Raw genomic sequence first — 72089 nt, 5'->3', positions numbered from 1 at the left:
TGTGACCTCCTTATTCTAAGCATACAGCTTCTACTAGTAATATATCTTCTATCTTATTCGTGTGACCAGAGGAAAGCAATCAATTACATTTGTCTCAGCAGTGGGTCTTCCAGACTGCATTTAGGCCTTTCCCAGCCCATTCAGGAGTTGACAGGTGACATGTCATTACATGTTCCTTAACTGATCACAGGGAGCTCAATCTCTTTGACATGAAGCATCTTTTTCCTCTTCCTGATAGCTGCCTTTTGTAAGAAAACTTATGGGGAAGAGACACTGCAAGACCTAACCATGTGGAACATTTATCATTAATAATTTTAGGGAGACAATAAAGCAGCACATTGCAAAAGATCTATCTATTGTCAAAATCAAACCCAAACTGTAATGTACCAGAATTACTGCCATAATACAAAATAGCAGTGAACAAAGCTTTATTTTATTATAGAAGTGACAATTCATTTGATGGTCATGATAAAACAGAATGATTTGGCCATTTTTCTGGGGGGGAAATAAGAGAGGCAGCATTTCAGTTGCATCCCTATATAAAACATGAAAGATGCTGTTTTACTATTTCTGCTGGCAAGGGCAATAGGTTTCTATTAGGAGGCTAACAGTATGGCTCGAAAAAGACTCTGAGATCTTTACTTCCAAAGCATTTTTAAAAAAGATTTCAGGTTTTCACGGCTGGTAACATCATTAGGGATTGTAGAATCTTTTGGGCTCAAGTGCCGTGTTCTACTGGAGAAAGTTTTTCTTCCAGACGTTTTTTCTCGGCTGTGGAGAACATCCTCAGTGGCGTTGCAGCCGGAGCAGGCGCTCTGACCTTCTTGGCTGCTGTGCATTGAGTGAGGCCAGGGCTGCTGGAGAGCTGCTATTTCTAGGCTGGAGGGGGTGTGGTGAAAGGGCAATAGGTTTGTGGATGTGCCCATTGTTTGGTGGGGCTTCCTGGAAGGGTAGTGGTAAGGAAACTGGCTGTTGAATGTGACCATTGTTCTGTGTTAATTGCTGGGAGGGTTGAAAGGGGTGTGAAGATAAGGAAGATGGTTGTTGACTGTGCTGATTGTTCTGTGGAATGTGCTGGTTGTTCTGTGAATTTCTGCAATTTATAGTCTGTAGGGTGTTTTGCAGAGCTGGATACCAAGATTGGTGGACGGAAATGCCTTCTTCCTTTCTGTTAAAGTTGTGCTGGTGCTTGTAAATCTCAATAGCTTCTCTGTTCAGGCGGGTATGATAATGTGAGGCTGTAGAAAGGACTTCAGTTCTTTCAAAGTGGATGACGTGGTCTCCTTCTTGAAGTGCATGTTCAGCTACAGCTGATTTTTCTGGCTGAAACAAGCGACAGTGTCTCTTGTGTTCGGTGAGGCGGGTGTTGATACTGCGTTGGGTAGTGCCAATGTAGACTGCACCACAGGAGCAGGGTATTTTGTAGACTCCAGGGGTTGAAAGTGGATCTCTCATATCCTTGGCCAAGCGCAGCATGTGGTGGATCTGTTGTGTGGGTTTGAAGACTGTGTCAACATTGTGGCGTTTGAGAATTTTGCCAATGCGGTCGGTGACAGATTTTATGTAGGGCAGGAAGGCTGAACCTACATTTGTGTGTGGCTCGGTATTTGGTGTGGATGGTCTCTTGGGATGGAGGGCTCTTCTAATTTCTTGTAGGGAATATCCATTGGCCTGCAGTGACTGGTTGAGGTGGTGTAGTTCCTGCTGGAGTTGGCTTGGTTCACAGATGCGTGATGCTCAGTAGATGAGGGGTTTTACAACTGTACGTTTTTGGCGAGGATGATGATTGGGATTCTTATTTAGATAGCGGTCGGTGTGTGTGGGTTTCCTGAATACAGTGTGGCCAAGTTTTCCGTCATCTTTCTTGGTAATGAGGACGTCAAGAAAGGCAAGTTGACCATTGTTTTCTTTCTCCACGGTAAACTGGATCCGAGGATGGACTGAATTCAGATGAAGGAGAAAGTTATTCAAAGCAGCCTCTCCATGACTCCAGATGGCAAAAACATCATCCACATATCGGAGCCAGCAACGTGGTTTTAGGAGGGCAGATCTTAATGCTGTATCTTCGAAGGTTTCCATATAAAAGTTAGCGATGACAAGGCTAAGGGGGCTTCCCATGGCAACTCTATCAATCTGTTCATAAAAGTTATTGTTCCATTGGAAGTAGGTAGTGGTGAGCACGTGGTGGAATAGGGCAGTGATGTCATCAGGAAAGATGTGTTGTAGTTGGACAAGGGTTTCTTTGACGGGAACCATAGTGAACAACGAGACGACATCGAAGCTTACTAAAAGATCGCTGGGTTGGAGTTTTAGGGGTTTGATTTTTTTTCCAAAAAATGTGATGAGTCCCTGATGTAAGAGGTCGTGTTGCCCACAAGGGGTTGAAGAAGGCCAGTCAAGTGTTTGGCTATGGCGTAGGTAGGTGAGCCGATGGCGTTGACTATCGGTCGAAGAGGGTTTGTGGATCTTAGGGAGGCCATACAGTCTGGGGGGCAGAGCTTCAGACTCTCTGAGCAGGCGTTGATCCTCAATCGGTATTGAAGAGCCTTTGATTAACAGATTTGTTTTCTGAAGTATTCTTGTGGTGGGGTAGCAGCGAAGTCTCCTGTATGTATCTGGCTTGAGAAGGTCCTGGATTTTGTTATGGTAGTCTTCTGTATTGAGAATAACTGTTCCCCTTATCCGCTGAAAGAACCAGTATGTCCTTGTCAGTGTTGACAACTGTCCAATTGACAAACCTGTCCAATCGACAACTGACAACAGCTGAAATCTCTGTGCTCTCCAAAGGAGGGAACTTTGCCATCACCCCTTCCAGAATTCCTACAGAAGACATTGTCGCCAACATTGAAGCCAGTATCTGCAACCTCCCACAACACATTGCAGAAGAAATAAGAAGAGAATCATCAAGAATCTTACAACACACTAAACCTCCAAAAAGCAACCTCACCCTTGCGGAAAGATCAGCTCTGAAAACCCTCAACACTGAGAAGGACATACTAGTTCTTGCAGCGGATAAGGGGAACGCCACAGTTATTCTCAATACAGAAGACTACCATAACAAAATTCAGGACCTTCTCAAGTCAGATACATACAGGAGACTTGGCTGCAGGTAGGATTTACAGACTCAAAATTTGTGTAAGTTCTCCCTGTCTCTCTCTCTCTCTCTCTCTCTCTCTCTCTCAGTCAATCCACAAGGATTGGAATTGGTTTAAGCAAGTTCTGCATGCCCACCCTCCCTCTGCATTTTCACAATTGTAAAGTCAGTTTATTTACTTCCACAAATGCCTTGCAAAATCAAGATTTTCAAGGGAAGGTGCTGCCATCATTGGTAGTGTCATAGCTGGCATCCCAGCACACCCTCCTTCTTTATTTTTTGTGAATGCTTATATTGATATATCAATATCATGGCTGAATTTTTTTTAAAGAAGCATCAATAAAATACTGGTATATCAATATTTAGGTTGATATACAAGTTTTCAGAACTCCCAGGTTTCCTTTTGAAAAAGTAAGTTTCTAGTCCCTCCCTTGAAGAGTTATAAGAAAAAGGTACATCTTTGGAAGAGAAGGAGCTAGTGACTTTTTGTATGTATTTATGAACTGGGATTGTGATGGTAACACATCAGCAGTGATTGGTCAGCAAAGAACTAGGGCTGCCAATCCCAAGTTGGGGGCAGGGGATCCCCCAGTTTGGAGGCCCTCGCCCCACTTCATGGTCATCAGAAAGTAGGGGGGAGTGTCTGCTGGACACTCCATTATCCCCTATGGAGACCGATTTCCATAGGGTATGATAAAGAATTGATCTGTGTGTATCTGGGGCTCTGGAGAAGGGAGCTTTTTTAGTTAGAGGCACCAAATTTGCCGCATAGCATCCAATTCCTCTCCTCAAAACACCCTCCAAGTTTCAAAAATATTGGACCAGGGATGGATCTAATACAGATGACCTGGGCAAGGGAATGCATATAGATGTTAAACAGCATTGGGGAGAGAACTACCCCTTAGAGCACACCACACGTTAGAGGGTGCCTTCGGGACGACGCCACCCTTTGTCCCTGACCTAGGAGAAAGGAGGTAAGCCATTAGGGGCAGACTCCTGAATCCCCACATTGGTGATGCGGCAGATCAGTAGCTGGTGGTCAACTGTATCAAATGCAGCCGACAGATCTAATAACAACAGCACTGCTGAGCTGCCTCAATCCAAGTACCTCCGGAGATCATCCATGAGGGCTACCAGTACCGTCTCCATCCCATGACCCAGACAGAAGCCGGACTGAAATGTATCTAATACGGAAGCATCCTCCAGAAACCCCTGTAGCTGTATTGCCACTGCCCTCTCAATAACCTTGCCCAAAAATGGTAGGTTCGACACCAGTGAGATACAGGTCACAGTATTTGTTTAGGCGGTTGCAGTAACACATCTGTGTCTTCTAAAGTTTCCTAAGTAAAGGTACCATGAGAAATACATTACATTTTCCTAGTATAAGAAGTGAACAGCTAAGAGTTTCCATTTGCTACACAGGGTGAATCTAGCAGCCATGTTTTAGCTTGCATCACTTACATACAGGTTGTTGGCCCCACCAATCCCTGTGTAAAAACACCTTACTTTCCTGTGCTTTTCGTATATCTCTATTGAATTCTTATAGATATGTCCCACTCAAAGCTGAAGTACAGGCATCAAGATACTGAGGCCAACAGTATTGGAGCTTAAATATTGTTCCAGCAAAGGCTGAAGGTAAACAGAGGTCTTAAATTTCCTATAATGAGATGAGATGCAAGCCTCGCCCCTTCAGTAACAGGTGATGGGTAGTTAAAACTGTTATACCTGATTGTGGTGCTGAGTACTCCAACAGGATTGGGTAGTCAATTCAGGGCTTTATGAGACTTGAAGGGACAGTTGAGGAGAGACCTCAGGTGCTTCAGGGTCTAGGTTCAAAGACAGGGTTGTATTCCAGGTTGAGAGTGTTAGCAGCCTCCTGAGGCTTCTTATGCACATCAGAGAGGGCTCCTTGAGGTGTTTCAACTGCTTCTTTCTGTGTCAGGCAGTCACTCCCTTCTTATCTCAGTCTTAGGTCTCTCTGTTTGTTGAGGAAGAACTTGTACTCAAATTCATGACAGGACTTCCATCAGAGGCTTAGTACAGAGGAAGAAAACCTAATCCTCTTTCTAGATACTGGATGCACCAGAAGCAGTAACCAGACATACTTTGTAATACACACATGAACCCAAGCAGATACACATGAGACCTGTGTTATATTCAGATCCTGAGCTAGGAATGGCAGCCTCCAGGTGGGACCTGGGGATCCCCTGGAATTACAGCTCATATCCAGGCTCCAGAGATAAGTTCCCCTGGAGTAAATGGATGCTTTGGAGGCTGGACTCAATGGCATTGGACCCCTCTGAAGTCCCTGTCTTCCCCAGGCTCCACCCCCAGATCTCCAGGAGTTTCCCAAAATCCCAACCTAGATCTGGCAACCCTATTCCATACACATGTCAGCCATCTTTTTTGTGAGCTATATAAAACCAGTTTTTAGTTTCTGCCTCTTTGTCACACTCTACCACACACAAGAAATGGGACTCAAAGTGGGGCTATGCTGATAACAGAGTTATAAAGAGAGTGCAGGCTCACTTGTCAATGGTTCACATTAAGTTCTAAGCGGTCAAGGAACCAGGCTGCATATTGCAGCTGTAACATGGAGCAAAAATGGAGGCCAAAACATCCCCACAATTATTGCTATGATCTTTCCCATATAACTTATATCCTGACTATCATAATGATGCACATCTGGCAAATTGGTATGTGTTTTGTTTGTTTGATTGTTTGTTTTTGGAGGCATTTACTATGCCTGACTGCTTTCATAGTAATTAGTTGTCCTTGTAGTTTTGATTGGGTTCAGTTATTTCATAAGAAATAGTAAACGTAATAGTAATTAGGCAATTCATACAAGACACCTTTTATAAAACAAAAAAAATACTACAAAATGAAAATATTTGCATTCTAGGAAAGGAAAGTATTGTCTTGAGGTGTCACACTAAAGATGACAAGATTATATGACATCACAAGGTTAAAAAGGCAAGCAACTAAAATATCAACCAGGTACCACACAACAGGAGCGTCCTCTTTTGCATGTTGTAGTGCTATCCTCCCAGGGAGTCATAACTATCAAAAAAGATCAGTATGCTAAAATCATCTGCATGAAAATTCCATTGTTGTAAATCTTTGATATTACCGCAAAATTCTTCAGTCCTCCATTGAATTTAATGCAACTACTTATCCTTAAGGCACAGTGACACAAATGCCATGATGGGATTAAAAATTATTAGAATTTTGTATCAGGTGGAACAGATTATTGCGGTATCCAGCATGCAATCATTCTGATTTGTATAGCCCCAAACTGGCTGTCTTTTAACCGTCTTGCTGACACATAGACATTATTATGGCAGATGTGTCTAGCCACAAATCCTGTGATATGCAGTCATGAGATGATTAATATTACACCCCTTGCGCTACTGTAGTGAACTCACAGCACAAAGTCACAAGGACACAACTGCGGCTCATATTCTCTTGTGAACATGTCCAAAATCTCTTTCAAGATGGCATAATGTTTTCTTACAGAGACTTTTAAAAACCCGATTGTGTGTTTGAAGTTGCCCTGTGTGACCGGCAAGAAGAGGATAACAGTTTCCAACAGTGAAATCTCTAGATAATTTGGAGGTAGTAAAAAAGTTTTAGCGTGTGTCTTCAATGGAAACCGAGTTGAAATGCAAAGCCAGAGGACACCCTGAACCACATTCCACAGATCCTTGCAGTGCATATACATTGAATAGGAAACAATTTCCAAGGACAGACAACTTACTAGAACTTCATTCTTAAGTACCAAAAAGAAAGAAAAGGAAAGGAAAAGGAAATCAAACTTGGGCATATAGGATATGCCATGAAGGGCTATGAATTTCCATATAATTCAGAAGTTTTAACTTGTGTTTTGAATGGAAACCAAGTTGAAATGCAAAACCTGGAGGGGGGGGAGGAATCGCTGGGCTAAGCCGGCCCAGGTGGGGCAGTGTATGTACAGCTAATATACTAATCACAGTTTTTGAATAGGGTGGATTTGGTGGTTGCAAAACATATCAATAAGATGGTGCATGAAAGGATAGCACACAAGTGCTAATTCAAGTTTCAAATCCTTACTATGTACATAATATGTAAGTTCAATATATAACTATTCTCTCATTATCATTGTGTATGTTTATTAAATATATAGCAAGCCAGTAGAGAATATTCTAGAAGAGTACCTAGCTTCTTTCAGTAAAAAAATCTGGTGGTAGCTTGTTTATTAAGAGGTTTACTGTGGCATGAAATTTCATAGCCAAGAGCCATAGAACAGTATTTTAAGTATTTCAAAGAAAAGGCAGGTGGTCAAATGGATCCCTGGGAATTCAATAGAGAAGTTAACCTGGGAATGTGTCTGGTTTCTAGAGAGTGGGGCTACTATTTCCTGTCTCACCTCAAGCTAAACAAAGATGGGGGCATGGCAGCCCTGCTAGGCAGAGTAACAAATCAGAGAAGGGGAAAAAACGACTTCAGGATTTGTGGGGTGAAACATCTCACAGAATATAAGAGGACATTATATAAAGAATAAAAGGATAAGGGTCATAGCCAGAAGGAGAAAGAGTGTAGGCGATGTCCTAATGAATGGTGGCAGGCAGAAATTGTCCATTGCTGATAACCTTGAAAAGGGGTAGGTAAAAATGTGCTGTGTGAGAGCCGTTAATTTCCCACAGCCCGGCTCTGCAATAGAATTATAATGGGGAGTGGAGTTTCTTTATCTGAAATTGACTTTATTTAGGTATAAACACTGACTCCTCTTATTCTTTTCATCTTTCAAAATAATACTTTCTCTTTCATTTCTCTTTGCGGTTTCCTGTCATACCTCTATGTACCCATTTGTAACTTCAGTCCTCACAGGTTTTTCCTCCCCCCCCCCCCCACACACAATGTTAAACATACCACAGGGTGCTGTAGCAGAATGGAGGAAGGGTTGGGAAGATATTACTGGACTCAGAGCAGAATAGAATGATGACATTTTGTGGAACTTTCTTCCTGCTCCTCCTGCCTTTAAATTTCTCTTTTGATCAAAGAAGAATTGATTTGAAATATACTCCAAATTCCTAAAAAAAAAGGAAAAGAAATTAAATGCTGGATTTCAGGGAGAAATTCAATAAAGTGGAATCAAGAATTTCTGTTTACAATGCTACTTTGAAGCTGAAATAAAAACCACATTGGAAATGAAGGTGTTGCCCCCCAATCGGAATAAAGAGGGTGACACAGTATGTTGGATAAACCGGGCCACTTTATTAAAGATAGCTTAATCAACTAGAACGGCAAGGGGTATAGGCCTAACAGGACAAGCCGTGGGGTCAACCACAGGACCCCGCCTTGTCCTTAGAGGGCGAGCCACCCTGCCCCCAGCACGAGCCCAATATTCTGGCTGGTTATGAGTGGCCAGGCCCAAACTCCACCTCCACCTAGGCCAGCATCAATCCCTCTGGAAAGATCTGCCCCGGTGAGGCTTTGCCATGATCTGCACTCCCCGCATTGAGCCGTACAGCCCATCTGCAGTTCATACAGACCACTTGCACCTGCTGGTGAAGGGCCATAGGTGCTCCCCTGAACAAACACTGTAGGCCATACCTCATCCTGCTCAGCAACCAAACTAATAACTCTTCCCCAAATTCACGCGGACCAATTCTGTGAAAATGAAAAAATTCCTACCTGGCCCCTAATAAGGCAACCGGTGATAACCTGTACTGCCACAGGGTGGGCCGAGAGCCGAAAAAAAAGTGTGTGGAGTTGGGCAGGGCCGGGGCCTTTATAGCCCTGACGCCATGCCCAACAAGTCATCCCTGGATGCCAGAGATGATGGGGGCCAGCCTTCCCTCCTTCCAGGAGGGCAACAGCGGCCCCCCAGCCTCTAGCCAGCAAAGCCGGCCCGGCTGGGAAGGGGCCGATTTTCTCCCACAGTAAACCAGGGGACCCCTTTATATAGACCAGAACAAACAGAAGAGCTGCAGCTTATAATGTCCATCAGGGGTCATTTTGTAGAGGGAAAAGGTGCAGGAGCTCAGTAGCATATCTCATTTGCATATGCCCCAGGATCTGTGTGCGGTGGTGAGAGAATTCCCCATTGCATGCAGACCCTGGCTGGAGGTTCAGGAGCTGTGCTCCTGTGAGCTCCACTGAATTCAAGTCCCGATGTCCATGTTTGCTCGGATAAGAATTTTACATGGTTGTCCTAGATTCTGAGTAAAAAAAGAGCCTGTGTGATGTAGTGGTTTGAGTAGCAGACTAGGAACTGAAAGATTAGGTTCAAATCTCCACTCAGTTGTAAAGCTTATTGGATAACTTGGGGCCAGTCACTTCCTTTCAGTCTAATTACCTCACACAGTCGCTGTGGGGGTAAACTGGAAGAGGGGAGAACCATATAAAAATGCCACCTGTTTCATGGATGATAACAATTAGACAGACGGAAAGACAGGTTGGTGGAGGGAGGGATGGATGGACAGATGGATAAAAAAAGTAAGAACTGCTCTTTCCAGTAAGTATGCCTGCTACATGATATTGATGCCCTTTCTGCCCATATCCACCATTCTAAATACCTAAAAATTAAAAATGGCACCAATCCTAGTAATGGAGGGAAGGGAGCATGAGAAGGAGGAGGAAAAGGAGAGTGGGGTTTTATACCCTGCCCTTAACTACCCAAAGGAGTCTCAGACTGACTTACAATCATCTTCCCTTCCTTTTTCCGTAACAGACATCCTGTGAGGTAGATGCGGCTGAGAGAGTTCTGAAAGAATTGTTACTGGCTCAGGTCACCTAGCAAGCTTTATGTGCAGGAGTGGGGAATCAAACCTTGTTCTCCAGATTAGAGTCTGCCACTCTTAACTACTATGCCAAACTGGCTGAGAGACAGCAAATAAAATAGATACCCACCAAGAAAGTTCACTATACAGTAAACTATATTTGCTTATGTGCACAACCTGTACTCAATAAGGTCAACAGAAGATGGAAGGGGGATCTCCTCTGTCATACTGATGTTGAATTGCCAGTGCTTCATGCATGAAAATGTATATATAAGAATATCGTTTTTATCCAATTGTGTACCTTTGGGAATATACTAACAAAGAAATGAGTGGTGTTATACTGATGGAAAAATGCCATTTCTTTCTCCGGGAGGATTAAAGAATAGCATAAACAGAGATTTTAAAATGCCAATTAGGAATATATTTCCCATTTACTAGAAAGAGTGGTTTGGTAAATCAAATGCTGGTCATGAGTCTTACATCTAAATTGCATAATGTTGCTCTGGCAATTACATTAACATTTCTTATTATATTAACAGAATTGAATAGAAACTCTCAAGGGTCTAGTCAGGCAGTGGTTTCAGAGTTTCTGTGGGGAAATGGGTCTTCTACTATGGAGGAGATTTCCCCCCTCCTCTCTTGGCTAGGCTTTGCTAGCTAAGAATCAATGTCATTTAGGCACATTTAAAATCAGCCTGGGAACTAGAAGAGGAATAAATGGATTGTGTATCTTTGTATACACACACACACAGGCACAGACACACACATTGCAATTTATTTTGTTGAGCTATATCCCCCAAATGTTTTTAATTCATTCTTTTCCTCTTCCATAAAAAGTGTAGGTTAAAGATGACTCAAGTCTTCAAGAAATAAATGTCCGATAGTCAGATAAAAAATATCTGTGCAACATTGATTTACAGGAGGCTGAACTCTGAGATCTCCTGGTCAAGTTGCTTGTCCTATATATGTTGAAACAATGTAAATGGGAGACCTGCTGAGGAATGGAGGAGGAAATGAAGCCTAAGTGCTTTAACTCCTGCTACCATAGTGTGCTCACTTTCTGGATTGTGTTAAGTGAACTTGTTTTTACAAAATAAATATGTGTTTCTTATCCCTGCTTCTCTGTATGGGTTGACACTATGCATCTCAATGAGGCATCATGTGCTGATGGGTGAGGGTGTGCAGGTGTCTAAGCACCTGTAGTGGCTTCATGTATCTAAAGTGGCCATGCTTTACCTCTTCTAGCTCTCTTCTCAGCTGACACATTGTTCATTAAATGAACCCCTGCAACTGAATTAGTGCATGGTAACAGGAGTTTTCACAGCCCCTAATCATGGGTCACCATTCATGGATTCAGTTGGTCTGGTGGGTCTCAAATTGAGTGACCATGGACTAGTTTTCACAGTTGTGGAATGTCATTAAGCTATAACTACTATGCAGAGTGTGTTGATAACCACACATTTTGGCCACAGACAGATTTAGAAGGCCACATTCTCCTGACTTCTCTCTGCTTTATAATCATTAAACTATTGATCTGCTTGATTTAGCACTGTTGACTATGATTGTCAAGAATGCTTTTTGCCATGAGCACATCCATGTTGGGGCCAGACAAATGCTGTAGTGGGAACCACAATTGAATGGAATTGCTGTGTTTAATTTGCTTGCTAGTTTATCAACAGTATTATGTCTGTAACATTATACAAGTAGCTTTCTCACCCTAAGTGTGTGGTACAACTTTGGAGACTTCCACTTTTGAAGCAACTTGCTTGAGCTGGGGAGGGGAATGCTTAATTGGTAGGGGGGGGGGAGGTACCTAGTGCTTCAAACATGCAACAGTCTGGACCCAAGGGTATAATTGTAATCCTGAGCCTGAGTGCCCCAGCCTCACTAAGACAAACATCTTCATTTAATGAATAAGCCTACTCTGATTTCACCACAGAGGTCCTCATAGATGGAGATTGTGCAGCAATGATTGGCAGAATTAAGATATGAATTTATGAATCTCCTTTAAACCAATTATTTCCTTAGTTAAGTATTACTTATTCTAAGGTTCTTTCTACCATATGTGGTGAACTTGTGAAAGAGCGAAAAAGTATTGGCAGATGATTCAACAAGAGATTTCTAAGATCTTGGGATACAAATTTAACAAAGTTGAAGAGACTTTTCTGTTGGGATTACAAATGGAAAAATTTCCAAAAGAAGATAGAACTTTAATCTGGTACTTGCTCTCAGCTGCTAGGACATTGTATGCGCAGTTGTGGAAGCAAGAAAAAATACCAGAGAAATGGGATTGGATTGTAAAAGTTATGACATGGAGTGAAATGGACACGTTAATAAGAACCTTAAGAGACTATGATTTAGAAGTATTTAAGATGGAGTGGAAAAAGTTCAGAAGATACATAGAAAAAGAGTGGAAAATAAAAGGACATTGGACAATTTTTGATAATGACTAAGTATAAGAGGGAGGAGGATATTAATTTTGGTTCTTATTAATTAAGGGTACCTTTAATATTAAGATTTTAAGTCTATAACACCGGCAGGGGTCAAGTAACGGGGGGAGGGGTGGGTAAAAAGTAATATATGGGATAGATAAAAAAGTAATTATTAATGATGTAAGAAATTTAAATTTATTACCATATGTTACTAATAAAATTGTTTGAAACCAAAAGTATTACCTATTCTGACTGATAGTGACTTTCTGGGACTCAGGCAGGCAACAGTACCTGAAGACCATTTTAACTGGAGAGAGTAGGGATTGAACCATGGGCCTACTGCCTACTGCCTATATGGCTTGGGACCTGTCTACCTGAAGGACCGTCTCTCCCCGCATGTTCCCCAGAGAGTACTGAGGTCGGGATCACAAAACTTCCTTACTGTCCCTGGGCCGAAAGAAGCCCGCTTGAAAGCTACAAGAGAAAGGGCCTTCTCTGTTATGGCCCCTACATGGTGGAATCAGCTACCGGAAGAGGTGAGGGCCCTGCGGGACCTTGTTCAGTTCCGCAGGGCCTGTAAAACAACCCTCTTCCGGTTAGCCTACACCTAGCTTGAGAATTTTAATGCAACCTGCCAGATCTCTGTATATATTGGAATATTTATTAATTTTATGGTTTTATCTGTTTTATCTGTTTTAAAGTTATTCCCTTCATGTTTAAATACTGTTTAATTTATGTTGGATCTAATGTTGGAAGCCGCCCTGAGCCACTTGTGGGAAGGGTGGGATATAAATTATAAATAAATAAATAAATAAATAAATAAATAAATAAATAAATAAAGCATGTGTTCTGCACGGAGCCACAGATCCTAACTACCCACCTAGGTGTAGGGCTGGCTCAAAGTATTTTATTGTTCTAAGCAGTACCATCAGCACTAACTCTGGATCTGATCAACAGTCATGTGTTTTGAGAGGCAAAGATGGGTATAGGCCATGGCCTTTACCTTCTCCTGCACTGCTTCCAGAAGGGAGCAAAAAGAGCCCCAGCAGCATATCAGTGCCTTCCTAACAGTGCTATACAAAGCAGATTTGGGGTCATTCAACAGATTAGACTGCAGTTCCAGCTTCAGGAATTTAGACTTCTCCTCTTCTTCCCTTTTAATACATGGTTATTTCTCCCTCTCTCATTTTAACCGGTCTCAACTCCCTTTCTTTTCACATCTGCAAAGACACATCATTAGTATCATCCCCTAATCCCATATTAACCTTGTACTGCTCTACTATTGACCCTACAACTGAATGTACGACTTAAGTCCTACAACTTCCTGGTAATTATCAACTGTCCCTCAAAAGATAACTCTAAATCTTTGCCTCTTCCTAGGCTTTTAGCATGCATTAATCAAGGATATGTCAAGAGTCCTCTTTAACACGCCATATTTAGTGCATCCAGTGGTGATGATATTCATGATCTCTTTAGACTTTATTTCAGATATGTTTTCTAGTTGTGATAATGTTTCTCTAGCGGAAGATATTCTTTGAGCTTTCAATTTTGGGTGACCTTTAATTTTTGTGAACAGAAGCACCTGAGTAATGACTGTTCCAATAACCCCTTCTCTCCTGGAGATCCTGATATATTTCCAGAGCTATCTCCTGGTGCTCATGTATACACATTAAATTCGTACCTTTAAAAAAAGCAGCCAGATGCCTAGTACTGAGGCTCGAGAAAAAGAAAGAAAGAAAGAAAGAAAGAAAGAAAGAAAGAAAGAAAGAAAGAAAGAAAGAAAGAAAGAAAGAAAGAAAGAACATTGACAACGCCTAATCAGAGGACATATATCTTTTCAAGACAGATCTGTATTTTATACTAGAGACTAAATAAAATAGCCCTGAGTTATATGTTAAAGATTATTAAAAGTAGTTGCATGCATAATGAAGCTTTTGAGATTGCTATACTGTTAAACATCAATCAACTATTTTCTAATAACTTTTATTATCACAGCTAGACCTACATAGAGCTAGAATCCTTTTGAGGAATTCTGATCAAGTTTTGAAATCCCTTGAAATGCAGATGTTTGGAAACATTAAAAAATGCTCACTTTTTATCACATACTCAAACCTATTTTTTATTACAAATGTTTCACAGAGGGACATTTGCACACTGCTTTCTGTGATATTCTGGTCTCCTCCACATCTTCCATCAATCTTACTCATCCTTCCCCATCCACTTGACCCTCCTGAAAAGAAAAGAAAAATACAAAACAGATTTTTTTTCTTGGTTTATTTATTTATTCTCTTTTATAGTTCACTTTACTCACTGGGTTGATTACCAGTATGATAGAACTATTCAGTTAGGGGTCCCATTCTCCTTGTTGGGTAGATGGGAGATCCCCTGCCCCCTTCTCCCTTTACCAGTGGCAGCTGGAGAGAAACAAGAAAAAAACCTCCACAATGTTGTTGTTGGTAAAACACTGGAAGTATCTTGGGGTAGCTCTGGGAAGTGCTATACAACCATAGAGTTTCCAGTGGTTTCTACAGCTATACTATAGATTCCTAGAGCTACTGTATTCACATTTCATGAGAATAGGCCAGTGCACAGATTTTCTGCGAACATACAACTATGGTCCATGAAAACAAGAACCTGAGATTATTCTTCACTCTACACAAATGGAAAATCTATGTATTGCCCTGTTCACATGAAACAATGACTATGCATACGCAGAGTCCTATGATTTAACTATAGGATTTTTAGTGATTCCTAGCACTATCTGTGTTACTTCCAGGTTTTTACCAGAAGTGATGTGACAATACAGCTGGCATACCCACAACCCTCTCAACAGATGCCTGCTACCACCTGACAACCATATATTAAGGCAGATTTAGTAGTCTCAGTCTTGCTAGTTGGACATTGCATTGCTTGTCTTTTTGGTATCCCAATTTTTCCAACTTTGCACAATCTTGTACTGCTAACTGCTGTTTGAGACAGTAAATTCTGAATGTGATCCAGCATGATAAATGTCACTGACTGATGAATACTGCTGATTGAATGGGTACAAAATTAGCTCAAACATTAAAAAATATATAGCTGATCTTACAAATCATATAGCCTTCCCATGGTGATTCTAGAGCATACTCCCAATCTGGTCTCCCCTCCAGTGACCTCTGGTCCCAGTATGCACTGTTGAGGCACGGGTTAGTTTTAATGTGATGTTCTGATTTTAACTGAAATTTAATTACTGAATGAATTTTATTGTGTGGTTTTATGATGGAACCTGCCCTGAGCCTGCTTGTGGAGAGGGTGGTATATAAATCAATAAATGAATAAATCCCAGCAACCCAGGAAATGCTGAACAGGTGCCTATAGCTCAGCCATGCAGAATGAGTTTAACTGCAGAGGTGTATAATTGCTCAAATTACAGTTAATTTTGAACTGTGGACAAATAACCAGCCAGGAATATGGGTACTTGACTTGAAAGAAAATGGGCATTATGAGCCAGGTCAAGTTCCACTTTTTTTAAAAAATGTATAAATTAAAGTTTTCATATACACTGAAGCTTTCACACATGCTGAATAATGCACTTTCAAACCACTTTCAGTGCACTTAAGTGATTGTTTGCAAGTGGATTTTTCCAGTACACCGGGGTGGCCAACGGTAGCTCTCCAGATGTTTCTTGCCTACAACTCCCGTCAGCCCCAGCCAGCATGGCCAATAGCTAAGGCAGATGGGAGTTGTAGGCAAAAAAACATCTGGAGAGCTACCATTGGCCACCCGTGCAGTACATCATGGGCTTTTCTGCATTCTTGTTTTCCTTACTTGGAAGTTCCTGTTTCTTTCGAGGGGGGGGGGTTTCCCCTGTTCTGCAAATGGTTTGCTCCCTCTGCTGGTTGATTCAGCATTACACCAGTTTATGTCCAGCATAAAAACCTGCAGTTTAAATCAGCAGCAGAGAGATACACTGACTTAAAGTAGTGTAATGTCAAATTGACCACTAGGTGGAACAAAACATGTGCAGAACAGTAAACAAACCCCAAAGAAACTGGACTACAAGACAGGAAAATGAGAATGAGGAGAAGCCCACTGTAAAACCCAGTTGCAAGTGCATTGAAAGTGGATTGAAAGTGCATTATTCTGTGAGTGTGAAAATGGCTAGTATGTCAATTGAGACAAAAGGTCAATCCATCTGTGTGCAAAAAAGAAAAATCTGGAAGAAGGGGAAATTCTAATACATCTTAAATTGACAGGAAGTAGAGAACAAAGTTTATTGCCCTCCAAGTCGGAAGAAAGAGACAGACAAAAGCATTGGATAAATAAAGGCCACGTTATTAACAAAGTATTTAAACGGCAAGGACAATAACTAGCGGCACAGGCAAGGCCAGAGGTCAAAGTCACCCTTCTCTTTTCTAGCCCCCCTAGCCCCAGGCTAGAGCCAATAATGATAGCTCAGACCTGGCAGGCATGCAACTAGGATCACGCAAGAGTTCCTTCCCCTCACCATACAACTTAAGGAAGGCTCAACCCAATCAATCCCTAAAGGCAGCCAGTTTTCCCCACCCAGGGCCATACAACCACAGGCTGTACTCACTGACTCTTAAATCCCAAGGGGGGGTGTGTGTTTGCTGGGGCTTCACCAAAACCGCATCCTCCTGCCCATTAACTTCTGCAAAATAAAGTGACATCCTATTTACCAGCACCACCAAGCCAATTACCCAACCACTGCCACAGCCCAAGGTAAGCAAAAAACACCCCTTAAAGTGCCAATTTGAAAGAGGTGAAAATTCCTACCTGGCCCCTCCCCAAGGAAGCGACCAGCAAAAGCCTGTGCTGCATACTGAAGGGAGGAGGTGGGGCTGAATGTAAATACATCAGCCCCCGCCTCCTTCCCAACACCTCGATGCAGCATTAGCTGTGAAGACCCGCCTCTCCCTCCATCCGGGAGGGCAAAGGCGGCTCCCTGACCCAGCCTCTATGCTTACCCATTTTTCTATTTTTAAGGAATACAAAGAAAAAGCCAACGATATCAGAAACCTTCCATTAACATGAGAACTGTGAGGGCATCAAAGTGGCTGCAAGAGAGTCAGTGTTGCAATTTATTTCTCTCCCTTGTTTTCTCAAAGAAAAAAAAAGTCTATTTTCAGTATATTGGCTAGTCCTAACGTACTCTGCAAAATACCTTTGATGTAAAGGACACTCCTTCCAATTTCTTTTGCTTTTGCTGCTATTATATGTTTTTCTATTTGAAAAGCAAGGCGATAGATATCTCAGAAATCCCTTAGAGAAAGAGAATGACTAATGAAGCATTCTTATTTATTGTCTCTGACAGTTCTGATTCTGAACTAAGGGTGAAAACCAAAAAGCATCTAAAAGCATCTGAGGAGGTGTGGTGAGAGGTTTTGATGTATGCATAAAGTTAATAAGGCCACAAACTTTAATTAATTAAAACTTGCATTGATTAATTGGTAAGGGCCAATTTTAATCTATCGGTCTATGACTGAAGGGCACATATATTAGTTTCTTGAATCTGTTTGGTTCATGTTTGTTACTGCAGTAAGGAACAACAAAAAATTAAAGGCGCACTTCCCATCTGACCGGAAGTAATACTTTTGTATCAATTGTAAGCAATCTGATCAAGGCTGATCCAAGGGGTTTTGGTGGGTTTAGGTGAATCAAAATTTTGCCCCTTTTCTTTTGTAGTATTATATGTTAAACAGCATCATAATAGCACTACTGTGGGAAGCAAAGTCTGAATTTGGAATACAAGTTCAAAATGCCTTAGCCTGACATGAGACAAGCCCAGTTGGGCCCTTCTAAGTTTAGGCCTTGATTTAAGTTTGTCCCTTCTACCAATACTTTCTCTGCATCCTAGTTCTGCCTTCTTTCTATCCCCCTTTTGTTCCCCTTCCTTCTCTCAAATCTACCTGGTTGGAGGCAGTGGTAGCATCTCTCTTTTTTCTTGCTCCCTTCATTGAGTCAATTCAAACACTGCAGCAATAGACCCAGGATCACGGAGGGATAATGTTTCCTGGGCTTCTTTTCCATGGGAAGCTGCTTGTTGCAGTGTTCCAGATGTCCCTGGTAAAGAAAAAGAGGTAAAAGATAAAAAACAAAGAACAGGATCCTATTCTCTTGATACTGCTGATTTTGTCCTTTTTCAGGTATTACCTTGGGAGCCCACACATGGGAGCATACCCTAGCTGTAATGCTGTTGATATGCATGATTTCCATGTGAATAGGCACATGTTTTCTGCCCACATACAGCTATACTCCAAGTAAACAAGAACCCAGTTGGAGCAATGCTGCACACTCCAGAGAGAGAAAATCCATGTATTGCTCCCCTATGCACACGAAACTGTATGAATAGCACATGCTCTTGTTGATGGACTCCTGATATGCATGGACATAATGTCTGAAACAGACTGTTTTTTAAAGGTCATGTGGTTGTATTCTACTCTGAAGTACTGAATGGCTTAGATATTGCAGGGTATGCTATAGAGGCCCCTTTAAGAATCAGAGCTGCTTTACCGGGCTAACATAATGTTCACTCCTCTGTGCCACTGCTGGAATTATTATGCATTTGCTTTCACATATTTCACTCTTTGCTCCTTGTTCAGAGAAACCCAGAGAGGGCAATTATGGTTGCTCATTAAGAACTCTAAAGCTCTAGTCCCTCTTAATTTGAAGCAGGCAAATGTTGGTCTGACATGGCTGAGACAGACTATCATGCTTCCACTGAAGTACAAGAGCAGACTAGGCTTTCTTAAGGTCAGATAGCAACCTTGAAGAGTATGCAGGCCACACACAAAATTTAAAACATTTTAACTTTTAAACTGGCTTGTTTAACTATTTGGCTACTACTACTACCACCACTACTATTACCATTGCTACTACAACTACTATCTGAAATCTTGAACAGGAGACTATTTCATCGTCTTCTTTATCTCTTTCTGACAGTTTCTTTATTATAAAGCTGGTCCCATGTCTGCCCACACAGGTGCCTTATATCTTTGGATATAAATAGAAGATTGGCATGTCTGATTTTTTTCCAAAGCTGCTGAGTATTTATATCTCTAATTGAGGTCAGTGAGAATTGAAGGCTCCAGCACCTTTGAATACCAGGTTTGCAGTGGTTAAAACCACCTATTTAGCTTCTTTTCAATTGTACCTCATTCACTTGGGAAATGAGTCTGCCATGGGGTGAAGCACAGGACTCTGCCTCTTTGGCAGCGTGTATACTTTAGAGCTGTGTGACTGAACCCTGTGCAGTATTCCATTGCTGGTGGCTACTGTGGCTCTTTGTAAAAGCGACCTTCATTGCTTACACTTCTGGTGTTTTGAGCACATTGGCGTTGTTACTGTAATCATTAATTTCATCCTCTGGAGTGCACTTCACATGAAGGATTTCTAAGTGAATGTAGGCAGGCTGTGTTTCCATAATGACTTTGAAGATGCATCACAAAAATAGACACACAAGAAGCTTCTCTCTGCGGGTCACATCACACCACTGAAAGCTGCTTTGTGTTGTTGGTCCTCGGTGCTTTGGAATGCTGCAGACCAACAACCCAAAATACAAAGTAGTGGTGGGACCTCAGATGGATGTCTGTGGAGGAAAAATAAATCTTTCAGTAGTTGGGATAATATCAAGTATGAGAAGAGATTAATGGCAAGTAAATTGATGGCTGCTTTGAAGCATATGGGCACAGTCATTTGAATAAAGTGACAGGGATAGCTTCAAGAATGAATCTTGGGGAATTATATGTCTGAGCTCACCAACTTGGGGAATTTCCAAGGACAGCCACTCCATGAGCATAGTACACATGACATAATTGTACATAGGCAATGTGCAGAGAGAGTGGGGTAGAATTATGCCATTAGAACCATTCCAACTACATGCATCTCAACCAGAAGTCAACATGGAGCCTGTGCATGTACAAACTGTACAGGAAGGCTAATTCCACACAATTGGAAACCCTAAAAGCAGGGTTTTGATCCATTACTTTATGAAAACTGATGGTTGGATCCAACAGTCCCTCTAAGCTGTTGAGTCTTGTGAACAGAAATTCGACTTTGTAAGTTGTGAGCAAGCAATTTGGCTTAATTTGCTTTGGGGGCATCCTTCCTGAGCTAAGACAAAAATGTGTGAGCTGGAGGCTAAAAAACTGTGAGCTAGCTCATACTAACTCAGCTTAGAGGGAACACTGGTTGGATCCTATATTTTGTTCCATGCTTGCTAGTAGCAGTTCCACTGGTGTGACACTTGCACTGAAGGCCCTCCAACTGTATGGCTGCCCCATACTGTTACGCTTCCCTAATCCCCAGAAGCAGGATTTCAGCAATCACAGCATCCTACTACAGGAAGGGGAACATATGAAAATCATAAAGTTGGAAGGGACCTTATAGGCCATCTAGTCCAACCCTCTGTTCAATTTAGGCAAAATCCAAAGCTGCATATTGGTCAATCATTCTTGCCACAATAAAAGATCCCTATCAGCCAACAGGGATGTCATCATCCAGCAGAGGGGGGATATTTTAAAAAAGCTAATAACAAGAAGCTTCCCCATACTTGGAGGCACCTCAGATGAAACAGAGAGGTAGCAAAGTTTACAGGTGATAAATTACTTAGAGGATACAAAATCTGAAGCTGAATGCAGAGCACAGTCCTTTAGCAATTCTCCACTGTGAAATGTAGCCAGGAGTTTCTAATTTGCTGCCATGGATCATTTTTAGTCCCTCACTTAGCAAATAAGAGAGCATTTGCCAGTAAGGGTGCTTTTAAGGGGGTAAAATAGGATTTTGCAAATATTGTTATTTTCCAGATTTGAGTATATTGGACCTGGAAAATATTGGTATTATCAATATTCCTGAATCCAAAATAATAATATGGTATTCAGATTTTGGTTTGGGGTTTTGCCGCCCCTCCCAGTTGAAAGAAAGAGACAGACACAGAGTTGGGATTACTAAAGGGCCACTTTATCAACTATTTACATACTTCCCGCAGCAAGGGTAAACATACAATGCAGAATAGGTCAAGGCCCAGGAGTCTTCCCAGACCCCTCCTTGCCCCATGGGTGAGCCACCTACCCCTGAGTCAAGTCATCCTTATTCAGCTCACTCTTGCCTGGCATAGCAAGTGGGTTACCCCCCTGGAGCTCCCTAAACTACACAGTTTAAGACGAGGAGCTATCCAGAGCAGTCCCAAAGGCAGTTCATATTCCCAGCCCTGGACCACTCAACTCAAAGGCTGCCAGACCCCTTATACCGCCAAAAGGTGGAGGTGCCATATGGTACTCCCTGTAACCACTTATTCATCCCCCATTATATCCTGCTGAGTGACCGGTCCTATTTAAAGTGCACCACCCAATTCAATTGTCCCTTTCCACTGCCAACCATGCAGGGAAAGCAAAAACATCCTCCCCACCCCCGCAACCTACAGCCAATTAATGAGGAATGAAAAATTCTTACCCAGAGCCAAAAGGCAACCATCAAAAGTCTGCACTGCATACAGGGTGGGAGCATGGCCTGAGTACACAGTCAAAGATGGAGGGGCAGAGCAGCCACCCACACCCACCTCCCTGAAGGCTTACAAGGCTTGCTCAGAGAGGGCAAAGGCAGTCCCCAGCCACAATTGCCACAAGGGCTCCATGGCTGTACTGGGCTGGATTTTCCAAATTTTGAGGTCCATTATACCCTATGAAGAAAAAAAATTCTGGGTGACTGGAGGGGGAGTTGTTATTAAGGGTTCAGGCACCAAAATTGTGGCAGACCTGCTGGTGCCTATCCTTTAAATCACCCTCCAAATTTTAAATAGATTGGACAAAGCATCCAATTCTATGGACCCTTGAATAGGGTGCCCCCCGCCATCCTCCATTATTTCCTATGAGTGGGGGAGACTCCAAGTTGCTTCCAGGACAAAAGCCATGCCTGCAAACAGAAATCACTAGTCAAATGCCTCTCATGGAAGAAGCCCAACAGAACCATTACAGAATTTAGTAATCCTAGTAGAACCACAAACCAATGTGCCAAACCAGACTGAACCAAGGCTTGAATTCAGCAGGAGCTCACAGGAGCACAACTCCTGAACCTCCAGTCAGGGTCTGCATGCAGAGGGGTGTTCTCTCCCCACTGTACATAGATCCTAGGGCATATGCAAATGATATGCTACTGAGCTCCTGCACCTTTTCTCCTACAAAATGACCCCTGGACAGAACCAAAATCAAACCAGAGAGTCTCTGTAGTGGAAAATCAAGGTAAGAACACCTTTGCAAGCTCAACAGAATCAATTGCAATGTGCAGAATCCCAGTAGAACCCAGTGTCACTGTGTCAGTGCAAGCTCAAGAGGACAGATGTCAAACCAGAGCATCTCTGTAGTAGAAACTCAAGGTGTGTGTGGGGGGGGGGCACTTTTGCAAGCCCAGCAGAACCAATTTAAATGTGCAGGATCCCAGCAGAACCTAGTGCCACTGTGGCAGTACAAGCTCAAGAGAACTAATGTCAAACTGAAGAATCACAGCAGAACAAATCCAAGTAAAGCAACTCTTAAGAAAGAAAGAAAGAAAGAAAGAAAGAAAGAAAGAAAGAAAGAAAGAAAGAAAGAAAGAAAGAAAGAAAGAAAGAAAGAAAGAAAGAAAGAAAGAAAGAGAAAGAAAGAGAGAGAGACAGACAGAGGGGGGGGACTCTTGAAACTGACAAACAGACGTGAAATCAACAGAAGCATCATGGCAAGCCATAGAACCCCCTGGGAGACACAGAAACAAAGGAAAAGGAAAGAAAGAAAAAAACTCAAGGTGTGTGTGTGTCGGGGGGGGGGGGCACTGAAAAATTCTGGCTCCCAAGCTTTCTCGTTAGTCCTGAATGTTTCAGGGCATTTTTAGATCATTTTTCTGGTACCTAGGAATATCCCCAAATATATTTGGGATGCTGAATATACCAGAAAAATACAGTATTTAGGGTATATTCTGAATCCCAAATATATTTCCAGCTCAATTTTATGCAAATACACATCCCTAGAACAAGAGCTACTTAATCTCCAAACCAATATTTTTTTTTACCTGTAAATATTTGCCTTTTAGTTCAATTTGCCTGATAGCCCATAATTTCATCCACTTAAAAGTATTTACTAAACCATCAAAGTTTTAGCTGAACAAATGTGAGAAGATTTACATCTGTAATGGCCCTTGGCCAAGTAAACATTTAAAATACTTAAAAGTACACACTGGAATCATAAACTTTTTGAGTTGAACAAGCAAATATAAGAAATTTTATATCCCTAATAGGTCAAAATTTAATAGGGGTGCATGTAATCATCTGGTAAACTGATCAGCTCTAGTCTCTTGCCAAAGGAATGCTCTGAAGGTGCATGACATAACAACCTTTCTGAAGCTAAGTGGATCTCAGTCTCGTCAGTTGCCAGATGGAAGACCTCCTGGAAACTATGGATTAGATCCCACTAGCACAGAAGTGGCCAAACTTGCTTCACATAGGAGCCACATAGAATAAGCATCAGATGTTTGAGAACCTCAAGACATGAACATCAGATGTTTGAGAGCCACAAGACAAGGAAGGAAGGAAGGAAGGAAGGAAGGAAGGAAGGAAGGAAGGAAGGAAGGAAGGAAGGAAGGAAGGAAGGAAGGAAGGAAGGAAGGAAGGAAGGAAGGAAGGAAGGAAAATAAATGGAGGGAGTTGGAGGTGGAAAGAAAGCAACTTTAATTTTAAATGCATCTCTAATGGAGCAATGGGAGCTTCGAGAGCCACATAATAGTTTGGCCACCCCTGCACTAGCATTTCTACTTCATTGTGCTCAATTCCCATCTTTATCACCATTTCACATTGCTTATTTCTATGCAGGTCTCATGATTGCAAGCATAGTCATTGTGGTTGTCAAAGGAGGATCCTTGCTGTTATTTTAACCAGCAAATAAACAGGTTGGATCCAACCCCATATGAACCCCATTCTGAATTCAATGACAAAAGAAAGCATTAAATAAATTTACACTTAACTGCTTCTTCAGGTTGCTGAACTGTTGCAGAAAAATGCTAAATTTGTCACTTGAAAGGATAATACAGAAGATGGGCTTCACAAGTACAAATTACCATGAGTAAGTCTATAGAAATACCTACTTGCCCTGGACAGCAGACACTATCACCTTAATAGAGTTTCCTTCAGGTATCCTTTAGATTTTCTTTCGTGTGTATGAGATGCATCAGCAACTTCAGCATGACTGTGAGAATATATCCCAGGATGGGAGGGTTGTAGCAGGAACTCCTTTGCATATTAGGCCACAACCCCCTGATGTAGCCAATCCTCCAAGAGCTTACAGGGCTCTTAATACAGTGCCTACTGTAAGCTCCAGGAGGATTGGCTACATCAGGGGTCTGTGGCCTAATACGCAAAGGAGTTTCTGCTACAAAAAAAAAAAAGTCTTGACTATATCAATGACTTAACCATGTGAGGAAGGCCTGATCTCAGATTTTGTTTTCTCAGATAGAATCTTAACATACCTTCGAGCACATTTCCAAATCAATCGACAGATGTGGTTGAGCAATTTGAACATTATCCTCCCAACCATGTTGGTGCTGCTTATGGGGAAGTGGTCCCTACATGGCCTAGAGAATGTCTAAAGGACACTCCATTTAGTACTTATTCTATTCTTCTCTTAACTTAGTAATAATTTCAATATTAAAACTTTCAAAATAAATTGAGAACATTTTAATGCAAATGGTAAAATGCCATTACTTAAGAAACATTAATGCACATGCCCGGCTCACTTACCTTTATGAGCCTTCCTGCTGCACTTGGTGAATGAGGCTGCTGTTAACATTTCAACAATATCCTGTTTTTTTAAAAACTCATCTCTTTATTTCAATGGGATTTATTTAAAGGAAATATTACTATACTCCTTAGGTTTTTAATTACAGAACTCACCCATATTAGAAAGCAATTTTAAAGGAAGCTCACAAAGAGTGTTTTATTTAATTTTCTGGTGGTCCGGCTTCAAATGAAAATTGTCCACATGGGTGACAAAATACAGTGCTATTGCTCAAAAATATCCATCATAGCCATTATATGGGTATGGCTGAGAGGGGGGGGGGCGGAAAGGGCCATGATTTGAATAAACAAGGCAAATTACGATTGGTGTAGATATCATTTCAAATGCAGAACTCTGAGCATGACAAGGATTTGATCTTGAAACAGGTGGAGGCATTGGATTGACTTTTGACAAGGATATCCTCTCAACATTAAAGTATTGACTGCTACTCCTTCCCCAATACATGATTTCTAACATTTGACATTCTGTTGTTTCCCTTGGAATTCCTGATAGCTTTAGATAGACCAGCATATCCAAAATGGCATTGTATTCTAGCATCAGCTTTAACCTTAGCAACAGGCTATGCAGTAATCCAGGTCCAAAAGTCCAAGGGCCTTCCTACTTTGTTTATACTTCTCAAAATAGCAGAATTCACAAATGACTAATGTCAGTGTCATAATAGATAGAGGTATAGGCACATGGCTGTCCCAAGAGTTTGTTGGGCCCTAAGCTAGGGCATCACTCCCCCATAGGGAAGTGAGAGGATAGTGCTGCTGTCCTCACTGCCTGCCCCTGGTTGCACTGTGGGGAGGTGGGAAGATGGTACCTACCCTTCTAACCCCGGGTCATGGTTGCATCTGGTCTCTTTACCCAATGTGTTACACCAGGAAGCCACTGTCCATCTCTTCATTCCATCCCATGGTTGGGCAAGGTGACAGAGGAACAGGACTGGCAGGAGGAACTTCCAACCCCCACTCTTTGCTGCAGGAAAGGGTGTCAAGGAGGGAGCAAGCTCTCCACTGGCCACCCACTGGAACTGGGTTCACCTCCCAATGCAGATCTTGATACCATGGGCAAATGGACAGGTGGAGAGCAGCCATGCTGGTTGGTCCCTCTCTTTTTCTGGTGTCCTAGGTGATTTCCTATGGCTGCCTAGGGGATGAGCTGACCCTGCATTAGCATGGAAATTGTGGATTCTCTTTTGAGGTTTGTGCATCTAATCACGAGCATCAGAAAACCTACGGCTGAAGAAAGAGAATAAATGCATAAATCAATTTCTTGTGGCTTCAGCACTAGCTGCTGTCACCAGATATGTCTTTGATACTTCTGTAATGAAGATCTTCTGCAACATGAGCTCTGAGGGCCTCATTCTCCTTCTCTGCATCTAGCAAGTAGTTGCTATTCCCAGCAAAGTCAAAGATGTTATGATGAGGAATCTCAACGTAGCAGTTCCTTTTTTTCTACAGAAAAGAAAAACATCAAAATGATTATTACTGATGTTGTGCTTTTCTTGGCAATATGGAGGTCAACAAATAACCCTATCATCATAATTCCATTTCTGCTTTGCACAAAATATCCACCAAATGAGACCTTTTTCCATCTGCACATCATCCAGCTTCCACATCAAGGAAAAAATCATTAAGGGTGCCTTGCCCCAAATTACCTGAGGTAATTGTTCCACATCACAACTTATTGGCCTCCAGAGAACTCTAGCATGGATGTGGCTTGGTTCTACATTATCCTTCTTGGTTCAGCAATCCCTTATGTACACATAAAGGAGTTATTTAGATGCTGGCCTATGACAATAAAACCAACAGGAAGGCGACAGCTAAGAGAATATCACAAGCAGTCCCAGAACAGCCTGGTTTCTAAAAATAAAGCCTTCATTTCCTGTTTGCTGGATTTATGCTGTAGAGGAATAACGAAACTATAAATGTCAAGTGTGATCAGTTTCCAACCCTTTCCCCCAGAGGTACATTGACATGCTTTATTTTTCCAGATTATCATACAATTATTAGCTGTTTGAACTATTTCTGTTTTGAGTGCTGTTACCTCTTGGCCTCTGCTAGCTAACAATCTGTCTTCTTGCTTTCCAGGAGATTTTCCTCCAGCATCTGAAGTACTTAGTATTTATCAGCAGCTTTCTCTGCAAATCTGTAATATGAAATATGACAGAAGGACACCATGAGGTATACAAACCATTTGCCCAACTCTTTTAGCTAACACAGGGTTATGATAAAAAGTTAATCATAATGTTGTATCATAAAAACCAGCTTATACCTGGGGCGGGTATATCTCTGTGTTGAATGGTTTGTAACCTTCAATGAAGTTATGCTTGAAGAAAACTAGTCTCGGGCTGTGGTTAGAGAACTGTACTAGGACTGAGGACACCAGGGTCCTGATTAGGGATGAGCATGAATTTATTTATTTTATTGATTCGATTTATATCCCGCCCTCCCCACCAAGGCGGGCTCAGGGCGGCTTACAACATAAAATCCAGAACAATTAAGATTAATAAATATTAAAATATATATTCAATAATTTACAATAGTTAAAACAGTAGAACAAGAAGAAACAGTCTATTTATTTATGAACCAAACTACGAGCCAAAATTCATCATGAATTTTGCCCCATTTGTGGTTTGTGAACATAAGTTTATAACAAGTCTACTGGAGAGCCAGTTTGGTGTAGTGTTTAAGACAGTGGACTATGATCTAGAGAACTGGGTTTCATTCCTCTTTCACTTCTCCACATGAACCCAGCTGGGTGATCTTGGGTCAGTTACAGTTCTCTCAGAGCTCACCCAGTTCCTCCTACCACACAGGGTGTCTTGTTGTTGGGAGAGGAAAGGAAGGCAATTATAAGCCTCTCCAAGACTCCTTTGGGTACTGAAGAGTGGGGCATAAAAACAAACTGTTCTTCATCCATGAACTTTTAAAGCAGTTTATGGTGGTTCGTAGAGATTCATGGATGGAGCAGAGAGTGGTTCATAGACATTAATGGATGTTCCTCCTGGAAACCACAAAAATGTCCACTACTTAACTGTTTTAGGTTGTTTTGTGCAGTCCCTTTAAACCTTAAATGGTCTGCACAAAACAACTCAATAAGCAGAGATCTGGATTTACCATTTGTGGGGCCATGGGGGAGGGGTAAGAGGCAAGGCAGCCTTTTGCTGATGGAGGGGGGCAAGGCCAGACCAAGCACAGGAAGCAGGGATCTGCCCTAACTTGATGTGGGCCCTATAGGATGTATTTGGGGTGGGTCAGAGGGCAAGGGGCAGCCACCAGCTACTTAGGACGCAGCACCTCCTCTTCCTGCCTTCTTTGACCACACGCATGCAAGCTGCTCCAGTCCCAGGCCACGCACATGGCTTTGTTTCTCAGGAGCACAGCTGGCACAGATGAGAGGTCAGGAGAAGGATGCAATGAGGGAAGGGACAGGGCAGACAAGTGGAGCAAGCTTACTGGAGAACCTTACAGAAGCTGTCTTTACTTCACCTCTGCAAGGATACTCCAGGAGGGTAACAAACAACCCCCCCCCCCACAGCCTCCTGGGCCCCCTAGCAGCTCTGTTTAGGCCACGGCCAGATCTGTAACCCCAGTTGAGCAAGCAAAAGGGTGGGGGAGGAGATCATTTCAGGAGTTAAATGCCTCAATGAGTCATTTTTTTTTTTTTTACAATGCTGCTGCTGAGTGGCTTGGGGCTCATATCCCCAGGGTTCCCAATCCCCAGGTGGACAGAGTAAACAATGGCAACACAGTATAAACAGAAGTCTAAAAAACAACTGTGTTAGAAATACATAACACATGACAAATTTACAAAAATCTATATTATATTGTGCAAAAGCATCCAAAGTTCATTCCAAAGATGTAAATCACATAGAGAGCATAAAGTCCCAAAGAAAAACACAGTTCCAAAGGATGACTCCGGAAAATTCCAAAAAGTCTATAAGGAGTACTACTACTCAGAAGTAAATTCCAAACGGAGTCCTTCCACTGATGTCGACTTCCGAAGGAGAAAGTCTTGCCTTCACGCAATCATCGGCTTAAATCACGTTCCGCTGCATTTGCAGCTTCTTCACAAGCCAACTGACAAGGTCCTCAGACCAGCTTCTCTCAAAGCCCCATATTATATATTATATATCCTTACAAAATTAACATCCAACATTTTCTGTGCATACAGATACAAGCAGCTCACAGTTACATTTTACTAGTCTGCATCTTACTAGTATTTCATGCATACTAGTAAGATGTAACTGTGAGCTGTTGCCTTAAAGCACAGGGTAAGTTTGACTGTTTGTATCTGTATGCACAGAAAATGTTGGATGCTAATTTTGTAAGGATATTCTTTGTATGTGTATTTGACTTATATTTTGCATGTCAAGTTCTGGAGTGTAAAAACTGCGGCCAAAGGAAGTGTAAATTTGAACCTAGGACCTAGGACTCGTGTCACCGCCACTACACCTGTTGAATCACTCTTCAAAGAGGAGCAGTTGGGTTCATCTGCATCTTTCAACAGAAGGAAGAGGAGACAGCAGATTCTATGTACCTGGCAAACTTTAAAATTTGAGTTTCTACTAAAGATTGATCTTTTGCTTTAAAGAACATTTAAGAATTATTTTGTTAAAATGTTTATTTATTATTATTTATTATGTTCAACTTATATCCTGCCCTTTCCGCAAGTGGACTCAGGGCGGCTCACAACATCATGTCAATACAATTAAACCAATAAAACATATAAAACCATAATTTACATATTTCAATTTTTAAAAAAATCATTCTGTGGTGCTGCAGATGTTTGAGTAAAAGAGTGTATTGCAACATTTGGTACACAGTGTTTCTTTTGTCTTAACAAATTCCACACCACCAGATTCCTAATTATCCCAATCTCCATTTGGGGGCAGGGGATCCCCCAGTTTGGAGGCCCTCCCCCCACTTCAGGGTCATCAGAAAGTGGAGGGGGGGAGGGAAATGTCTGCTGGGCACTCCATTATTCCCTATGAAGACTGATTCCCATAGGGTATAATGGAGAATTGATCCATGGGTATTTGGGGCTTGGGGGGGGGGCTGTTTTTTTTCAGGTGGAGGCACCAAGTTTGCAGCATAGCATCCAATGCCTCTCCTCAAAACACCTTCAAATATATTGGACCAGGGGGTCCAATTATGAGCCCCAAAAGAAGGTGCCCCTATCCATTATTTCCAGTGGAGGGAAGGCATTTAAAAGGTGTGCGGTCCCTTTAAATGTGATGGCCAGAACTCCCATTGGAGTTCAATTATGCTTGTCACAACCTTGCTCCTGGCTCCACCCCCAAAGTTCCCAGATATTTCTTGAATTGAACTTGGCAACCTTACAAGCTTCCCACTTTCCTCCTCTTTCTAGTGACCCTGGGATACCAGCTGGTCACCATTTGGGGGGCCAAGCAGTAATTTTTGGATCTCACTCACATTGACTGGGAGGGGGCCTTTTTTGCCTGCTCTTTAGGGTGTGAAAAGGTGAGATATAAGTAGGCTTGGTAATCTGGTTAGGCTCTAACTGGGAAGGTGGGATGAGCACAGGTTGAGGGGATTTAGAATTGGCAAGCTCTTCAAGATATCAGCAATAGGGGAGCGGTCCTCAAATTGGGGCTTATTGGCTCTAGGTGTTAAGTGAGGGACCTCTTCAGATTGCAGGGGTAGGTGGCATATGATGAGCCTTAAAGCTTTGGAGTTGTGGGCAGGACTGTGCCCCTCCATCTCCACTATGCACTAGCATGTGGACCATGAGAGGAAAAGTTTGAAAGGATTCTGGACCTGGCTCTAAGCTGGGGTGATTTTGCCCTACCAGGAAGCTTGTGTTGCAAGTGAATTACAACCTGTGCTTCAATTGGTAAATGAGTGGTGTAGATCAGCATACAGGTAAATAAAGTCCCAGTTTAACCCACACATTGTGTCATGTTTCATTCAAGGATTGGGTGGGCAATGCTTTATTACATTTAAGCAAAGTTGGAGCCATAAGTGACATGTTTACTTAATGAATAATATCAAATATCTTTAAAAGTGCTGTTGCCTGCCATACATGGACTTGGACAAGAAGCCTATTTTAAATCATGAAGGCTGATATCTACTTAGATTACAGATAGGTTCAACATTCTACTTATGCTTAGCTTTTGAATAACTAAGCATTATTTTTTTATTTAAATAAAGTGGCTTATGACATTTTTCTCTCCTCCTGTTTTATTGTTACTGCAACAGCCTTCTGAGTTATCCTTTGCAGTACGTAAGGCACAGTATGCATCCACTGTGATATGTAGAGGATAAGAGTAATGTTAATAATTTTCAGAAGATAAGAAGAATATCAAAAAGACGAGCTTCCAGGTATGACTCATTTTGATTCTCATTGAAGGATCTCCTTCAATATATATTACCAATACTTCCAACTTGCAAAAATGCTGAAAGTAAGGGTAACAGCTAATATATGGGGTGTTTTTACACTGACAGTTTGTGACTCTCTAGGACTGCAAGAAGATCAAATCAGTCAGTCCTAAGGAAAATCAACCCAGACTGTTCCCTGGAAGGTCAGATGCTGTAGCTGAATACTTTGGCTACCAAATGAGAAGGGAGCCCTCACTGGAGAAGATCCTGATGCTAGGAAAGACAGAAGGCAAAAGAAGAAGGGGATGGTAAAAGATGAGATGGCTGGACCGCGTTACTGATGTAACAAACATGAATTTAGCAGACTTCAGAGGATGATGGAAGACAGGAGGGCCTGGCATGACTTTGTCCATGGGGTCACAAAGAGTCGGACTCGACTGTGTGACTAAACAACAACAAAAAATCACCGCATTGGAAACTCACCTTTTACATTACCTAACATTCTCACAACTTTATTATGGTTTGTAGAATCTTTCGGGATCAAGTGCCGTGTTCTACTGGAGAAAGTTTTCCTTCCAGATGTTTCGTTCTCAGCTGCGGAGAACATCCTCAGTGGCGTTGCAGCCGGAGCAGGCGCTCAGACCTTCTTGGCTGCTATGCATTGAGTGGGGCCAGGGCTGCTGGAGAGCTGCTCTTTGTAGGCTGGAGGGGGTGTGATGAAAGGGCAATTGTTTTGTGGATGTGCCCATTGTTTGGTGGGGCTTCCTGGAAGGGTAGTGATAAGGAAACTGGCTGTTGAATGTGACCATTGTTCTGTGTTAATTGCTGGGAGGGTTGAAAGGGGTGTGAAGATAAGGAAGATGGTGTGAAGATAAGGAAGATGGTCACATTCAACAGCCAGTTTCCTTATCACTACCCTTCCAGGAAGCCCCACCAAACAATGGGCACATCCACAAAACAATTGCCCTTTCATCACACCCCCTCCAGCCTACAAATAGCAGCTCTCCAGCAGCCCTGGCCCCACTCAGTGCACAGCAGCCAAGAAGGTCTGAGCGCCTGCTCCAGCTGCAACGCCACTGAGGATGTTCTCCGCAGCTGAGAACGAAACGTCTGGAAGGAAAACTTTCTCCAGTAGAACACGGCACTTGATCCCGAAAGATTCTACAAACCATAATGATGTTACCGGCCGTGAAAACCTGAATTCTTTGATTCTCACAACTGTTTTGCATCATTGCTGGCCGAAGCATCTACATTTGTTTCGGTGAGATGGGTTCTGGCACTGCTGTTGCAATGTTTTTCTCGAAACTAGCTTTGATGCGGTCATTTCTCTACAGGTGTTTCAAACTTGTATTGTAAAAGTTTTCATGCATTTTAAAAGACTCCTCGCCAACAGTAATTTGGATGAGAACTGACAGCACTTTAAATTTTTACGTTTCATTGTTTGCCTCATCTTGTAATTTAAATTTGTATTGTTTTTGCAGTGTTGACACAATTTCCAAGCAATCATATGCATTTAACTAAGCACTGATATTCCAGCTGCCCTCTGATCAGAGACCCCTCCCCCCAAATTGAAATGATTTCAGCAGGCAATATAGAAGTTTGGCTACACAAAATGAGCAGAGCAAATCCACAAATGTAAAAGGAAAATAATTATAGTGGAATGGTGGCAGGTGATTTGAAGACACTAAAACTCTGGATCAAACTGAATGTAAAAACATCCATTGTCACACCAACAGTTGCACCTTGTAGCAAATCTGTGAATGTAAGGATTCATTTTTACCAGCAATTTTGACATATTTTAGCCATAAAAACCTAAATATCAATATTCTAATCACCTTACACAGTAGAATGTTTCAGGAGAGTATGCTGTGTTGGTCTGCAGAAGAAGAGCTGGATTCAAGTCCAAGAGCACCTTAGAGACCAACAAGATTTCCAGAGTACAACCTTTCAAGAATCAAAGCTGACAAGGTACATGATAAAGGGTGCTTTGACACACAAAAGCTTATACTCCAGAATCTTGTTGGTCTCTAAGTTCCTAGTAGACTTACATGGAACAGAATTTAAACAAATTGTTCTTGCTACACTCACAAACACACTGTGTGCAACTCCTTCATTAATGGCATCATATCTGGGTTCTTTAAGGTATTATAGTTAGTATAATTATAATAATAAACAATTAAAATATACTAAACCCATGAATACATAATACATATAACAAACCTGGGCAGGTAAGTCCCTCCCAAATAAACTTTCTTTCTGACGCTTTGGTTCTCATGAGAATACAAGCAACAGAGAACTGATTCTAAAGTTATGAATTGCAGATACTCACACCCAAAGAACACACTGATTCACAACCCCTTGGTGAGTCTTTTGGCACTTGAAAAGATGTGAGGTGGGGTGAAAGAGCTCCATGAGGTGGCCTCAATTAGGATTGGGTCCTTGTGGCAATATAAATAATTTCAAAATGGTGACAGTGAACTCATGACAGCCACAAGTTCTCCATCCCATTTAGTTTGGCTCAGAGAAGCAAGACCTTACAAAAAGGACACACCACACTGAGTGATCTGGTTTGTTAGTTGCATAGTGGTCAATACTCAGTTAAGTAAATTGTAGCACACTTCATAGATTTGCACTAGAAATATTGTCCTTTGTGCCCTCAGCTGTCTTCCCTGAGAAGAAACTCTCTAGTATAATGAGTCCATGATCAAGATGAGGGGTGGGGAATGGAGTCTCTCTATAGAACACAAGTTTGGAGAGTTAACGTTTCAATATTCTTTTGTACTGTTTTATGTTCCCATTGCAAGTCACTGTATTACAGACTAATTAATGATTTATGAAGGACTTGGAAGTACTTTAGAGGACTTTGCTTCAATAGAAGGATTTTTAAATATTACTAAAGATCCTAGTAGTTATGTCTGAAACAGTATAGAAGCCGCAGCATCAAACTGTTTTTACATCTCCTTGGAGGGGATAGTGAAAGAATATACTGCAGCAGAAGGGCTTTTAAAAGGAAATGTGTCTGAGGGGAATATGTAAATAAGCAAGATATTGCAATTTTTATGGTATGTGAATGTGTATTTGTATGTGTGTGTGTATATGCATTCATACCACAAAAGGCAAATCCATTTGAATCAATATGGAAGACCATTTCGTATCATCATTTTGGGCTAAATGACAGATATATGAGCTGAGTTTTTATTTTGCCACAGGAGTACAAGTCTATCTGCAAAGAGCAGAAAATAAAAGATAATCTAATATACAGGATGGAGAACCAACTCAAAATGGAGTAGGGCTTCCTACATAGCTGTGATTTGTAGTAGTCCTTGGAGAACATTAGTAACAACCTTTCAGAACTACTGATTACAAAGAGAGATGCTCTGCATATTAACAACTCAACTTCACCCAAGAGGATCTGCAACCAGTCTGACAGTAACAAAAAAGAAAAGGAAAGGCATGAATAAGGCATTGGCATGAGGAAGTAAATCAGCTGGATGGATTGAATGATAAAAATGCAATTGAAATAAAGTGAGTCAAGCAGGTGACACTGCAAAGAGAAATAAACAACAAGGAAGCCAATTAGAATACAGCCCACTGAAGTCATTGCTAATAAGCCTATAATTCCCAGATAGCAGGTTAGGACCTACCAATAGGATGCTGGAATTTGGGTGATGGTTATCTAGTCCAGACCACCAATAGCTGGTTATAGTTACTATGCACTGCAAGAGACTATGCAAGGTTTGCTTCTGGTTCAAGCATTAGCTAGAACAAACAAAACAATTGCCACAAGAAGGTTTCGAAGGAGTGTCTCTAAGAGACTGCTATTGTAGGCAGTACAGATTTTATAGAAATGAAGTTACCATTGCACTGACTCCCTCCCTTGCCTGCATACTAAATGATTCACATCCATACTAGTACAATGCATGTCTTGGTGGTGATGGAATGCAAATTCCCTGGAGCACAGAGTATTAAGAATATACTAAGAATATAATTGGGGACCTCTAAGCAAGGCCCGCTGTTCCATGGCTCTGCCTAACAAGGAGACAGATGAAAATGATTTGGGCTTGATGGCATTGTGTTGATGCATGATGTCACTTCTAGCAACCCTCCCCCCCAACCCACTCCACCCCCCCCCAAATAAAAACCAGAAATGCCATCATTAGACAATGGTGTGATGTAATCACACAGTGGGTAAATCCTAGAGTGTTGTCCTGGAATAATGGCATCATTTCTGGCTTTTCTTTACCTCTGGAAATGTATTTTTCTGGGTTTTTCCCCCCCACTGGAAGTGATGTCATGCATTGGTACAACACCAATATGACAATCACCTCCCAAAACCTCCTGTTTACATACTAAATCAGTCCAGTTGGTAATCATGTGGAGACTCTAGTATGTGAAATATTCCCTAACAATTAAGCACCACAAAATTATTGTCTGAGTCCAACGGTCATGAACTACAAAACCAGATGATACATAGGAAAAAGAAAAAGGTTGATGCTGCATAATGTTCACGGAGATAAGTGCACTCTAAAGTACTTTAGTTTTTTTGTCCTTAGTAACAGCATAAACAATAGCCATGATCTGAAGTGCAGCTATATTTCAGGTGACATTATGGCAGGCAGAGCTCCACATGGGCATGAGATTCTTTCTCTGTCTCTCTTTCGCCATTGGTCTTAAAAAGTGCTTTACAATTTCAGCAAAAATGCTCCATAGACAATAATAGGAAAATTGCATGTAGATCTGAACGATAAAGGTTTCACAACAGTCAGTTAAAAGCAAAGATTAATTTGTAGATGAGGAATAGCATAAGCACTCAGGGACCCCAAACAAAAGAAGGATAAAAAGAGAAACATTCTACTCACCTAGAAGGTTGGCTTGGAAACATACACAGCTATCTTTTTGGAGTTATTCCCAGTGGTGTGTTTGTCTGTGAGAAACATTGTAATGCTCATGCATTAAGGCTCAGGTTGCATTGTAGTTTCTGAGGTGATGTGGTTTGGAATAAAACATAAGACTTGTTTAATTAAAATGAATTTATCACTATTCCTCAAAACACAAAATAATTAAGAACCCATCTTAAAATACTGTTTGAGAAAGCATGACATTAAATTACAGATCTGGAACAATTTAAATAGGTCATTTCGTTAGCCATACAGTTGATCTATAAATCTTGGCTGCTGCAGGAAGTTGCTGCATATTAATTAGCATGAACACACACACATACACATGAAAGCAAACCTTTTTTAAAAAAAATGATTTTCATTTTAGAGAAATGACACATCTCAAATACTGTATAATAAAACAAATGTATATAGAAGATACAACTGATAATACATTGATCATATTTTAAAAGAATAGGAAAGATTAAATTATGTAATTAAAAGAGCCCAACATAGTTTTAATTTAGCAAGTTGCTCCTTTATAATCCAAGTGAGATAGTTGCAATAATATAAATCAGTTGTTTGGTAGAAGATGAATGAGTTATATCCTGCTTAGCTGCTGCTTGGCCCAAACAAGCATTTGACTGGGGCCAGGCATATATGGCTCTGGATGTGCCTTCAGACACCACTGAGCTTTCAGGTTGTTCAAGTTTCTGGTTATCAGATCAGTCAGGTAATAGCCATATGACAAAAAGGTTCCAATAATTTTCCTTTCCTCTGATAATTATTTGAAAAATCCAGAATTAGATTTAGAGGCTGATTCACAGCTGTCTCTGATTTGTTACTGGAGGGAAAAACAAGTGGGTCTCTCAGCCAGTCATAATACCCTGTGCAGCAATTTCCTTCCCACTGCTTCTAGTGTGCTGCCTGCTATAATGCAGCTCCCATCCAGGAACAGGCTGCACAGCCTTGCTTCTGGGGGCCATTTTGCCTCCTCACAAGAGGAGGAGCGGACAGGGCAGCATCAGCGTTGGGGGCAGAGCAGGCATGCCTAGAGGTGGGCTCCGCTCCCTCCTCTTAGTCTTCACTTCATGCTCGGATTGGAAGGAGCTCATTGCAGCTTCTCCCCAGCTAGAAGCTGTGGGTCAACTGCCCTTGTTCCTCGCTTGCAGTCATAGCGGCGTGAGAGCCGTGGACGTGTAGCGGTGTGTGGAGCATCGGGGGACCTCAGTGTGGACAGCGGAGTGTAACTGAGACGCAGTGGTTTGCAGCCAGCCTCTGCAGTTTTGCGTGGCCGGTGTTTTCCTTCCCCCTTTTTTGTGGAAGGGTTTAGCTAAAGGCGGCACTGCACTTTGTGGCGCAGTTTGAAAGTGCTCCTTGGGACCCCTTCCCCTTCTCTCCACACATCTTATTACTTGGCGTGCAGGGGGCTTTTTTAGGGGGCTGCTGCTTTAGGTTTTGCTGAGGGTTACCATCTTTTCCACGCTCTCCCCTCCACCCCCCCTAGGGTGTATCTGCTCTGGGCTGTCTTTCTGTCTGCTGTTGCTGGAGCTGATCGGTGGCTATTTTGTGGAGCTTGCAGGCAGCCATTGTAAAGGCTTTTTCTGTGTTTGTTAGCTCTTCTGCCCACTGAAGAAGAGGCTTTTGAAGGCTTTTTCTGTGCTTGGTAGCTCTTCTGCCCACTGTTGCTAGGGCAGAAAATCAGCCATTTTTGTAGTTTTCTTGCAGGCAGCCATTTTAAGGACTTTTATTCATGTATTGTTAGACATGCCTAAAGGGCAAGTAAAGCCAAAGGGCAAGGCCCCTGCTCCTAAACAGCCCAGGTGGCCTGCACCTCCTAAGCACCCTGCGCCACAGCCCTCATCATTGGAGGAAGATTACAGCATTTTTGAGTAGCCATACCTAAAGGACAGGGCAAATTCAAGGGCAAAGGCCCTGCGCTGAGACCGCAGCGGCCTGTTCCTAAGCGCTCAGCACCTTTGCCTTCATCATCTGACGAGGAGGATGGCTCTTTTGAGCAGTCTATTTTAGACAGAATAGCTGCCTTGGAGGGTTCGTGTAGGAGGCAGACGGTTGTATTGGAGGGTTCATGTAGGAGGCAGATGGTTGTATTCGTGTAGAAGGCAGATAAACGGGCTGCCAAGAAGCGCTTCCAGGAGGAAATCCTTAATCGCTTGTCTTCCCTTGAAAGCAGGTCTTCTGTGGACAAAACGGAGGGGGTGTCGCTTCTTCCAGTGGAGGTGCCCACTGCGGATGCCGTGCAGAATTGGCAGTTGGGTAGGGGTGAGTTTGCACAACACACTACCACAACTTGGCTGTGGGGACAGTCTGCCACCTTTGAGCCGGTTGTTAATAGCCAGCCTGCAGCTTTTAATAATCTCCAGCCTTGGGTTTGGGGTCTTAACCTGGCTAACCCTTGGGGTCCTTGGGGAGGTCTGCCCAGCCAGTTCCCAGGAGGGTCCATGGCACATATGGTGGCTGGGGGGTTTCTTATCCTTGGGGTCCATCATATTCTGCTGTGCCTGCTAAGGCTTTAATTTTTGGTGATCTGGCCTTACCTCTTGGTGATCACTTGTTGCCAGCTACCAAGGATAAAATATTGAAAGGGGAATTCATGGACCTATTTTCTCTGTTCTATAGGGAGCTGGAGAAAAAGGACAAAAAGGATTTGGACGACCAGGAAAAGGAGAAAATCAAGAGGCATAAAGTGGATAGGACATGGGTGAACTGGGTGCCCAGGTTCATTATTTACGCTGGAATTATTGTCCAGTCACAGCCATGGAGGGCCATTTCCCTTTTTCAGTATTTCGACATCATTTACAAAAGCTACACCAGCTTTACCGGCCCGGCCTGGCTTCAATATGATGAGGTGTTCAGAATGAGGGCAGCTTTAAACCCAGCCCTTCAGTGCGATCAGATTCAGCTGCAGCTGTGGCTGCAGGATATGTCTCCAGCACGACCTAACCTGGGTGATAGGTCAGACAGTGGGCATGTTGTGCACCGCACAGCCTCTGCTTCTGGCAACTGCAGTAGTGTGGGGCAGGTGGTTCAACCCCGCCTGCTTTGTTGGGAGTTTGGGTCCCAGGGGGTGTGTGGTAAAAAGAACTGCCCATACAAACATTAGTGCCCTCTTTGTGGGGGGTCTCATTCCTTCACAAATTGTCCCAGGGGTAGTTTCAGGCGGGGACAGCACAAGCAGGGCCCGGGCAGCGCAGATAAGCCATTTGGTAAAGGGTCCCAGTCCAATAAGGGTGACAGTGCTCAATGCATGGCTTCATGATTATCCAAAGGATGAAGATCGGCTTTATTTGTTAAATGGTTTTAGGTTCAGGTTTGGAATTCCTTTTCAGGGCCCCAGAAAGCCGTTTATGGCCAATAACTTGAAGTCAGTTATAGGGATGGAGCACATAGTTCATCAGAAGATTGGGAAGGAATTAGCCGAGGGTAGGGTGATTGGTCCATTTTCCACACCCCCTGGGAGTACCTTGAGTGTTTCCACATTGGGCATTGTGCCTAAGAAAGCCCCAGGAGAGTTCAGATTGATTCACCATTTATTTTATCCCCATGGGGAATTGGTGAATGACGCCATACCTGAGAATTTGTGTACTGTGCGGCACACATCTTTTGACGTAGCATGCGGGAGCACCTTGTACTATGGACCTTGTACTATGGAGGGAGTTTTTTTTTCAACCTGCTTTAATGGTGTCTCCTTTTGGAGGGCTGAGTTACAGCTGGAGGCTGAGCCGCAAATAGCATCAGACGCAGCTGGGTCCCTTGGATTTGGCGTTTTCTTTAGCGGATACTGGTGCGCAGAGGTAGGGCCCCAGGAATGGGTAGATGCGGGGTGGAACAGAGATTTGACTTTTTTGGAGTTCTTCCCGATCTTGGTAGCTGTTTGGTTGTGGGGGAACGAGTTGGCAAACCACACAGTCTACTTTTGGTGTGACAACTTAGCAGTGGTGCATGTTATCAATTTCTTCACTTCCAAATCCCACAGGGTGATGAGGTTTGTGCAGACCTTCACTTTCTATTGCCTGAGGCTTAATATTTTATTTTTTGCCAGGCATGTGCCTAGGGTGGCTAATGGGGAGGCTGACTTTTTTTTCGCAAACAGATGCAGAGATTTCGCCAGCTAGCCCTAGATGCAGATCTTCTCCTGACAATGATGCTACCCAGGATATGGATGATTGGCGGGTCGAGGCTGGCAGAGCAATAAGTCTTGCCATTGCTCCTAGTACCAGAGAATTTGTACAACAAAGTTTTGGGAGCAAAGTTGGTTACAAAAGGGGTGGCCCCTTCCAGTGGAGCAATTACTCTACAATGGTGTATTTTTAAGGCGCAGGGGGTTAGCAGTACGATCTATTCAGGGCCGGCTGTCTGCATTGGCCTTTGCTAGTGCGGCTTTGGGTTTCCAGGAGCATACTGGTGATTTCTGCATTAAGAAAAGGTTGGAAGGTTGGTCTAGAGAAGTTGGGCCCTGCCGGGATTCTCAGCAACCATTTTTCTCCTGCAGTTTCTAGAGGTTTACGATCAGTCTGGGGCCAGGTGTGCGGTTTGGTGTAGTGGTTAAGTGTGCGGACTCTTATCTGGGAGAACCAGGTTTGATTCCCCACTCCTCCACTTGCACCTGCTGGCATGGCCTTGGGTCAGCCATAGCTTTGGCAGAGGTTGTCCTTGAAAGGGCAGCTGCTGTGAGAGTCCTCTCAGGCCCACCCACCTCACAGGGTGTCTGTTGTGGGGGAGGGAGATAAAGGAGATTGTGAGCCGCTCTGAGACTCTTGAGTGGAGGGCGGAATATAAATCCAATGTCTTCTTCTTCTTCTTCTCTTTCATGCTGCCTCTCTCATGGCATTCTTCGGGGCTCTTTAGGTGAGTGAACGGGTGGCTCAGTCCAAAAGGGACATGTCGTGGAGGACCTTGGTGGCCCATGACATTCGTCTGGCTGGCAGATCTGTATATGTTACAGTTTGTCGTTCCAAGACCGATCAGCTGCAATGGGGGGATACTATTAGTTTGGGTTCCTGTTCTGATGTTGAGATCTGTCCTGTAGCGGTTTTAATGCGCTACAGTCCCCTGTCGAAGCATCAGTTTTGGAGTGTGACGTGCAAGGCCCTTGCTATGCTGGGCCTGTCAGAGGTTAAGTTTGACACCCATTCCTTCCATATAGGAGCAGCATCTACTGCGGCTGCCCCAGGGTATTACCCGCCTTCCATTCAGAAGCTGGGTAGGTGGCATTCCTCGGCCTATAAGGGCTATGTTCACCCTCTTGCACTGCAGTAATTGGCACCATGTTATTAAGGGGCCATGTTATTCATCGTTTCTTGTTTTCTCAAGTAATGTGGTCTGTGGAGAGAGATGACGCGTCCTCATATGTGGACACAGCTTCGTGTTTGGGCTGCCCATCGGGCCAGGAGGACTTTGGCCAGGTCACAGCTGGGGCTCAGCAAGTGTGCCACCATTGAATGGCATGGGCGGCGGGGTCTCCATTGGTTGGGCCTGTTGCCCCTCTTGTTTGAAGATATGCACGTGTTGCCACCACATGTTGTGGTGATACATCTGGGTAGTAATGATTTAGGCCTGCTCAAGGAAAAGCCCCTGTGTTGCAAGCCAAAGATTACTTTAGAGTTATCAAGAAGCATTGGCCACAGGCTTTGATTGTGTGGTCAGCCATGATCCCACACCCGGTATGGCGTGCAGCTTGGGACCCAAGAGCGATTGAGAAAGCTCGCCACAAAGCCAATTTAGAACTTAAAAGAGCCCTCGAGGGGGGGGGGGTTGGGCCACTTTCTTCCTCACCCTTGGATCCAAGCTGATTGCACCGATTTATACAGGAGTGATGGCGTACATCTGTCAGACAAGGGTAATGACACCTTTTTAGAGGATTTGAAATTTGGGCTTCAGGAAGTGCTAGGCATTTAGTGGGCACGGCTGCCTAAGCAGAGGCTTGGCCTTGCGGTGGCTGGGTTTTGGCCTAAACTTCCGTTACGCAGCTCAGTGAGCACCTGTAGCACCCCAGTTTTGGGGTACGGGGTCTCGCTAAATCATTCCTGGACCGTGCGGGATGGTTGAGTGATGAAGCAGACTGCCTTGGGTTTGCATGGATTGATTCACCCATTAGCTGTAAGGCTGTGGGTTGGAACTCCAGGGCATAACCTTTGCTAGGCTGCCTGGGTATGAGCCATGTATTTTGGCCAGACCTAGGGGCAGGGTGGGTCACCCGTCATGGAAGAGGTATTTCGTCCCCTGGCCCTGCTGTGCTGCCTGTTATGTTATAGCCCTTGTGTTAATGTAATAAATAAATAAAGTGGCCCTTTAGTTACCCAAACCCTTGTGTCTGACTCTTCCTTCCATCTGGGGGGGGGGGGGGGCAAAAAAGTCACACATTATTTGGAGGCCCCTCCATGGAACTCCAAATTGTTTATGCTGTTACAAAAAAACAAAGTACTTCATAGGGTGCGCTTATATCCACAAGCATTATGCAGCATAGATGATACAGAATTAAAACACTATTTCTTACCCTTATGTGCATCCCTGACTGGAAGACCAGGCTGAGGAATCAGAATGGCAGCACTGGCTTGTTGACTCTTCTAGCAGCATATACGCAGGTGGACTGGGCATGTATTTCCATACGTATGTGACCCTTAGGTAGATCAGCGCACCTAGCTGTCTTTCCTTCTATAGATGTCCATAAAGTTGTAAAGGGATACATTTTAGCTATCAGTGTATGTGCTTGTGAAATCTTTATTTACCTTGGCTTATGATGTTGGCTTTATTTATTTTGGTGCATTTTTATCCCATGTTTCTTCCAAGAAGCTTAGGGTGATATGCATCATTTTCTCTTCTCCTCCATTTTATCCTCCAAACAGCACTGTGAGGTACACTAGGTTGAGAGAGAATGACTGGCATCCAATCATTTTTCATCAGATAAAAGATCCTGGAACCCTGATTGTCATCCAACAGTCCAACCATAGCTCTGTTTTGTTGTCAAATGGCTTAGCTCCTCCTGCTGCTTTTTTTGCTTGCAGAACACAATTTTATTTAAAATCAGTAGAAAATGTAGATGCCTGGTAGTTTTCAAAAACAGTCTAATTTTGTGATCTAGTCTTTGAATGAGATGTACAGGAGGAAGAATGAATGGAATACAAGGCAACTGCTTCCTTAAGTGGAGTGATTTGAGAAAGCAGCCTGCTATAAGAGCAGGAGAAAGAAATCACACTGCTGTCCCATCACCATGTATTGACCATGACAGTGGTCTTTACCTGAGTAGTCAAAACCCTCAGGTGGGTTATTAGGCCCATTTTGCTGTGATGTAAGTCCTTGTAAGGCTGCCAGTTTTTGTTTTGTTTTGTTTTTTTTTTCCTTTCAGAAGGACCTGATGCATAGAAAGCAATAGTACCATTTCCCCTCTTTTTGCATACATGTTTGGTAGAGCAGCAAGATGACAATGAAAATGATCCCTCTGTTGTTCTAATCTTCAGGTTGTTACTGTCTACAGTAAAGTAACACAAAGGTGAGCTATGCGGTAACAAGGACAGTAACCCAAAAGAACTGTGCATCAATACTGTACATAAAATATTATATTATTACAGACAAATTAATGTACACTACAATACTGTATGTTCAAAAAGACTGTGACTGATTTTGCACACAGCTCACCTCGGAGTCACGTCCCTCTTCACTGTGCAGCGTCTGGTCGGATTTCCCACCATCTGCGTCGGAGGAGCAGGAAGAGCCATGGCTTCTGCCTCGCAAATGGAAACTGGGTTTTAGCAATTTCCGTTTGCGACACAGAAGCCGCGGCTCTTCCTGCTCCTCCGGTGCAGATGGTGGGAAATCCGACCAGACGCTGCACAGTGAAGAAGGACGTGACTCCAAGGTGAGCTGTGTGCGAAATCGGTGTGTATCATACAGATATTACAAATTGTCTTCTTCAAAGGATGTAAGGAAGGAGTATAATATTTCCAAGCCATGCTATTAGTGACAACTTCTTAAATGTTCAGTATGTTCAATTTTAGTCTGCATTTTTTTCTTCACCATACAGATCTTCCTTCTTTCTCTGACATGAATGCTAGCTTATTCCAAACATGTTTCCCACATGCTTTCTCAAAGAACAGATCTGATTAGATTTTGTTCCAGGCAGACACTCTGTAAACCAAATAACAAAAATTGTATACATTTTCATACTGCCATCAAGAACCCATACTTACAAAATGCACAGCATTACCTGTTATAATTTCCACTAGGACATAGTTCTCTGAAGTGGATTGAATGAAAAGCTGCACCATCCATCCAACCTGCCTACACAACCCTATATAAAGGGACCATCACGTGTTCTTGATGACAGTTCACAATACCTTTTGGAACAAATTTAAAGGAACAGTCATAGCAAAAAAAAAAAATACTTCCAGGTTATTTCTAAGCCAATGTGTCAAACAAAACATTAAGGATCAAAAGACTGGTTCAGTCCTGCAGGTACTAGTGTTTTAAGGAGTTGCTACTAATAGTGTGGCTTGGAAATACTATACTCCTTCTTTACATCCTTTGAAGAAAACAATTTGTAATATTATCTGTATGGTACAGTCTTTTTGAACATGAAGAATTGTAGTGTATTTGTCTATAATAATATACTATTAATCTGTCTATAATAATATAATATTGTTTTTACAATATTGGTGCTGTTGTTTTGGATTAGTGCCTACAGTACAGCTTCTGGTACTTCACTTATTTCTCCTGTTTTTGTCTTTTTGGTACAGGCCTTGACACCAATGAGATCACAGCTAACTGGCTTCCTCTGCTTTTGCCATATGACCCTTTTGTCATATGACTTCCTGACTCATTCTTATAGCTCAGTGATTCCTGGGTTACAATACATGCTGGCATGGTTTGAACATTTCTAAAAGTGACACTGATGGAGATAATGGATTCACTCGGGGTGGGGGTGGAGAATCACTTTGGAAATATGGAAAGCATGGCTAGTTATATTGTGATTCCTGTCCAGGTGCTTAATATCGAGTTTCTACCAGAGAGAGAATGTGAGAGAGTTAAAAAACACAGGAAAATGAGTAGATGGCAACAGAATGGATGGGATTATAGGTGAGTAGGATGGAAAGAAGGGGGAGATGGGTATGAAAGAATTCAGAGGACATGAAGACAAGAAAACTGAAAGAAGCAGTGAGATAAATGGTATAATTCCTGATCATGCCATGAATGCAGGGATTGGATTATACATAATTTAAAGTATGGCTATGATAACTCTAAGAACCATTTAGAGGAAAAGTGTAACCTAAACTTTAAGCATCAATATATCTAATTGTTATGTATGTGGACTCAAGGAAGAACTGTTCCTGCAGGGCTCATTGGAGCCAGATGACCAGAGCTTGGGGACTTGGGAACAACAGGCAGCAGGATCCAAATCCCTACTGCCCTGCTCCAATCACAGGCCTCCTACTGGTTTGAATGGACCAATAGAACGCTAGTACAGGAATCCTGATGTGGATATAAGGTTGGCCCTGTTGGCCCATTCCTCAGTCTTATGCTTATGCCTCACTATGCTGAAATCAACAAAGAGCTGATGTTTCACTACCACCTCACCTCTTCCATGCATTGAACCCACTATAATATACTAATCATCAATGTGGCCAGATCTGTGAATAGTTAAATCTAGAGGCTGGAGCCTGGAACAGACAAGACAGATCTTTCTACAAATCTGAAAAAAGGCCCAGGCTTACTGAAGAACCTCAAATTTTTAAAACAGGAGTTAAAACCTTTTGAAATAATGAGTGTGGCATCAGTAACTTTAAGGAACAAATGCTCTCTTACTAGCCATTGTGGGGGTTGCTGGGCAACTGCAACAGCATTGCCAGTCTTCAAACTTTCTTTATGTCAGACTCAGGATTTTTCTGCATGATCCTCTCCCACCGCCCCATTAGTTCGCTGTTTCTGGATCCATACTGTTTTGGTTCATCCCTTGATTTCTGCATATATTTTTGTGACTTTAGTTTTCACTTCAGATTGGGTATTTTCCCCTCCCTGTTCTTTTTTGTTGTTGTTCTTTGAAACCATCATTAGCCCAAACTTTTTTCTGGAATCCAATTTTGAATTGGCTTCTCTGTCATGTGTAAATTTCTGTCAGTTTCCTTTGTCTTGCCCACTCACACTCACCTCCTCTCCACTTTTAGCTGATTTCTGTCATCAGTCAAACCACTCCCTCTCCTCCCCCCACTCTAAAGAGTCTGGAGCCCCTTCTTGCCTGGTTCACAGAAACAGGCCAACCTTGCACTCCTTCCTAAAGACCTGACATGCAGTGGGTATCCTGGGCATCTGGAGAACCATCAAGCTGCACAAAGCTGACCAGTCTAGCATTGTGGCCTGTCAGGAACTTGAGAATTCTCTTTTTTTTATGTATTTGCAGGCAGGCAGTAAGAAGATGGAGGGATGGTGGCTCAGTGGTAGAGCATCTGATTGGTAAGCAGAAGGTCCCAGGTTCAATCCCCGGCATCTCCAACTAAAAAGGGTTCAGGCAAATAGGTGTGAAAAACCTCAGCTTGAGACCCTGGAGAGCGGCTGCCAGTCTAAGTAGACAATACTGACTTTGATGGACCAAGGTTCTGATTCAGTATAAGGCAGCTTCATATGTTCATATGATGAGCAACAAGATGTTAACCAAGTTCCTCTTAGGCCCAGGCTATGTTTCTTTTTGAGAGTTACAAGTTTGCAGAGTCCCCCTATGACATTTGCATAAGGAGGCTTTCTAGGCAATAGTTTGTTGTTTCTTTCTTGGAATCTTCTTTGTTCTTCCTAAGAAGAGCTACGGTTGCTTAGAGCTGGCCAATTGTTTTTGTTGCCTTCCCCCTAACACTTCATATATCACACATTCTTCAACTGGGTGGATATTACTGTGCTGGGACTTTGCTGCAATAGAAGTAATTAAACAAGTTTTTCTCCATTGTTGTTATGATCACCCAATGATTGGTCAGTGCTAACTTAATTTACCAGCAAGGGGGGGGGGGGAAATCTCAACAGGGATAGCTGTGAAGATTTTGAATGATTGGTTCCAAGACGTATTAATTATTCTGAAGAGCATTTAACATAGCTTAATAAGACAAGGTTTTGACCATAAATGTCATTTACATTTGTTTCTGTTGTTCAGGAACTATTGCAGTTGACTGCTTAATGGTCTGTATCATGCAGGTATATTATTAGCCTTCATCTGCACATTTTTATTGTCATTAAGGCAGCAAAATGCCTCTCCTTTCATTTTCGTTTGGAAGCCCAGATAGAGAACAAGAGCCACAACAGCCTTAGCAATTACATTGAACTGGATTTTGTCACTCATGAATCACTGGATTTCTCATCTCAGGCTGGATCCTACTCTGCATATCTCAGTGCCACAACACCAGCTCATTTACCAAATTGGCCAGCTCTTTTAAAAGGTACCCACTATTACAGTGTCACAGTGTGGGTTTGTTTTTAGAATTCTGTTGCAAGATGCATGTCTGATATTTGTAAAGGTAGGTGTGCAAACATAAATTAACAGGAAAACATGGATGGCAGGAAAAATAGTGGTTTGGATCCAATGGATACTTCCCTTTGGCATAATGGCTGTCACACCAGTGGAAGGTGAATAATTGCCATGCCAAGGAGCCAAGGACAAGGAAAATATTGGGCACCTGCACTCAGATCTTACAACAAAGTGGAGCTTGGGTTTGAATTCCAGGAGCAAAGGGAAAAGGACAGTGGGAAACTGAAGGTACTTCCTTCAGAGGCAGTTTGGGGTAGTGGTTAAGTGTGTGGACTCTTATCTGGGAGAACCAGGTTTGATTCCCCACTCCTCCACTTGCAGCTGCTGGAATGGCCTTGGGTTAGCCATAGCTATCACAGGAGTTGTCCTTGAAAGGGCAGCTGCTGTGAGAGCCCTCTCAGTCCCACCCACCTCACAGGGTGTCTGTTGTAGGGGGAGAAGATATAGGAGATAGTAAGCCGCTCTGAGTCTCTGATTCAGAGAGAATGGCGGGGTATAAATCTGCAGTCTTCTTCTTCATATTCCCAAATGGATTAATTGCCACTTGCACCAACTGAAAATCACCAAGTCATACTTTTCCCACTTTAGCACTTTGTAGGACTCTGCTGACGGATATCTTTGTGGAAAGTGCCTACTCTGTGATGAATTGTGCCATCAAGTCACAGCTTGATGTCGCAGCTTGGGAAATGGGCTATGGGTCAGTGGAACAGCCTTTGCTTGGCATGCAGATGGTCCCAGGTTCAATCCCTGGCATCTGCAATTAAAGGGACCAGGCAGTAGGTGATGTGAAAGCCATCACTTGAGAACCTGGAGAACCACTGCCAGTCTGAGTAGACAATACTGATCATGATGGACTGATATCCTCATTCAGTATAAGGCAGCTTCATTTGTCCTTTATGCATCTAGCTGACTTATGGCAACCTTGTAGGGTTTTCAAGGCAAGAGCCCCCCAAAAGTGGTTTGCCTCAGCTTGTCTCTACAATGTGACCATGGGCTTCCTTGATGATCTCTCATGTGAGCCAACCATGGTGAACGTCTGAGACCTGCAGGTCAAGGCACCTACTTTATTGACCCAAAATAATATATTGACATTCATGATTATTTTATTTACTACAATTTTATCCCACCTTTCCCTAAAGGTGTTCAGTGTAGCATTCAAACTCCCTCTCATGATATCCACACAATAACACTACAAGGTGTCTTACATTGATTAACCCAAGGTCAAAAAGCGAACTTCACAGGAAAGTGAAAATTTGATCCCAGGTCTCCACAAGGCTAATTGGAGATTTTTAAAAACCATATAATACCAGTAAACTTTGAGTGGAGAGGGGAGGCAGCATGGTGTAGCCTGATTTCATCGAGTCTTGGAAGCTATGTAGGGTTAATACTTGGGAGACCACCAAGGAAGACTCTGCAGAGGAAGGCAATGACACAAACCACCTTTGTTTCTCACTTGCCTTGAAAGCCTTTGCTAGGGTTGCCCTAAGTTGGCTGTGACTTGATGACATTTTATACACACACACGCTTTTGGTGACCAGTATAAACAATCTTCAGCTTACAAAGATAACAAAGCAGCAAGTGATATTGTATTTCCCTTTCTTGGAGTTAATTTCAAGGGTAATGAAAAACTATTAATCATTTCAAAGTTTAACTGCACTTGCATGTAAGCTATTTAGTGGTTTAATGTTCCTAATAGCAATTTTGTACTACAAAAAAATTCTGTGTTGTATCCATCCATCTATGGATGGAAAGCACATAGAGTTTCCCCCCATTCCTCTTCACTTCTATAGCTTCTTCTGGCCCTCAGAAAGATTATTGTTGACATTGTGGCATGTTTGGGTCGGTGGCTATATGAGTCAATGGCCTTGAGCAAGGAGAGACAATGAAATTGACCCTTTTCTCATTGGAGTAGTGCTTGTGGAACAAGAAGGATGACTGATTTCACACCCTGGTTTTCCTCCCAGGTCACATGGTATGGGTCTCATAACTAGAATACTCTTTCTGGGGGTTGGAAGGACCTGTAGGAATGTACAAAATAAAGGGACTGAAGAAATATACAGAAACTCCATGTTCTGTGCGCAGAGTGGTAGGATGACACAAGCTGATCTCAACATAATCACTATATATAGAAATGTTGAGTTAAAGGTACTTAGACTGTATCATGATATATGCAATCCTGAGCCTGTTTGCTCAGATCTTCAATATCATGGAAAAGAATTAGTAATAATCAAGGGTGGGGGATATTATGCAAAAGGAGTTTGAAGACATCCTAGAAAGATGAGTGGACCTAGAATGCATTGCCCCCAGAAGTGCAAACACTAACATACAATGGAAGGAATGAGCTGCAGGGTTTCATGTCTCTGCAGTCACTGGAGGAAAATAATAATTAAATGGCATAAATGAAGAATGTTTCTGAGGTTTTGTTCAATTGATATTTATAAACTTTGAATTTCCAGAAGCAGAAAAAGACAGCAAACCAGTGTTCCCTCTAACAGAGTTAATGTGAGCTAGCTCACAGATTTTTAGCCTCCAGCTCATGTATTTTTGTCTTAGCACAAGAAAAATACCCCCAGAGCAAATTAATTTATGTAGTAGCTCACAACTTTAATGCCATTAGCTCACAAAGTAGAATTTTTGCTTACAAGAATCCACAGCATAGAGGGAGTATTGCAGCAAACCCTCAATGGGATGGAACTGTGAGAGTCCACTTATTCCTAATAATAAAAGAACAAAGTCATATTTATTGGCTACAATATTGTTACGACCAAAGCTGCAGATGTTTCCAACTAATACCCAAATTATCTTTCACTTTTCAGTCTCACCTGCTAATTTCCTATGAAAGAACAGCAGCCAAAATAGCCGCCATGAGCAATGGTGGGATATAAATGTTTTAACTAATGAATATAATGAATATATAAAATTTTAAAAATCCAGCTATTTAATAACAGGCTCAAATAATGAGTGTTCTACTGAAGGAGTAACCATAGAAAAGCTGATTTTTTTGAAAATGTGAGCATGATAAGAAGTAATCAGTAGCAACTATACTATGGTGATGCTATCTTAGCACTAGTCTGAATATGGAGATTAGACAGCAAGCTAATTCATCTGTATGTAGCAGGCATGAAAAGCTGCAGGATTTTCTATACAGAGAAAGAATGTTGTATATGCTAATCTTTAAGCAGAGAAGTCTGTTTTAATGACAAGTCCAAACATGTCTCTGAGATGTGTTTTCTGTGAAAGGCAGAAGAAACAATTTTAAAAATACATCAAACAATTTAACCACACCTTCTCCTAATTGTCAAAAGTAAGCTGAATAAGTATATATCAAATGATGAATTTTGAGATATGTACACCTTTCTTCTTTCTTCTTCTGGGGACAAAGAAGACAGCTTTCTTCTTTGTAAATACCTTTACATGTCATGGTATGCTATGCATTCTAGTAAACAAAATATTCATATTGCTGAAAGCATCAGCCAAAAGTGAGCATCTTTTAAATAATTCTGAGCATAAGACAAGTTACCATTACAAAAATAAACAAAACCATAATTGAAGATTTAAGCCTGAATTTTAACCCTCTAACCATAACCCTTATCTTCTAACCCTAATAACATCCTTAATGCTAAATTACTCTGACATTATCTTTAACCTCAAAACTCACAGATTCTAACCCATAGCTGAAACCAAAACATGATCCTGTAACCCTCTAAATCTAGTTCATTCCAGCCCTAACCTTTAAACTCTCTGTAACTCTAAACTAAATGCAAAACCTGATTCTGTAACATAAACCATAATATTATCCAAATAATATTTAGGGTTTGATTAGATGATATGTAAAATGAAAGTTAAACCCAACTTGCATTTCACATGTGACCTGGCTAGCGCATCACTTTAAAAGAGTTTCATAGGGTAGCCATGGTGGTCTGCAGTAGAACAGCTGGATTTGAGTCGAGTAGCACCTTAGAGACCATTAAGACAGCAACACCTTAGAGATCAACAGGGTATAAACTTTCAAGAGTCAAATATCTCTTCATCAGATATCTAACAAAGGAAGCTTTGACTAGGAATGGGTACAAACTGGAAAAATGTGGTCCAGTTCATGGTATGTGAAATCTGCCTCCGTTCCTGAGGACTGGAAGGTAGCAAATGTCACCCCCATCTTTAAAAAGGGTTCCAGAGGAGATCCGGGAAATTACAGGCCAGTCAGTCTGACTTCAATACCGGGAAAGTTGGTAGAAACCATTATCAAGGACAGAATGAGTAGGCACATTGATGAACACGGGTTATTGAGGAAGACTCAGCATGGGTTCTGCAAGGGAAGATCTTGCCTCACTAACCTGTTACATTTCTTTGAGGGGGTGAACAAACATGTGGACAAAGGAGACCTGATAGATGTTGTTTACCTTGACTTCCAGAAAGCTTTTGATAAAGTTCCTCATCAAAGGCTCCTTAGAAAGCTTGAGAGTCATGGAGAAAAAGGACAGGTACTCTTGTGGATCAAAAACTGGCTGAGTAATAGGAAGCAGAGAGTGAGTATAAATGGGCAGTCTTCGCAATGGAGGACGGTAAGCTGTGGGGTGCTGCAGGGCTCGATACTGGGTCCCATGCTCTTTAACTTGTTCATAAATGATTTAGAGTTGGGAGTGAGCAGTGAAGTGGCCAAGTTTGCGGATGACACTAAATTGTTCAGGGTGGTGAGAACCAGAGAGGATTGTGAGGAACTCCAAAGGAATCTTTTGAGGCTGGGTGAGTGGGCGTCAACGTGGCAGATGCGGTTCAATGTGGCCAAATGCAAAGTAATGCACATTGGGGCCAAGAATCCCAGCTACAAATACAAGTTGATGGGGTGTGAACTGGCAGAGAGTGACCAAGAGAGAGATCTTGGGGTCGTGGTAGATAACTCACTGAAAATGTCAAGACTGTGCGTTTGCAATAAAAAAGGCCAACACCATGCTGGGAATTTTTAGGAAGGGAATTGAAAACAAATCAGCCAGTATCATAATGCCCCTGTATAAATCGATGGTGCGGTCTCATTTGGAGTACTGTGTGAAGTTCTGGTCGCCGCACCTCAAAAAGGATATTATAGCATTGGAGAAAGTCCAGGAAAGGGCAACTAGAATGATTAAAGGGTTGGAGCACTTTCCCTATGAAGAAAGGTTGAAACGCTTGGGACTCTTTAGCTTGGAGAAACGTCGACTGCGGGGTGACATAATAGAGGTTTACAAGATAATGCATGGGATGGAGAACGTAGAGAAAGAAGTACTTTTCTCCCTTTCTCACAATACAAGAACTCGTGGGCATTCGATGAAATTGCTGAGCAGACAGGTTAAAATGGATAAAAGGAAGTACTTCTTCACCCAAAGGGTGATTAACATGTGGAATTCACTGCCACAGGAGGTGGTGGTGGCCACAAGTATAGCCACCTTCAAGAGGGGTTTAGATAAAAATATGGAGCACAGGTCCATCAGTGGCTATTAGCCACAGTGTGTGTATATATAAAAAAAAATTTGCCACTGTGTAACACAGAGTGTTGGACTGGATGGCCCGTTGGCCTGATCCAACATGGCTTCTCTTATGTTCTTATGTGGTGTGCCCCGTTTCCAAACCACAGACAGTCATGAACTTTTATCTGCCTCATGAACTGGTTTGGTTCATGAGCCCTGTGATGTGGTAGATTGGGCTCCCTGGTTTGCTAGAGACACCAGACTTAAAGGTCCTCTCTGACTGAGAGGTGATATGATGAGGGTGTCCTCAAATCCTCTTCCCCTTTGAACTGAGGTCAAAATGGCTAGAGCTATGAAAATGAATAGAGCATGGGCAATGTCCTCAAACAACCATCTAATCCTTAGAATGGAAATAAACTATGATAAAGTTTTATAAACACAAATACAAAGCAATGTACACTTTTCCCCAAATATGAATCTTACTAAGAATCACAATTATTTCTCTTCCGATTTTAATGGATGGAGAAGTGGAAAGGGGAAAATTGTGAGAGTGGTGCACTTTGAAACCAGGTCTTTCATGTCCAGCTTCAGCACGTAGCTCACAGAACTCAACCAAAGTTCTAGAAAGACTTTGGTCAACTTCTTCACACTGTCTAGATGTCAAAATGTTCTTTATATTCTAATACAATTAACTTTATAGACCCACTTAATAAGGAAGACTTGAGTTTTTATTCTGCCCTTCCTGCTGCATTGCAGAACACTTTGTATAAATTACTAGGGCTGCGCAGATATGAATGTAACATATCTGTGTAATGGATTGTATACCTCAGGTATAACTAACTGACAGTACAGATTCATATAAACTGTTCTGTTAATTTATATTGCACCATTGAGATATCTAGTGCTTTTCAAAGTGATACAAATAAGTAATTAAAAAGACAGATCACTGCTCTGAGGTGCTTACGAGTAAATCAAAACAGTAGGAGGGGAAGGAAAGAGACAGGAGAGGTTAATAGGTAATTTTGGTATTTCATGCCATCTGGAGAGATTCACTACTCAGAATAGCATGTAGAATACACATTCTGAGGGACGGTATGTTCCATCTAGAGATGCTGTGAACTTCAGAGTAAACATGTTCAGAAAGTTAATATACCATTTTGAACACCTGCAATCACATGTGAGCTGAATTTTAGATCCCTTCACCTTGCTGTCATTCAACTCAAGCAACTGCCAAATAGTTTGGAACTCCACAGAAGTGGTGGTAGTGGAATTTCATTTCCATCTGTACAGTAGTTGAAATTGATTCTCTATCAACATAATGGATGGCTGGGTTAGGTAATTATATGATGCAAGGGACCTATGGCTCTCAAAAACATGCATATATGAAATGACATCAGTAACACTGATGGAGATATACACCAGTGTAAGATATTTTAAAAACACAATATTTATTGATAAATAACTAATGTCCATTTATTTACTCTTCATTTAAACTATGGCTACATAACTATGCGGAGTACTGACAGGTCTATGGCAGTGAAATCAGGACTAGGGGTGGATGTGAGCAACACTTTTGCGGTTCATGGTTTGAGGCTGAACCAATAATCAAACTATGAACCTATACTAACCAGATGATTGGTTCATGAACCAATACTGTTTGTCTGGGTTTGTGACTCTTGCTTTTTCTGCCGATCACTTTCTGCAGGGAGCAGAAAGCATGGGTTTAGATAGGCCCATGCTGTTTAAACCAAACAGCTGATCAGCAGATCACCACTTAGCTGTTTGGTTTAAATGGCACTGAGCTGAACCCAAGAAAGCCCTTTTAAACAATTGATCCATTCAGCTGTTTATAGGAGAGTTTTTGAGTAGCAATCCTTAGGTGCTGGTTGCTAGAGAAAACTCTTTTAAACAGCTGAGCCATGCAGGGTAGTTTCCTCATGCCATACAGCTGTTTAAAGGGGCTTTCTTGGGCAGTGAATCCCAGGGGAGCAGTATAAATTTTAAAGGGATTGCATAAGGAAGCTCAAAATAGCTGATTGGTAGGGACTGATTATTTTGAGGCTTTCTTCTGGAGCAGAAAGCAGAGGTTTAAAGAGACTCAGAGTCACTTTTAATCTCTGTGTTGTGCTCTGGCCATGAACTACCTTAAAATGTCATGGAAATCCATGACAGTTTATGAGCCACAAACAGAGCAAAATGCATTACATTTTTTTTTGTTTGCACACATCCCTAACCAGGACTACCTTCAGGCTCTTTGGAAATATGCATGTGTGAAATGCTGACAATTGCACTGTACAATAGTGACTGAATATACAGAATAAAAATGGAATAGGCTCAAGCTGCTCACAAACAGTTGAATTGCCTGGTTAAAAACACACACACACACACACACTGTGATGCTTTCATATAAGTCTGCAAAATATTACCCAGGGCCAAGATCAGCCCGATTCTTTTTGACACCTGAGGGAAGAAGAGCAGAGCCAGAACCACCCTTGCTTTGTTCTTCTTGGGCTGAGAGCCCTTGTGATGCCAAAGCATCTGGCACAGATCAGTAATGGACAATGAGAGGTAGGAAGTTAGATTCAGATAGCAGAAGGAGGTTGAATTTTCAGGACCTGGAACAGCTTCTAACATGCTTCCATGTAGGCAATTCTTTTTCAGCGTTCTTCTAGCCCTAATACTTATACTGAAACTCCTCTGAAGAAAATAACCCCGAACAGAAGACAAGACCTAGTCAACAACTGAATATCCAGTAATTAGTAATCATCACCTCCTGGAAGATGAATGTGGACTAACATCCAGACACTCCCCTCTCAATCTCCACTGTTTCTTAATCTTTTTCTGGATCCTAATGGATGGTGTAGCATTTTTGATGAGACTTATTTGTTGATGTATGGAATTGTGAATTTCCCTGCAGTCTTCAGAATACTGAATCCTTAATTATTTGACCACTGTGAATGGAAAGCAAGAAATCAAGAAAAAATGTGGAAAGGGAAAAAAAAGAAGCAAGAGGTGTAAGTAACAAATATTTACCTGCTACTCTCCCTGGTATACACTCAAAATGTATATTGTGATGAATTTATAGAAACCATTGGCTGAAAAGCAGTGTTTGTGTACATGTGTGTGCGTGCGTGCGTGTGTATATATATATATATATATACACACACACACACAAACATATATATATATGTGTGTGTGTGTGTGTGTGTGTGTATGTGTTTGGCTCTGTGTAGCATTTTTCAGAATAGACTGGCATCTACAGAATGCCTGAGATAAACTCCTGTTGACCCATATTGATAAAGATCTCCTCTGCCTTGCAATCTTGACACATGCTCATCCAGTTGTTGATACTGATGAAGAACCTCTGACATTGTGCCTGGCATGCAATTTCTTTGCCTAGTATCATCTTGGAAGAACACCCAACTCAAGCTAACGTACTGGGAAATTAGGGTGCAGGGACACAATATTTGGACAAAATTTCTCCTGCCACATACTCAGACCAAGCTTGTACATTTATCACCTATTTTGACCCACTAGGTACTTGATGGGCTCCTTGTTGATGTGGTCCTATCTGGTTCATGACTATCTTGCTTCTAATGTCCTAGAGAATGCTTGATGTACTGAGCTATACCATACCATGATGACACATTGCTTTGAGTGTTCTTGGGATGGAGATGGAAAATAAAATTTAGAAATTTAAGGAAAATGGAAATGCAGAGGGAATATCAAATACTACCACCAATATCCCCAGCCTATAGCTTGCAACCTAAAAGAGAGAGGGGAAAATAAAATCCTAACTTCCCCTGAATCCATCGGTCGTAAATGCCAAGAGACTAAAAAGCCTTTTGCAAAGATGTTAAGCTAAAATATAAAACCATCCTTAAAATAATAGAAAAGAAGCCATGGATCAGATCATTTATCACTTTAAACTCTCCTATTGGCCCAGAGCAGGAAATCTATTTCTTTCCATTTTGAAAAATATTCCCTTTATATCTGTCAGATGCCTTTGCTAAAGTCTCCCTGAAAAGCAGCTAAGAAATTGGATTGTCGGTTTTAGGCTTTCATTCTATGGGTCCTGACAGAATGCAGGCACAAGAATTAATGCAACCAAAGGGACATTTGTTCTCTTACCATTCCATGTCACTGTTCAGATTCATTGAGGCAAACAGATAAGTGCTCACAGTGAAAATGGGAAACAGTTTTTTTTTTCCCAACTTCATACTGACTTGTGGGTAGTATTTACCATATACATGGTCTGTTTTGAAATGATAATGCTTGGAGTTGTCATCAAGAGACACTTCTCTGTGTTTGTGTGATAAAAAGTAATGATATTGTTGTATATGGTATTTTTAAAGCAGTTGACTCACATGCATTATCTTGTTGAAGTCCTCACAACAACCTTGCAGGGCAGATCTTTATTATTATATTGATGCCATGGAGGAGGGGTGCTGAGGCAAAAATAAAATGGTTTGAAATCAGACTCAATGCTAGGAACTGATTAAAGCTCCTTTTCCCAGCACTGTGGCCATGTTTCAGTCATACACAGAGAGCTGCTATTTATCCTTCAGAAACCCACAGAAAAAATATTTACAAATCTCGTAAAATCAGATCTAATGGGGTCTTGGCTCAGTGGAAGTCCCATTGAATAGAATGGGGTTCATTTCTGAGTATACCTAAGATTACACTATACAAATGCAGGTCTACTCAGAGTCTTATTCAAGTGTACTCAATGGAGTGTACTCCCAGGAAAGTATATTTAGGATTGTGCTGTAAGTCACTTGGTGAGTTCATGGGTGAAGCAAGATTCAAACCAGGGCCTCCTGACTTTTAATATAGTGTCTCCATCCCTACACAAGGCTGCCAGTGTGGTATAGAGGTTAGAGTGTTGGATCAAGACCATGGAGACCAGGATGCATAACTTCATCTAAACCTACTTCACAAGGTTGTTGTGAGAACAATGCCATGCCAAGTCCACTGAACAACATAGGTTGTTGGATCCAGAGTAAACTGACAATTTCCTGATTCCCCTTTCCCCCTGCAGACCCCTCTCATGTCATTACTAAGGGTCCCCTAGTCCACAGGAGCAACATTTTGTAGAGAGCGGTTGGTTGCAGTGGAAGGAGGAAGACAGATTAAATTCCATTCAGCCAATGGAAAACTTAGATCCAACCTAATGGGCTTAATATTGCATAGGACTACACTGGCTCAATTATCTGGTGCCAGAAGTTTAAGGAACAGGTGAAGGGCAGCTGAATAGAAGTTTACCTGTGCATCTATATAAGATAAGGTGTTTTATTTTATATGAAGAAATAAAACTAGTAGACTGTGAGACCAGTTAAATAAGACAGCTAAATGATCTTAAAAGCTTTTCAGCTGGTGGGGAAAAAAGGACTCTTGTTTGACCATCTAAAAGGGTTATGCTGGGATCTCCATGGACAAAGCCATATGGGGCAGGGCTGTAATAAGAAGGAAAATTGGGCAAGATTGAGCAAAAGAGACAACTCACAATGAAGTAATATTTTAAAAACAAGTATTCGAGTTTTGGGATTTCTTCACTGTCCAAGCTCCTAACCCATGCACCTGTGTGTGTTATCTGAAATTTTCAACAGAACAGACTCTTGCATTTTATAAATTGTCAAAGGAGAACTAAGAGTTCATAAAGCTCTATCTTTTGAAGTTAGCTAACAATGAAGGTTTTGTGTACATAAATGTTAATGAAAGGGGAATGGAAGTAAATGTTCTTTATAGCACTGTTGTCATGCCAAAGCAGGGATTAATCTGGTATCATGGTGATGGTGCCAGGAGCTTAATGATCAGATGAAGGGAAGCTGCATAGAAGTTTATCTGTGCAAACCCCAGTCTTGTTTATCTTGATAATATGTCACTGTCCTCCAGTGTAAATGGATTTTCCCTTTTTGTATCAGGGAGGAGCCTTTTGTCAGAGGGAAGGACCAAAGTAGCAGAATGGATCAGCAGATTCCCTCCACTCATTGTCATTTCAGCACTTGCAGTTAGAGTTAATACACCTAATGACCAGAACTATAAAGTATATTTAAAGAATAAACACACTAGGAAGTCTATTTCTCAGTCCTCCCCAAATGAAGTTAATGGTTGGGTTTTTTTTATTGATACCCCAAAAGTGTCACTAGAAGCAGTTAGACAGTACCAGTCTTGGGTATCCAGCAGATTCACTATGCATGCTGGACTTTCCCTATGCGGTTTTTAACCTGTAAAATGCAGACCTAGGCTGCCATCAGACAACAGCATGATCTGGCCCCACCTCTAATTAATCCAGTTTGGTGGAGGTTTTTTGTAACAGAGAGTTTTGATCAAACATCACACTGAGGTTTTCTGGGTTCTGTTGCCTTGAGCTCAGTGGGGGTCCGTGGAGCTTGTCTCTTGAGGCCCCCCTGAATCAGAGACCCTGGAAGGGTTTCCTTTTGGCATGGGGCTTTTGCAGGGAGACAGGGAGATAGCAGCGGCTGTTCCTGTCCTGCTTGTGTGCTGCAGTGCTCCACCGCCATGATCGCCATTACAACAGAAAGAGGTGAACACCCGACTGCTTGCTTTCTTTTCTGCTAACAAGCCTTTGATGCATTGTTTTCCTACCTCAAACATGGCAATTCTACTCTGCAAGTAAGTTTGCTTTTCATACCATCGGCTAATGAGTCATTTTACATAACAACAAACGGGTCAGTTCAAAGGAAGGGAGAGAGGTGAATTCCCCCCACACACACACTTTCCCGTGAATCTGGCTTTCAAAAGATAAAAAGAACAACTTTGAATGCCAGCAACAATCTGAATTTGACTGAATATAGATACTTAAATCAACCCAGATTATGATTGAATAAGTGATAAAGAGACTATTATTTGGTTATAATTTGGTCTGAACAAATGAAATATATTCCAAAGAGATTGGTATTTGTCGTCTGAGTGCAACTGAAATAGCAACAATCAAGAAATACGGCTGGTGGAGATTTGAAAGGATAGACTAACTGGATCTCTGAGTTATTTATTTATTTATTTATTTATTGTATTTATATCCCGCCCTCCCTGCCGAATTAGGCTCAGGGCAGCTAACAACATTGTAATATCAACAATAAAACAATAAAAACAATTACAATAATAAATCAATTAAAAAGTTAAAACAGTTTTCAGTTTGAAATTATTAATACAATTTTAAAACAACAGTTTTGGTGCTAAAATTCATGCCATACATTCAGTGGTGTTGGGCATCTATGTACTTTGGTTGAAGGCCATTCAAAATAATGTTGTTTTGCAGGCCTTGCGGAACTGGGCAAGGTCCCGCAAGGCTCTAACATCGTCTGGGAGTTGGTTCCACCAGTGGGGGGCCACAATAGAGAAGGCTCTTTCTCTAGTAGCCTTCAATCTCGCCTCCCTCTGCCTGGGGATTGCTAATAGATTTTGTGATCCAGATCTAAGTACCCTCTGGGGAATATGTGGGGAGAGATGGTCCCTAAGGTAGGCAGGTCCTCAGCCATATAGGACTTTAAAGGTAATCACCAGCCGCTTGTAGCAAATCCGGAATACTATTGGCAGCCAGTGCAATCTCCGCAGCCCTGGCTGTATATGGTCCCGAATAGGGAGACCCAATAGCAACCTGGCTGCTGCATTCTGCACCAACTGCAGCTTCTGGATTCGGGACATGGGCAGCCCCATGTAGAGGGCATTACAGTAGTCTAGTCTCGAGGTGACAGTTGCATGAATCACTGTTGCTAAGTCGCTGTGCTCTAGGAAAGGGACCAACTATCATGCCCGCCTAAGGTGGAAAAAGGCGGATATTGTAGTGGCTGCTATCTGGGCCTCCATAGCCAATGTGGGCTCCAGTAGCACCCCCAAGCTCTTGACTTTGGGTACCGATATCAGTGGTGCCTCATCAAAGGCTGGTAGAGGGATTTCCCTTCCCAGGCCACTGCTGCTCAGATAAAGGACTTCTGTCTTCATCAAATTCAGCTTCAGATGACTCAATCTGAGCTACTCTGCCACGGCTTGTAGCGCCAGGGCCAGAGGCAGGCCGGCCATCCATCAGCAGATAGAGCTGAGTGTCATCAGCGTACTGATGCCAACCCAGTCCAAATCTCTGGACAATCTGGGCAAGGGGGCACATATAGATATTAAACAGCATTGGGGAGAGCACCACCCCCTGAGGCACCCCACAATTAAGCGGATGTCTCTGGGATGATTGTCCCCTGATCGCCACCCTTTCCCCGACCACAGAGGAAAGAGGAAAGCCATTGCAAGGCCAACCCCTGAATCCCCGTGTTGGCAAGGTGGTGAACCAGCAACCGGTGGTCGGCCATGTTGAATGCCACTGACAGGTCCAACAACAACAGTACTGCTGACCCGCCTTGATCCAGTTGTCGCTGGAGATCATCCACTAAGGTGACCAGCACTGTCTCCATCCCATGGCCCAGGTGAAAGCCGGACGGGTGTGGGTCTAGAACAGAAGTGTCCTCCAGAAAGCTCTGCAACTGCAGCACTACTGCCCTCTTGATAATTTTACCCAAAAAGGGTAAGTTCAAGACTGGCCAGTAGTGTGCCCATTTGGCCAGATCTAGTGTTGGTTTTTTTCAAGAGGGGATGGACTATCACCTCTTTGAGAGGCTTTGGAAAAAGCCCATCTGAAAGGGACCTATTTACAATATCCCACATAGGATATTTAAGCTCCATCCAGCATACTTTAATCAACCAGGATGGGCAAGGTTTACTTTTCAACTTTGATTATTAGACTGAGTTATTCTGTGGAGTAAAATGGCATCACAAAGTGAAATGTTAAATTAAAAAGATACAATAGATATTATATTTTCTCTAAAGCAGGACCTTGATTTATTAACAGAGTTGATAAAAAAGCAAATGGGAGCTTTTTATGTTGAAAACTAGCAAAAACTTGAATCTACATGGGCAGAGTGACAAAGAGATCTTGGTGATGTCTGTGGAGTTGGAAATGGAAAAAGATCCATTGGAAAACAAAAAGAAGAAAACTAAAATGGAACCTTATGGCATAGTTACTAAGAAGAACCAGAAGTTAAGGCTGTTTAAAGTTTTTTTGAGAGGATCTAATGGTGTGGGATTTTTACTATCATTACTGAGAAGGGTAATGATACTATCATGAAGGAGAGAGGATGCACATTTCATCAAAAAAATCAAAATGTGGAAAACTTTCAGGAAGAAGGGATTTTAAATTGTTTTCCCTCTCTGTAGGTAACTGGATAATATGGAACTCTCAGCAAGATATGTGATTTTAAAAGGGAAAGGTAGATCTTTGGGACATAATAGGTTTGTTCCTCTCTGATTAATATGGACATAAGAGCTGAAGAGAAATTTAGATAAATAAACAGTTAACTTGGATTAATTTTTAATACAGACAACACAATTATTTTGTAATCTGGTAGATCTGCTCTTAATATGTCTGTTTGGAGAAATTGCTTATATTGAGATAGATAAACTAATATGCTCCTTGTTTACCATTTTTCTTTCTTATCTCTCCACTTTTTATGTTATTTCAAATTTGATCTTTTTCTCTATGTAAGTTAGAAGGATAAAGAAATATTTGGTTTTTATGCCTATCTAAATGATGACATTGTTAAAATAACAAGTCAGTTTGTATTTTTAATATGGTTAAACTTATCCAGTTAGCTCTGTGTTGAGATCTTGGTGATTATATATATATATATATATATATATATGTGTGTGTGTGTGTGTGTGTGTGTGTGTGTGTGTGTGTTTGCTGAAGAAAAATAGTTCAGACTTGTATTTTAAGTAATAGTTTAGTAAAGAGTGTACAATGGAAAATGAAGATGGTAGAATATAAGGGGAAAACTCAATACTTGCAGGTAGAAAGGATTAGGTATTTTGTTTTGAGGTAAAAATGTAACTGATATATTTGCAGCTTTCTTTGTTTCTGATCTCCCACTCTGTATTTCCCCCTCCCTCCTGATGTTTCTGTACTTGTGCTTATGCTTTTTCTTTTTGTAGTTAAAATTAATAAAAATTATAAAATCGCAAACATCCCACCACAACCTGCTGCAGCGTCTGCTTACTCCTTAGTTGATCAATCAGATTAGTGCTGTGCAGCAACCACAAAGTGGTCAGGCAGGCAGGTTTTTTTCATCATTTGTCTTATGAGCATGTGCCTAAGCACTTATGGAAAGCAGTGCTTCAAACTCCTGGCAGGATAGCCAATGGGATTGCTGGAGGAGGCTGCTGGAATATGTAGTACAGCACGAGGGTAGAGTTTTTGAAACTGCCTTAGAGGTATTCTTAAGAAAAACAGTCTTGAGAAGCTCCTGAGTGACAGAGAAAAAGAGATGTCTGTAAACTGTAAATAATGAACAGACAAGTGGTGATTTACAACCCAGGGGTGATTATGTGCTTATGTGCATATCCCTTCCTGGCAAAAGGGATTCAAGGTGGATGGGAAGGTTCACACTTCCCAACTAACTTCAGTTTGCAATAAGGGAGCTCAAATATCCACAAATGTGGAACGAAATCTGTAAGAACCGGACTCTCCCTTGTGCCTAATAACTCTGCTTTGAAGGCAGGTCAGAATGCGGTGCCAACAAGGGAACAGGAGGCAGATATTAATGTCTGATCATGCACTTTAAATCCAGAAGGGAACAGCAATGACTTCAGATCAAAGTGCTCATCTGACTAAAGCTCTAGAAACAGTTGCAGAAATGTATCAATTCGTCACTTGACTGGCAGTATGTGTGTGTGATAAAGGAACAAGAGCTAGCAACTTTGTCATCATTGCAAAACCAGAACTTGGAGTCTTAATGAAAACTCAAATATCAATATGACTGTAAAGGGAGTATTAGGATTTTTGACTGTGTGTGGTGTGTGCATGTGTGTATTTGCAGGGTGAAGATATCAACTTCTGGTTTACATGTAAGAAAGAATATTCTGCTTTGTGTTAAGAGTGCAGTAATATGTCAATTGCCCTTTCTCAGACCCACTGTATTGTGTCAGACTATCTCCACTGAGATGCAGAAATGGTTCTGCTTTTCTTCCTATTCAGCACAAAGTGATTTATTTATAGAACTCAAGCAAAAGTGATTGACAGTCATCTTTTCTTTAAGACTTAGAAAGCTAGCCTAAGTTGCTCAAGTATGACACAAGAAAAGTACCTGTTGAGAGACCTAAGGTTATAATAAATGCTGAGAAAAGGTATAAGAGTTCTGTAAGTATGAATAGTATAACTTTTCACATCACACACATTCCAACAAACCTAACAACACAATTATTTTCTAAAGGTATTTTGATTGAGTTGAAACAAATTGGTCCCTATACAGTCTTTTCAGTCCCCTCCCTGTGTGGCCAAATATTTGATATCTAATATTTGACCCTGGTATTTACCATCTAAAGGTATTTATTCTTTAATATCTGATCATTCATAGCAGACAGTCTTTAAGATTCAGCAATGGTATTTTACAATTGACTGCCAGTATTTCAAACAATATATGGCACTTTTCACATGGCATGTTATTTTTGTATATTCAGATTTTTTATCTCATTGGCTGTTGTGATAATGGATGTAGATTAGAATGTGAAAAGATAATAATTTTCTTTTTATAATCGGTCAGATTTTATTCTACTGTGGACACTTCTTCAAGCAGAAGTGTGCAATGCAGGAACTAAGTTCCTTACCTTAGAGAATGGTGTCTTGTGTTGGAAGAAAATCCAGGTGTTAGCAGAGTGAAACCGTAGGATTCAAGCGTTTAGACAGAGTAAACTTGCTGTTATCAGTAGCATACTAGAATTCCTTTCTATAAATAAATAAACAAATCCCCCCTTCCCACTTCTAGTGGCCACTTCCTCCCCCCCCCCCCCATTTTTAACTCCATCAAGAAGGGCACTCAAGTCATTAATTTGTGCTTCATCCTATTTCAGCAGCTATTTTGACTCACCCAAACTTCTATGTCCATGAAGATCCAGTTCACTTCTGCCTAATTAAAGTATGTTAATCATGTTGCCTCACCTGGGCACTTTGTACCCTGCAGATTTGTCTCACAATAGCCTAATCAAAGTATTTTCTCACTTTTTCTTGCCAAAGTTTGACAGCAGTTAACTTTAAACCAGCCAGTGAGATTCAAACTTTTTATATTGACCCAATCCAGAGCCAGGATGTCCCAGATTCCACCTACACTGGGGATCTTCTGTCCATAAAAGAAGGACCCCATGCTAAAAAATCTGATTTCCTGCTTAAAAAAAAACAAAAAACTGATGGATTTCACAGAGGGGGGGTTGTTTGTTTGTTTTAATCCTGGCTTAGCTAGCTCCTTGCTCTGCTTCTTGGATCTCAGCTGTGTTTGCCCCTGGACCTCTCCTGACCTCAAGGTCAGGATTTCAAGTCATACATTCCTTTCCAAAAACTTCCCATTTTCCTTTTATAAGTGTGCCCCCTTGGTGGTGTGTGTGTGCTTGTGTGAGTACTTAGGGAATAGTTCCCAGGTGCCCAGTGTAGGTTCTTTACATTTTTATTCTTTTAAATTTGTTTTGTATACAATACAGCTATCTGTTTCCCTCACTCTCTTTCTTCAGAATTTTGGGGGCATCTCCACTGAAACCTACTCTGCTATAAAAAGACTTACAAAGCCTTCAAGTCCAGTTTGGATAACAGGTAGAATGTGCTGGGTAGACAGTGCCCAGGCCCCCTTTCCTGCCTGTCAATACATTCCTTTCACATATTTGTCCTGCCAGCATGGGCAGTGGGAGGATTCTCAAGCAGGTGAGTAGCATGTTGGTCGGTAACAGTGTTCCCTCTAAGCTGAGTTAGTGTGAGCTAGCTCACAGTTTTTTTAGCATTCAGCTCATACATAAGAGAAGCCATATTGGATCAGGCCAATGGCCTATCCACTCCAAAACTCTGTGTCACACAGTGGCCAAAACCCCCCAAAACCATGTGCCATCAGGAGGTTCATCAGTGGGGCCAGGGCACCAGAAGCTCTCACCCTGTTGCCCCTCCTGAGCACCAAGAATACAGAGCACCATTTGCTTCAGACCGAGAGTTCCAACAATACTAATAGCCACTGATAGAGCTCTGCTTCATATATTTATCCAATCCAGGGCCGTCTTAACAGCATTATGGGCCCCGGGCAAAGCAGTGTACTGGGCCCCTATGACAACTACTCACAGGAATAAAAATGTACATGGTCGATAAAATTAAATATATATTTATTTTATTGCCACTTCCAACAAAATCGGTGTTGAAACATTAAAAACATGCTGTGCAGCAACAACTAATCAACACGATCAACATTTGAACAATACACGAGGCTCATCCAAATAAAAAGCTCATCCATTCATATATTCACAAACTATCAATACCTGGTTACTAGTACTGCATCATAAACAGATTAGTATGGGGCTCTATGCTCATGGGGCCCACAGGCAAATGCCTATCAGGCCCATGCATTAAGACAGCCCTGATCCATCCCTTCTTGAAGCTGGCTGTGCTTGTAGCCTCCACCACCTCCTGTGGCAGTGCATTTCATATGTTAATCACCCTTTGGGTGAAGAAGTACTTCCTTTTATCCATTCTAACCTGACTGCTCAGCAATTTGAGTGCCCACAAGTTCTCGTATTGTGGGAAAGGGAGAAAAGGACTTCTTTCTCTACCTTCTCTATCCTATGCATAATCTTGTAAACCTCTATCATGTCACCCCTCAGTCAACATTTCTCCAAGCTAAACAAAATACACATGTTTGTCTTAACTCAGGAAAAATGACCCCAGAGCAAACTAATTTATGCAGCAGCTCACAACTTTAATGCTAGTAGCTCATAAAGTAGAATTTTTGCTCACAAGACTCCACAGCTTAGAAAAAAGTATTGGTTGGTAGTAGAGAGACATAAACAAGGGAGTGACACCAATGGGCCCTACTGGAAACCCTGGACACCGGAAATTCCCCCACCTCAGAATATGAATACACCAACACTGTAAAGACCTAAAGATCATCCTAATGGGGGATGGGGGGGTCAACATATTTTGCAGCTGCTTCATGTAACTCCTTCTGTGTCTTTTAGATGACTTAACTATTTTTTTGTAGGTTTGATGTTGTGGAAGGCAACTTAAAAAATAATAAATAGTGGTAATGAAAGAAAGGAGAAACATGAGAAGAAGTGCATAACATACTACATGATAAAGCCCACATTGCCCATTCCATCTTTGTAGTCAGGCAAACCATTATGCTGAGGAAAACTAGAACAGCAGGATAATTTGACTAGTAGTCATTTGGGAGGGGGGAAACTCCTCCACTGAGTAGATGCAGCATCTCTGTCCACCATGTTTTATCATTTTCTTTGAGATAAAGATCTAAATGCACATGAGTGCTTGTCATTATTACGCTATAATAATAGGGGGAATCAAAGCATCCTTCCTAATGTGTGCTGTCATTATATCAGATAACTATCACAAAGATTAGGAATGATTTATTTTGCATGCTGTGATACTGTGAACATTGTCTTCTTGTCAAAACCCTTACTAGCACAGACAGATCTGCCATTATAGTATTTTTTGTTTTTGTTTTTCTTTTTTGAATTTCCCTCTCGGCAAAATCATGGCACGAGATGTCCTAAATGTTGTCTTACACAACAGCTATAAAACAATCAGTCATTTGATTGCTGTTTTATTTCTTCTTCTTTTTCCAGGTGCTTGGTTTAGGCCTGCTACTTGACAAAGAAAAAAAATCTGTGAGGGTCCTATATTTCAGCAATGCTTGCATCTAAGAAATCATCCAGTGAAGTGTTTCTTAGCATGGAAATGAGCATTTGCCCCCACAGACAGAAGGAAGAGATGGACACAAGGGTTTGGGTAACTAAGGGCCACTTTCTTTATTATTAAATTAACAACAAGGGCTATAAACATAACAGGCAGCATGGCAGGGCCAGGGGACAAAATACCCCTCCCCTGCCGCAGGATGGGCGAGGCACCCTGCCTCTATAGCCAAAATGCATGGCTCGTACCCGGCCGGCCTTGCAAAGGTTATGCCCTGGAGTTCCAGCCCCCATCCGCATGGCTGAAGGGCGGATCAATCCATGCAAACCTGAGGCAGTCCGCTTCATCATTCAACTAGTCCGTACGGGTCAGGAATGATTTAGCTAGACCCCATGCCACAAAACTGGGGTGCTATTGGTGCTCACTGAGCTGCATAACGAAAGTTAGGCAAAAAACCCAGCCACTGCGAGGCCAAGCCTCTGCTTAGGCAGCTGCGCCCACTAAATGCCTAGCACTTCCCGAAGCCCAAGTTTTAAGTCATCAAAAAAGTGTTGTTTCCCTTATCGGAAAGATGGACGTCATCAATCCTGTATAAATCCGTGCAATCAGTACAGATCCCAGGATGAGGGAGAAAGTGGCCCAACCCCCCCCCCCCGGGCTTTTTAAATTTCTACATTGGCTTTGCAGCGAGCTCTCTCAATCGCCCGTGGATCCCATGCCCTAAGCTATACCTGGCGCGGGATCATGGCCAACCACACAATCAAAACCTGAGGCCTACAACTCCTAATGACTCGAAAGTCATCCTTGGCCTGTAGCACAAGGGCTTTACCCTTGAGCAAGCCTCCCAAATGTATCACCACAACATGTGCTGGCAAAACATGAAGATTGGTGATACGTTTCCTCCCAAATGTATCACCACAATATGTGCTGGCAAAACATGAAGATTTTCAAAAAGCAAAGGCAACAGGCTTGACCAATGGAGACCCCACCGTTCATGCCACTCTAAGGTAGCCCACTTGCTGAGCCCCAGTTGTGACCCGGCTGAAGTCCTCCTAGCCCTATGGGCAGCCCAGAACACAAAACTGTGCCCGCATATGAGGACGCATCATCTCTCCCCACGGACAACAGCACCTGAGAAAAGAAGAAAATAGTTAATAACCACACCCTCAATAACCTGATGCCAGTTACTGCAGCACCAGAGGGCGGATATAACCTTTATAGGCTAAGGAACGCCACCTACCAAGCTTCTGATTGGACAGTGGGGAGTACCCATAACTGCCACCGGAGAAGCCACTCCTATGCAGAAAGAATGAGTGCCAAACTTATCCCCCACCAGGCCAAGCCTGGCAAGAGCTTTGACAATCAGAGACCAAAATTGATGCTTTGTCAGGAGACTGCCGTCCCCATGCTGGAACAACAGACCAGCCCCAGAACCGCAGGCAGCTAGATAGCGCGTTAAAGCTGCTACAGGACACCGTTTCCCCTCGGAACAGGGGCCCAAACTAATAGTGTTCCCCCACTGCAACTGGTCAGTCTTAGAATGACGCACTGTGATATATGCTGCTCCATCAGCAATGTGAATGTCTCGGGCCAATAAGGCCCTTCCAGAAACATCCCCAGTGGACTGAACTACCAGCTCACTCACCTGGAGGGCCCCAAAAAATGCCACCAGGGAGGCAGCATGAAAGAGAAGTGTTTCATACGACCAACACACCTGGCCCCAGACTGAGCATAAATCCCTAAGAATTACGGGTGAAATCGGCTGTCTTGCATCTGATCTAACCCCAGTCTCTCTGGTCCACCCTTCAAGCATCTTCCAAATGTGGAAATCACTAGTTAGTTCCTGTAACCCCATGGCTTTACTGGCAAAAGCCAAAGCAGACAACCGGCTCCAAATGGATCGAACTGCCAGGCCCCTGAGCTGCAATGATACGCAATAGTGGAATAAATGCTCCACTGGAAGAGGCCATTCCATGCTGTAACCTACTGTGCTCCTAAACTTCTCAAACTGGCTCACTGCGCTTGTATATGATTTTCTAGTGCTAAAAGCAATAGCGATACTTATCGCTCTGCTAGCCTCGACCTGCCAATCGTCCAAATCTCCAGGGGCATTCTTGTAGGAAGAAGAGCTGCTTCTGGGGCAAGCTGATGAAACCTCTGCATCTGTTTGCGAGACAGAGCATCAGCCACCACATGATCCACCCCAGGCACATGCCTGGCAAAAAATAAAATATTCCACCGCAGGCATTGCAGTGTGAAAGCCCAGACTAACCTCATAACCCTGGGTGATTTAGAAGTGAGGGAATTGATGACATGCACCACAGCTAAATTGTCACACCAAAAGTGGACTGTGTGGTCCGCCAACTCATTTCTCCACAACCAAACAGCCACCAAGATCGGGAAGAACACTAAGAAGGTCAAGTCCCTGGTCCACCCGGCATCTACCCATTCCATAGGCCAGTCCTCTGAGCACCAGTGTCCGCAAAAATAGACACCAAATCCCAAGGACCCTGCAGCATCAGATGTAATTTGAAGCTCGGCTTCCAACCTCAAATCCTCCCTCCAAAAGGAGACACCATTAAATAAGGTCAAAAACTCCTGCCACAAGAAGAGGTCCTCCCGTATGCATCTGGAAATCCTAATTCTGTGATGCGGCTGGTGTAGACCAGCCATTGCATCACACAGCCTTCTTAAGAAAGGACGACCAGGAGCGACCACCTTACAAGCAAAGTTTAGGTGTCCCACTAACTGCTGCAACTCCTTCAAGGTTGCCTTCCGCCGCAACAAAAACTGGGCAACCAGCCCCTGGAGCCTCAGCATTTTTCCCCTGGAAGGCAAGAGGTTTACTGCAAGGAATCTAGTTCAACACCTAAGAATGTCGATTGCTGGGTAGGGCCTTCTGTCTTCTCATGGGCTAGAGGGACACCCAACTCCTCAGACTGCACTGTAAAGGCCGCCAGCAAGCGGGCACACTGGCTGGAGCCCAAGGGGCCGGCAAACACAAATCATCAAGGTAATGCACCACATTGCTTAAACCAGCCCTACAGCACACACCCCATTCGAAAAAAGAGCTAAAGCGCTCGAACGCAGCACAAGAAACAGAGCACCCCATGGGCAAGGCCCTATCCATGTAAAACTGCCCATCAGATTGGAAACCCAGCAATTCAAAATCCAAAGGATGAACAGGGAGAAGGTGAAAGGCAGACTTTATATCACATTTCGCCAACTCAGCACCCACCCCACAGCGCCTCACCATGTGAACCGCTGCATCAAAAGATGTGTACCGCACGATATACAACACCTCGGGTATGGCATCATTCACTGACTCCCCACAAGGGTAAGATAAATGGTGGATCAATCTAAACTCCCCTGGGGTCTTTTTAGGCACAATGCCCAAAGGAGATACCTGCAGAGGACTCACAGAAGGTGCAGGAAATGGACCAATCTCCCTGCCCTCAGCCAATTCTTTCCCTGTTTTTTGTTGAACTATATGCTTCATACCTGTAACTGACTTCAGGTTATTGGCCATAAACAGCCTTCTGGGTCCCTGACAAGGAATTCTGAAACTGAACTTAAAACGGTTGAACAAGTAAACTCTATCCTCAACCTTAGGATAATTACGGAGCCAGGCCTCAAGCACTGTCACCCTTATTGGGCTGGGGCCCTTTTCTAAAAGGCTTATTTGTCCCACCAGAGCCCTGCCTGCGCAGCCCCCTCCTGGGTTTACCTCGGGAACAATCCGTAAAGGAGTGAGACCCTCTGCACAGAGGGCACTTGTGCTTAAATGGGCAGTTTTCCCTTCCACACATCCCCTGCGACCCAAACTCCCAGCAGAACAAGAGGGGTTGAACCGCCTGCCCCACATTACCATGGAAACCAGAGGCAGTGACTGTGTGCTGCACAACATGGCCGCTGTCTGACCTAGCTCCAAGATTAGGTCTCGCTGGAGACATAACCTGCAGCCACAACTGTGGCTGAATTTGATTCCATTGAAGGGATGGGTTCAAGGCGGCCCTCATCCTGAATTCCTCGTCATACTGAAGCCAGGCAGGGCCACTAAAGCTGGTGTAGCTCTTGTATATGAT

This window comes from Heteronotia binoei, chromosome 2, assembly GCF_032191835.1.
Source record: "Heteronotia binoei isolate CCM8104 ecotype False Entrance Well chromosome 2, APGP_CSIRO_Hbin_v1, whole genome shotgun sequence".
Classification (NCBI taxonomy): domain Eukaryota; kingdom Metazoa; phylum Chordata; class Lepidosauria; order Squamata; family Gekkonidae; genus Heteronotia; species Heteronotia binoei.
The sequence above is the reverse complement of the archived record's forward strand: the minus strand, read 5'-3'. Positions refer to the sequence as shown.